Source organism: Rhea pennata, unplaced genomic scaffold (assembly GCF_028389875.1).
Source record: "Rhea pennata isolate bPtePen1 unplaced genomic scaffold, bPtePen1.pri scaffold_40, whole genome shotgun sequence".
NCBI classification, from domain to species: Eukaryota; Metazoa; Chordata; class Aves; order Rheiformes; family Rheidae; genus Rhea; species Rhea pennata.
The window spans coordinates 1,660,374-1,714,531 of NW_026907681.1; the positions used below are offsets into that span (position 1 = coordinate 1,660,374).

The 54,158-nt window shown below is 49.3% G+C and overlaps 2 long non-coding RNA genes across 3 annotated transcripts; both read right to left on the reverse strand.

The window, feature by feature from the left end:
* Positions 1 to 18,556: 18,556 nt before the first annotated feature.
* LOC134154783 (uncharacterized) lies at positions 18,557 to 19,455 on the reverse strand. Its single transcript, XR_009961372.1, has 2 exons — positions 19,396 to 19,455; positions 18,557 to 19,280 (listed from the first exon to the last, which is right to left on the reverse strand). It is a non-coding gene; the product is annotated as an uncharacterized LOC134154783 (long non-coding RNA).
* LOC134154782 (uncharacterized) lies at positions 19,449 to 21,524 on the reverse strand. Of its 2 annotated transcripts, none has more exons than XR_009961370.1 (3): positions 21,451 to 21,524; positions 20,427 to 20,523; positions 19,449 to 19,516 (listed from the first exon to the last, which is right to left on the reverse strand). It is a non-coding gene; the product is annotated as an uncharacterized LOC134154782 (long non-coding RNA). The 2 variants fall into 2 exon arrangements; XR_009961371.1 differs by lacking the exon at positions 19,449 to 19,516 and adding an exon at positions 19,721 to 19,783.
* Between the last annotated feature and the right edge of the window lie 32,634 nt (positions 21,525 to 54,158).

Below are 54,158 nucleotides of genomic sequence, written 5' to 3' on the forward strand. Positions count from 1 at the left end.
TCTCTGGGGACTAGGGTTAGCCTCGCCATCCGACTCCCCCGAGGACGGAAGTTCAGTCGGCCCGGGAAGAGAAGGGGCCGTAGGTATAGGAGGGAGTATATAAGGGGGTGGCGATAATGGGATCTCTAATTCTCGCTTCTTTTTCCCCCGCCCTCCTTTTTCTTTTAATGGGTATAAAAGGGTTCTCACCTCTGGATTTATCCAGAGGTGTGCATACTCGCTCTCTTCTAAGCTGAAGGGCTCCTTTGAATTTACGTAACTATTTAGGGCCTGGCATATCCAGTCCTCAAATGAACCAAAAGGGGGCCAGAAAACACTTTCTCCTTTTATAGGTTTGTTTCCCCAGACTTCAATACAATAATATATCATCTTAACTTTACTTTTTCCCTGCCTAGAAGGGGAATCATCCCAATATTTAATCATCAATCCTAGTGGGCTATCTGGGGGAATGGGAGGTAAGCCTCCACTACAAACTCCCCCACCCATGGGACCAGAAGGCTTACTTTTCTTCTGTCCCATCTTCCGGAGTACCTTCACACACACACACACACATACCGCTTCCCCCTTTTCGTGGCCCAGTCCCTCGCGGGATGTGGGAACCGCACTACCGAGGGGTCCGCACTCGCTTCGTCCTTACTGGACGTCTCTCACGTGTACTCCGGGATACCCAACCCCAACCGAATGGATCACCGGCCTATACTTACTCAATCCTGAGTCTTCATTCGGTCTTCGTGCACAAAGATTACTTGGGGTTGCCGGCTCTTTTTTTTTTGCTTGTGGCTAATTTAGGGTTCGTCGGTGAAGGGCTTGAGTGAAAATCGCTCTCGGCAGAGGCCGCCGAACTCGGCGGGGCGCCTCCCCTTCCGAAGAGCTTTTCAGTCCATTGCCTTCATCCGAGTCACGGCACCAAATTTGTCATAAGTTACTCTCTTGAAGGTTAATTCATACAGAGAGTTTGTTAAATCATGTGAACAATTTATTTAATTAAGTAAGCAGCCACAAGCAAAACAGCGCTGGGCGACCGGGGAGTCTCAGCTCCGCCAACGGCACGCGCCTCCTTCACATACAGTCCCCTTTTTATAATCTGCGTTGTAACCTCCTGGGGCGTTTTGCACATGTGTGAGTTGCTGGGGGGGTCGTCTGAAGCTCTCTGGTGGTCGTGGAGAGGAAGGCCGTGGTCTTCTTCCGTCTCTTTATTTTGGTTTGTCTCCTTGTGAGTGATCACAGGGGTTTGCTTATCTGTTGTGTTGACTCCCTTTTGGGATGCTGTTCTGTGAGAAAATTACAGGTGCCTGCTTATCTTTTCTTTATCCTTTTACCTTCAAAACCTCTGAGCAGCTTGTTGCTTACTTCAGCTCTTCATAGTCCTGCAAGATAGCTAGGGCCCCGACACTGGTTCCACAAGGGGTCATATAAGCTTTTGTGCTTACCATAATTTATTTGTCTGACACCATGTCTCAACCCTGATTGTTGTAAAACCTCCTCCTCCCCCTCCATCGGCTTATTCCTCCTTCTAAACAATGAACAAATAGTTACAATTTATTACAATCCCTCCTTTTTCTTTTTGGTTACTTATTTTGTTCATTGAATTCCTGGAGCGCCCGGCGACTCAACTCTAATGCGTCCGCATCATCGTCTAATTCAAGTGATTCATACTTAGCACGTACCAGCATTAGGTGTACAGCTTCTAGGCGGCTTTTTACAATTGCCATTATTTTATTAAAAATACATGGTCCAAAAGTTAATGTTATTATTAACAGTAGTAAAGGCCCTGCTATGGTTGACAACAAGGTGGTGAGCCAAGGTGAATGATTAAACCAGGATTCATTCCAGTTCTGTCGAGCCTCATTTTCTCTTTTTCGTTTTTCTAGACCCTCTCGGAGTTTCATCATGGTATCTCTTACCACTCCAGTGTGATCAGCATATACACAACACTCCTCTCGCAGGGTGGCACAAAGCCCTCCTTGTTGTAAAAAGACCAAATCTAATCCCCTACGATTTTGTAGTACTACCTCTGAGAGGGATCTAACTGATTTTTCTAACGCCGAAATGGATTGCTCGATCCTGGCCAAATCTTCGTCAACTGCGATACGCAGAGAGGTGAACTCTTGGCTTTGTTTTACTAGCGAGGCAACTCCAGTACCAGCTCCTGCAACCCCTAAAACCATTAATGTGGCCAGGGTTACAGTTGTGACTGGTTCCCTCTTTTCGAGATGGTAATCTGCTACAGTGTGGTGACTGTATATATATTCCTCAGAGTGGTATAGAATCCTTGGTATAATTATTACCTGTACACAAAAATCATGAGACGAATTGAAGCGTTTTAATGATAAGCATGGAGTGACTCCTAATGATGAGCATGCCCACCTCGTGTTGTTGGCCGGAATTAACCATTGGTGTGACTGGTCGCGATCCTCTAAGATGTTACAAAGACTGCCCTTTCCTCTGGGGACGGTACCCACGCACCTACCGCTTCCAGATACCTGGGTTAGTGTTACCCCGATTTCTTGTCCCCAGTGGCATTGTGAGGGGTTACTTTCGTTTGAATAGACGGGATCGCCTAAATCTCCGATGGCCTCATAATATGGGGGTCTTATGTTAATACATAACCAGCAGCGTCTGGTTATATTTGGATTTGTTTGATTCAACACTCGATAACTAGCATCTATGACTTTCCATATGCTGTTCCCAGATGTGATTCTATGTTCCCCTGCAATGGTGGGGACTACATCTGTAGGGAATGATTCTATTGCACTATTGGGAGGTGTTGTAGATAGGTCTGGCCCAAGGGTTTTTGTAGGTCGGGCCTCTAGGATTCCCTTTGACAGTACGCTATTTGGTCCGACTGGTTGGGAAATCCTGGCCTCCTCTTTTTTTATCAGTATGAGGCCTCCCCTATCAGGTCCGTGTGAATAGAATCTAACGCCCCACATTTTCCCTAGTAACCAGCTGATATCTTCCGGCTTGGTTACATTTAGATACAGAACCTTGCAAATCTCCTCGTTCCTATAATGTCCTGTGTATCCCAAATTTTGTCCTCGCCATCCTTGGCGGGGATCTGCTCGACGACTACATCCTAGCGGTCCATAGCCCACTTCTAAGAACTTGTCGCGACCTGCCCCAGGATTCCAGTCTGTAGCAATGGTTTCACAGCCCCAATATGCACAATAGTATTTATTTGGATAATTACAATACCCCCTTCCCGGGTTTGAGCTCGGACAGAAGTAAAGTCCTGATCGGTTGAAACACATTGTTCCTGTAGTTAGGTTACACGGTGTAGTGCGGAAACTAGGGGCACCTGCTGTCGTTACTTGCTGTATCTTCATATCTAATTAAACTCCACTGAAAAGGTCGATGGGGGTGGTGTGGTTGTAGGATACCGCAGCTGACCATGATAATAACTCTAATTCCCGTGTTCCGCAAGAGCTAGTCGGGGCCCATTTCTCCTAATGTTATGTTTTACCTGGCCTCTTAACCTCCCCACCGTCTGCACTCCTCTGCCTCGCTTGTCAGTTCGGTTGCAGCGAACTACAAGGTATTGGTTCTTCTCGGCAGCAGTAGTGTTCTTCAGGGGAATCTGTTAGAGAGCCTTTGTCTAGGAGTGGGGCCCCTTCTCTCATTACGGTACATGGACAGGGGAAATAATACTTATCGAGTCCGTTTAAGCGTTAATTTTAAGTCGGCGGAGCCTGGAACCGCCCTCCACTCTTCTCCCAGGATCGGTCCTTTCACACGGCTGGCATGAGTCCACCCTTTTTCTGCAGTCCGAACAGCTGTTTCTGTAGTAAGCAAAACAACGTAGGGGCCTTCCCACCGAGGTGCTAATGAAGTCTCTTTCCATGTTTTGATTAGAACTTTATCTCCGGGCTGTACTCGGTGTATGGCTATATCTAATGGGGGTCGCTGCACCACTAGGCCTCTTTTCTGTAACTCTCTACGTCGGCTCATTAACTGTGTTAGGTAGGGCTGTAATTGAGTATGTTGCAAATTGGGGTGGTCAAGAGGCATCTCTAAATCATATGGCATACCATAAAGCATTTCGAAAGGCGAAAGCCCCACGCCAGTTCGGGGCTGCGTTCGTATGTTTAATAAAGCAAGCGGTAAGCATTTTACCCAGGACGCCTTAGTTTCTAGCATAAGTTTTGTTAACTGTTTTTTAATTTCACCATTCATTCGTTCCACCTTTCCAGAGCTTTGAGGATGCCACGGAGTATGATATTCCCAGCTTACTCCTAAAGCTTTCATAGTTTCTCGGGACACCTTAGATATAAAATGGGGACCTCTATCAGAGTCAATTGTTTCTACAATTCCGTATCTGGGAATTATATTCTCAAGCAATATTTTTACCACAGTCTGAGCTGTAGCCCTTGCCGTAGGGAATGCTTCAACAAAATGTGTGAGATGGTCTACAATCACAAGCATATATTTGTACCGTCCTGTTTTTGGAAGTTCTGTAAAATCTAATTGAATTTTTGCAAAAGGTCGATGAGCCAGTTCTCGACCTCCCAACACTCTTTTTCCTAACATGTTGAGCATTCACCTTTCGACAAGTTATGCAGTCATTCACAACCCTCTTTGCTATATTGTAAATTCCTACACACATATACTTTATAGCAAATTGATCTATCAATGCTTGAGTTCCCCAGTGCGTGTTCTCATGAAACCTCTGTAGCACTCCCAAGGCTACCGACTTTGGGAGTACTTCTCGCCCATCCGGCAGTACCCACTTTCCCTTATCAGCTTCTTTTATACCCATTTGTACCATCTTGTTCTTTTCTAGCGGCGTGAAGCAAAATAGTGAGTAAACTGGTCTGTGCAAATAACAGCGTTCATATTCAGGGGCCTCGTCCCCAGCCGCTTCCTCGAGGAAATTACACTGTATTCCTCTGACACTCCTTTCCTTCCAACAATCATAACATGTTAACTTCTTTAAATCCTTTCCACAATTTGGACGGTCTTCCCTCATCTTTATAACCTGTAAACTCATCAGGGCCGCTCGTTTAGCTTCCTGATCTGCCAAATTATTTCCTCTAATTTGAGGAGTAAAACCTCGCTGATGTCCTTTCACATGGACTATAGCAATCTCTTTTGGTTCTCTAATAGCCTGCAGGACCTGAGTAATCAGTTCCTGGTGTATCAATCCCTTATCTTGCCAGTCCTCTATTTTCTCTAACTTTTTCCTAATGTCCGTCCAGGATTTGGCCACAAACTGAGTTTTAAGTAAGGCCCCTCCCACAGGAGTCCCTGGATCTAAGCCACTATACAACTGCAAGCTTTTTCGCAGCCTTTCTAACCATTCTGTCGGGGTCTCATCCCGCCTTTGCTGTTCATTAAAAGCCTTATTAATATTCTGTCCCCTTGGGACTGATTCCCTTATCCCCTGAATGATAATGGTTCTTAAGTCTTGCATATGACCGCGATGGATTGGGTCCTGGTTATTCCAATTAGGCGACTGCATTGGCCACTTAACATCTGCTGCCGGACCTTGCTGGTGTTGTTGGTCCCAGATTCGCATGCCAGCTCGCCTAATCATCCCTCTTTCCTCAGATGTGAACAGGATTCCCAGGATGGACTGTAGCTCCTCCCAAGTGTAAATATTTGGTCCTAGAAACTGGTCCACCTGCTCTGCCACTCCCAGTCGGTCTTCTAGTAGGTTTCCCATTTCCTTCTTAAAATCTCTCACGTCCCCGGAATTAATGGGGACGGCTACATATCCTGTCCCCGGTTGGGGTCCTCCCATAGCTGTTTCCCGCAGTGGATATAATCCTCCTTCGAGACTTAACCCCTGTGCTCTAGTCTGACTCCTAGTTACTGGTCTCTGGGGACTAGGGTTAGCCTCGCCATCCGACTCCCCCGAGGACGGAAGTTCAGTCGGCCCGGGAAGAGAAGGGGCCGTAGGTATAGGAGGGAGTATATAAGGGGGTGGCGATAATGGGATCTCTAATTCTCGCTTCTTTTTCCCCCGCCCTCCTTTTTCTTTTAATGGGTATAAAAGGGTTCTCACCTCTGGATTTATCCAGAGGTGTGCATACTCGCTCTCTTCTAAGCTGAAGGGCTCCTTTGAATTTACGTAACTATTTAGGGCCTGGCATATCCAGTCCTCAAATGAACCAAAAGGGGGCCAGAAAACACTTTCTCCTTTTATAGGTTTGTTGCCCCAGACTTCAATACAATAATATATCATCTTAACTTTACTTTTTCCCTGCCTAGAAGGGGAATCATCCCAATATTTAATCATCAATCCTAGTGGGCTATCCGGGGGAATGGGAGGTAAGCCTCCACTACAAACTCCCCCACCCATGGGACCAGAAGGCTTACTTTTCTTCTGTCCCATCTTCCGGAGTACCTTCACACACACACACACACACACCGCTTCCCCCTTTTCGTGGCCCAGTCTCTCGCGGGATGTGGGAACCGCACTACCGAGGGGTCCGCACTCGCTTCGTCCTTACTGGACGTCTCTCACGTGTACTCCGGGATACCCAACCCCAACCGAATGGATCACCGGCCTATACTTACTCAATCCTGAGTCTTCATTCGGTCTTCGTGCACAAAGATTACTTGGGGTTGCCGGCTCTTTTTTTTTTGCTTGTGGCTAATTTAGGGTTCGTCGGTGAAGGGCTTGAGTGAAAATCGCTCTCGGCAGAGGCCGCCGAACTCGGCGGGGCGCCTCCCCTTCCGAAGAGCTTTTCAGTCCATTGCCTTCATCCGAGTCACGGCACCAAATTTGTCATAAGTTACTCTCTTGAAGGTTAATTCATACAGAGAGTTTGTTAAATCATGTGAACAATTTATTTAATTAAGTAAGCAGCCACAAGCAAAACAGCGCTGGGCGGCCGGGGAGTCTCAGCTCCGCCAACGGCACGCGCCTCCTTCACATACAGTCCCCTTTTTATAATCTGCGTTGTAATCTCCTGGGGCGTTTTGCACATGTGTGAGTTGCTGGGGGGGTCGTCTGAAGCTCTCTGGTGGTCGTGGAGAGGAAGGCCGTGGTCTTCTTCCGTCTCTTTATTTTGCTTTGTCTCCTTGTGAGTGATCACAGGGGTTTGCTTATCTGTTGTGTTGACTCCCTTTTGGGATGCTGTTCTGTGAGAAAATTACAGGTGCCTGCTTATCTTTTCTTTATCCTTTTACCTTCAAAACCTCTGAGCAGCTTGTTGCTTACTTCAGCTCTTCATAGTCCTGCAAGATAGCTAGGGCCCCGACACTGGTTCCACAAGGGGTCATATAAGCTTTTGTGCTTACCATAATTTATTTGTCTGACACCATGTCTCAACCCTGATTGTTGTAAAACCTCCTCCTCCCCCTCCATCGGCTTATTCCTCCTTCTAAACAATGAACAAATAGTTACAATTTATTACAATCCCTCCTTTTTCTTTTTGGTTACTTATTTTGTTCATTGAATTCCTGGAGCGCCCGGCGACTCAACTCTAATGCGTCCGCATCATCGTCTAATTCAAGTGATTCATACTTAGCACGTACCAGCATTAGGTGTACAGCTTCTAGGCGGCTTTTTACAATTGCCATTATTTTATTAAAAATACATGGTCCAAAAGTTAATGTTATTATTAACAGTAGTAAAGGCCCTGCTATGGTTGACAACAAGGTGGTGAGCCAAGGTGAATGATTAAACCAGGATTCATTCCAGTTCTGTCGAGCCTCATTTTCTCTTTTTCGTTTTTCTAGACCCTCTCGGAGTTTCATCATGGTATCTCTTACCACTCCAGTGTGATCAGCATATACACAACATTCCTCTCGCAGGGTGGCACAAAGCCCTCCTTGTTGTAAAAAGACCAAATCTAATCCCCTACGATTTTGTAGTACTACCTCTGAGAGGGATCTAACTGATTTTTCTAACGCCGAAATGGATTGCTCGATCCTGGCCAAATCTTCGTCAACTGCGATACGCAGAGAGGTGAACTCTTGGCTTTGTTTTACTAGCGAGGCAACTCCAGTACCAGCTCCTGCAACCCCTAAAACCATTAATGTGGCCAGGGTTACAGTTGTGACTGGTTCCCTCTTTTCGAGATGGTAATCTGCTACAGTGTGGTGACTGTATATATATTCCTCAGAGTGGTATAGAATCCTTGGTATAATTATTACCTGTACACAAAAATCATGAGACGAATTTAAGAGTTTTAATGATAAGCATGGAGTGACTCCTAATGATGAGCATGCCCACCTCGTGTTGTTGGCCGGAATTAACCATTGGTGTGACTGGTCGCGATCCTCTAAGATGTTACAAAGACTGCCCTTTCCTCTGGGGACGGTACCCACGCACCTACCGCTTCCAGATACCTGGGTTAGTGTTACCCCGATTTCTTGTCCCCAGTGGCATTGTGAGGGGTTACTTTCGTTTGAATAGACGGGATCGCCTAAATCTCCGATGGCCTCATAATATGGGGGTCTTATGTTAATACATAACCAGCAGCGTCTGGTTATATTTGGATTTGTTTGATTCAACACTCGATAACTAGCATCTATGACTTTCCATATGCTGTTCCCAGATGTGATTCTATGTTCCCCTGCAATGGTGGGGACTACATCTGTAGGGAATGATTCTATTGCACTATTGGGAGGTGTTGTAGATAGGTCTGGCCCAAGGGTTTTTGTAGGTCGGGCCTCTAGGATTCCCTTTGACAGTACGCTATTTGGTCCGACTGGTTGGGAAATCCTGGCCTCCTCTTTTTTTATCAGTATGAGGCCTCCCCTATCAGGTCCGTGTGAATAGAATCTAACGCCCCACATTTTCCCTAGTAACCAGCTGATATCTTCCGGCTTGGTTACATTTAGATACAGAACCTTGCAAATCTCCTCGTTCCTATAATGTCCTGTGTATCCCAAATTTTGTCCTCGCCATCCTTGGCGGGGATCTGCTCGACGACTACATCCTAGCGGTCCATAGCCCACTTCTAAGAACTTGTCGCGACCTGCCCCAGGATTCCAGTCTGTAGCAATGGTTTCACAGCCCCAATATGCACAATAGTATTTATTTGGATAATTACAATACCCCCTTCCCGGGTTTGAGCTCGGACAGAAGTAAAGTCCTGATCGGTTGAAACACATTGTTCCTGTAGTTAGGTTACACGGTGTAGTGCGGAAACTAGGGGCACCTGCTGTCGTTACTTGCTGTATCTTCATATCTAATTAAACTCCACTGAAAAGGTCGATGGGGGTGGTGTGGTTGTAGGATACCGCAGCTGACCATGATAATAACTCTAATTCCCGTGTTCCGCAAGAGCTAGTCGGGGCCCATTTCTCCTAATGTTATGTTTTACCTGGCCTCTTAACCTCCCCACCGTCTGCACTCCTCTGCCTCGCTTGTCAGTTCGGTTGCAGCGAACTACAAGGTATTGGTTCTTCTCGGCAGCAGTAGTGTTCTTCAGGGGAATCTGTTAGAGAGCCTTTGTCTAGGAGTGGGGCCCCTTCTCTCATTACGGTACATGGACAGGGGAAATAATACTTATCGAGTCCGTTTAAGCGTTAATTTTAAGTCGGCGGAGCCTGGAACCGCCCTCCACTCTTCTCCCAGGATCGGTCCTTTCACACGGCTGGCATGAGTCCACCCTTTTTCTGCAGTCCGAACAGCTGTTTCTGTAGTAAGCAAAACAACGTAGGGGCCTTCCCACCGAGGTGCTAATGAAGTCTCTTTCCATGTTTTGATTAGAACTTTATCTCCGGGCTGTACTCGGTGTATGACTATATCTAATGGGGGTCGCTGCACCACTAGGCCTCTTTTCTGTAACTCTCTAGGTCGGCTCATTAACTGTGTTAGGTAGGGCTGTAATTGAGTATGTTGCAAAGTGGGGTGGTCAAGAGGCATCTCTAAATCATATGGCATACCATAAAGCATTTCGAAAGGCGAAAGCCCCACGCCAGTTCGGGGCTGCGTTCGTATGTTTAATAAAGCAAGCGGTAAGCATTTTACCCAGGACGCCTTAGTTTCTAGCATAAGTTTTGTTAACTGTTTTTTAATTTCACCATTCATTCGTTCTACCTTTCCAGAGCTTTGAGCTTTCCAGAGCTTTCCAGGCTAACTGGACGCTAGCCTGCCTTACCACTTCTTCATCCTTTCCTGCTATCAACAGATCATCCACATACTGTACTAACCTCACTCCCGGCACTTTATTATAGTCCTGCAGAATCTGTTCCAGGGCCTGTCCGAATAAATTTGGGGATTCAGTAAATCCTTGAGGGAGGACAGTCTATCTTAGTTGCTGTTTTCTATGGGTATCTGGGTCCTCCCATTCAAAGGCAAAATAATCCCTGCTGCTCTCATCCAAAGGACATGCCCAAAACGCATCCTTTAAATCTATCACACTGTACCATTGATCATCCGGGTGTAACTGATTTAACAGAGTATGTGGATTTGCTACTACTGGGAACCTAGTCACAGTTCTCTTATTGATTTCCCTCAAATCGTGCACCAATCTATATTTGCCATCTTTTTTCCTTACTGGTAATATTGGGGTATTAAAAGGGGACATACAAGGTTCCAATAGCCCCTGTCGTAGTAACCTCTGAATTTCAGGTTTTAATTCCCGCCTGCCCTCTTCGGACAGGGGATATTGCTTAATTCTCGTTGGTACACCCGGGTTAGTTATAGTTACCTTAAAAGGTTTAATATTTAATTTGCCCACACTATCTGGAGTTTACCAAACGTCCGGGTTTATGTTTTGTTCATCCTCTATTCGGAGAGGACACAATTTAATTTGTAGTCTATTATCTATCACTTCTAAACTTATGCCTAATTCTATTATCAAATCTCTACCTAACAGGTTATACTCAGCTTCGGGTACCAAAAGTAAAGGTCCCACACCTATCTTGGAACCTGTTTCGATTAATACTTCTTTTATAACGAGAACCCCAAATGGTTCTCCTTTTGCCCCAATTACTTGTACCCTTTCTGCCGAGGTAAGGTTTGGACCATAGATCTTTCAGCCCCTGTGTCTATGAGGAATTCCATTTCCTCACGCTGGGGACCCACTTTTAATTTTATCAAGGGCTCGTTTTTTTCTCGGGTCCCCAGCAAATAGAGCCCCTGACACCCCTACTCATCCTTGAACATCTGCTCATCCTCTTTTCTCTGTCGACATTCTCTCTTAATATGACCCTTTCTACTACAATAAAAACAGATCACATTTCTTTGTCCCTGACCATTTCTCCCTTCTTTTCTCTCAAGCTTCCCACGCACCATCCTAGGCCTTCCTCTTTGACCTTCCCGTACTGCTGCCACCATCATTCATACTTGTTTCTTCTCTTTTTCATCCTCTCTCCTAACATACACCTTCTGTGCCTCTCTCAGGAGTTCATCTAAGCCCTTATCTTGCCAGTCCTCTATTTTCTCTAACTTTTTCCTAATGTCCGTCCAGGATTTGGCCACAAATTGAGTTTTAAGTAAGGCCCCTCCCACAGGAGTCCCTGGATCTAAGCCACTATACAACTGCAAGCTTTTTCACAGCCTTTCTAACCATTCTGTCGGGGTCTCATCCCGCCTTTGCTGTTCATTAAAAGCCTTATTAGTATTCTGTCCCCTTGGGACTGATTCCCTTATCCCCTGAATGATAATGGTTCTTAAGTCTTGCATATGACCGCGATGGATTGGGTCCTGGTTATTCCAATTAGGCGACTGCATCGGCCACTTAACATCTGCTGCCAGACCTTGCTGGTGTTGTTGGTCCCAGATTCGCATGCCAGCTCGCCTAATCATCCCTCTTTCCTCAAATGTGAACAGGATTCCCAGGATGGACTGTAGCTCCTCCCAAGTGTAAATATTTGGTCCTAGAAACTGGTCCACCTGCTCTGCCACTCCCAGTGGGTCTTCTAGTAGGTTTCCCATTTCCTTCTTAAAATCTCTCACGTCCCCGGAATTAATGGGGACGGCTACATATCCCGTCCCCGGTTGGGGTCCTCCCATAGCTATTTCCCGCAGTGGATGTAATCCTCCTTCGAGACTTAACCCCTGTGCTCTAGTCTGACTCCTAGTTACTGGTCTCTGGGGACTAGGGTTAGCCTCGCCATCCGACTCCCCCGAGGACGGAAGTTCAGTTGGCCCGGGAAGAGAAGGGGCCGTAGGTATAGGAGGGAGTATATAAGGGGGTGGCGATAATGGGATCTCTAATTCTCGCTTCTTTTTTCCCCCGCCCTCCTTTTTCTTTTAATGGGTATAAAAGGGTTCTCGCCTCTGGATTTATCCAGAGGTGTGCATACTCGCTCTCTTCTAAGCTGAAGGGCTCCTTTGAATTTACGTAACTATTTAGGGCCTGGCATATCCAGTCCTCAAATGAACCAAAAGGGGGCCAGAAAACACTTTCTCCTTTTATAGGTTTGTTGCCCCAGACTTCAATACAATAATATATCATCTTAACTTTACTTTTTCCCCGCCTAGAAGGGGAATCATCCCAATATTTAATCATCAATCCTAGTGGGCTATCCGGGGGAATGGGAGGTAAGCCTCCACTACAAACTCCCCCACCCATGGGACCAGAAGGCTTACTTTTCTTCTGTCCCATCTTCCGGAGTACCTTCACACACACACACACACACACACCGCTTCCCCCTTTTCGTGGCCCAGTCCCTCGCGGGATGTGGGAACCGCACTACCGAGGGGTCCGCACTCGCTTCGTCCTTACTGGACGTCTCTCACGTGTACTCCGGGATACCCAACCCCAACCGAATGGATCACCGGCCTATACTTACTCAATCCTGAGTCTTCATTCAGTCTTCGTGCACAAAGATTACTTGGGGTTGCCGGCTCCTTTTTGCTTGTGGCTAATTTAGGGTTCGTCGGTGAAGGGCTTGAGTGAAAATCGCTCTCGGCAGAGGCCGCCGAACTCGGCGGGGCGCCTCCCCTTCCGAAGAGCTTTTCAGTCCATTGCCTTCATCCGAGTCACGGCACCAAATTTGTCATAAGTTACTCTCTTGAAGGTTAATTCATACAGAGAGTTTGTTAAATCATGTGAACAATTTATTTAATTAAGTAAGCAGCCACAAGCAAAACAGCGCTGGGCGGCCGGGGAGTCTCAGCTCCGCCAACGGCGCGCACCTCCCTCACACACAGTCCCCCCTTATAGTCTGCGTTGTAATCTCCCGGTGCGTCCCGCGCATGTGTGAGTTGCTGGGGGGGTCGTCTGAAGCTCTCTGGTGGTCGTGGAGAGGAAGGCCGTGGTCGTCTTCTGTCTCTTTATTTTGGTTTGTCTCCTTGTGAGTGATCACAGGGGTTTGCTTATCTGTTGTGTTGACTCCCTTTTGGGATGCTGTTCTGTGAGAAAATTACAGGCGCCTGCTTATCTTTTCTTTATCCTTTTACCTTCAAAACCTCTGAGCAGCTTGTTGCTTACTTCAGCTCTTCATAGTCCTGCAAGATAGCTAGGGCCCCGACACTGGTTCCACAAGGGGTCATATAAGCTTTTGTGCTTACCATAATTTATTTGTCTGACACCATGTCTCAACCCTGACTGTTGTAAAACCTCCTCCTCCCCCTCCATCGGCTTATTCCTCCTTCTAAACAATGAACAAAGAGTTACAATTTATTACACAAATGACCACGCCTCGGCTTTTGACATTATTTGTGACAGCAACTGCATTTGCTCACACCCGCCCTGCACACACTTGGTGTCCTCATCCAGGGCGCACCTGCCTCGTAGGCCTACAGGCGTGCGCTTTCACTCCGACGAAAGCAGCACGGGCTCAGCAAGGCCCGTCATGTCAGTGTCCCCCAAACTAGGTGGCTTTTGCAAGCTGCTGACATCACGGAGGTGTCAGCTGGCAATGAGCGTGACATGGAGACACTCTAGCCACCGCCCTGCACTTGCAGATCCAGAAAGTGGGTGAAACGCGGCTCCGCTTCCAGCCAGGCAGGCTGCCAAGGAGCCAGGTGAGCCACAGAAGCAGAGCGCTTCCCAACAGCCTTGCCGCTGGACATCTCGTCGGCATGGCTGTAATGACAAAACCACTTCCCTAGGTCCCCTCCTTTGCAGCTCCTCCGTGCCTGTCTGTCTGTACTCCCTAAGGGGCTGTGCACTCTGGGAGGTGTTAGATCATGTCTCTTCCAGGTGGACACCAGCCCCTGAGCCTCATGTTTCTTTTGGGGCTGGGGCTGGCATCAGAGACTATCAACTGCCCAAGCAGGTGCAGCTGTCAGTACCTGGAAGTGAACTGCACAGGGCAACAGCTGCAAGAGCTCCCTGTGACCATCCCACTGGATACCAGGCAGCTGATTCTGGCAGCAAACAAGATCTCATACCTGCCTGCAGTGGAACTGAGCTTCCTCGCTGACCTGGTCTATCTGGACTGCCGGGAGAACCTCTTGGGGGATGGTCTGGATTTCACTTTACGCATCGGGAAGCGTAACCAGTAGCTAGGATATTGCTACTTCTATAAAGTGCCTGCCCCAGCTGCAGGCGGTATCACTGCGAGCTTGTTATCACTTTTGTCACTGCGAGTCACAGGCACCTTACAGCTGCAGTGCCAAGAGTGAGGAGCCCGAGGAGGCTCTGGGGAGAGCTGCAGAGAAGGCTACTGCTCTGATTTTCCTGCCTTTTCTTCAGCTGCTCGATAGACTGTATCTTTTTGTTGCTGCTGCAGTATCGCTGCATCCATAACAGTCCGTTAAAAACCCCTCTCTCCGTGGAGATGCGGGAAGTACTCTGCTCCTGCCTCTGTTCTGTCCTGCTCTGCTCAGCCTCTCCAGCCCTGAGCTGCCCACCGTTCTGCCAGTGTCCCCTTCACCTCAAACACCTCCTGCAATGCCTTTTTCCGAAAAAAATATGGCAGCTGTTGTGCTAAAGCAGATCGAAACGACAGTTCCTATAACCTCCAGCTATCACAGTGCTTCTAGCTGGCAAAGCAGGTACATTTGACAGGTTCTCAGGATCAAGCCGTGATCCAAATGCTCTGAACTCGGCAAAAGACTTTTGCTGTTCCCATGGCGGGTTCTGGTTTGGGTACCGGTGAAATGCGATTGACAGGGTGAAACAGAATGCAAGTTAAGACTGTGGTCAGAAAAGTGTCTCTGTATCCTTATGAGTGACGGCTTCATATGTTCCCACTCTTCCTCCAGCATCCCAGAGCAAATTGGCTCACTTTTGTTTTAAGTTATCCAAAATAATCAAGGTACATGCATTGCAGATGAGCGTCCGCTTGAGTTCCTCTGACTTCTGCAGCAGAAAGGCACTTACTCCCGAGTAAGAGCAGTTTACTGACAGCAGGAGCCTTCTTTCCTTACATCATCTGGCTCACCAAAATCCAGCTGTTTTCCATCTTATTGAGAGAGTCTACAGCTGGACCACAGATATTGAATATTCATGAGGCAAAGTGATCACTGGTTCCCTTTTCCAAAGAAACACTAGTCCCAAGCGTAAAAATTTGTTATGCAGCTATGAAATTTGTATTTGATTTTCCAAATTGAAAAGGAACACATCACTGCACCAATGAAAAAAGCTTGATCCTCAGTAATTCACAATAAAATAATGAAGGAGAGCTGGGGAAAAAAAAAAGAAGAAATTTGAGAAAACCTGTCCATCAAGTAAGAAAAAGGCAGAAAAGAACCATAAGGAAGGGCAAGGGAAGCTGGTGTTAGGACAGAACAGAATTAGGGATGTCTGAGTATCTTAATAGGCGTAGTAAATGCCTGTAAAGGTACTTATTGTCCTCATACAGATTACAGACAGTTATGAAACAGTGTAGAGAAGTCCTACCCCTAGCAGCCGCCAGGTAGTTTGGAGATAACACGTGGAAGCCCTGAACAGGAGAGTAAAGCTCACTGCAGGCGGTTTGGAAGGCTACGAGCAGAAAAGCAAGTGGCAGCAAGGACTGGACGTATTCGTGTGGGTCCCTGCACAATCCCGGGAAGGATGGGAAAGAGACCAAGGCACCTACTGAAACCTTTCTGATGAGGCTGGGAGGAGATGGAATAGACTGCGCCAGGGCTGGGAAGAAACGACCCGTCTCCCTGCTTCCACGTGTCAGGGCAGGGGAGAAAGAGCGGAAAGACTCAGCAGCAGCCAGCGGAGGCAGCTCCAGTTTCCTCCTCTGTCAGACTTTGCTGCTATGTCCCAGCCAGGTGCTGCGGGTGAGTCAGCACGAGGTGTTGTATTTCCTGGAACTGGTGTGAGAACTGGGTAAACTTCAATGCTGCAGGTAAGTGTATCCACGCTGGGAACCCCGGATCACGTGCGCCTATCTGCATCCAGGCAGGGAAAAGCAACTCCCTGTTTGTCAGGCCTAGGCGGCCCTAAAACGAGGGTTGTCCCAGGAGCTGACAGCTCTAGCAGAGGGACGGTGGGACAGACGGAACTGAGGGGCAACGCAGAGCACTGAAATCTGCTGCAAGCAGATCCCTGTCCCGGCCTTTAGAGAGCCACTGCAGCTTCACAGACCACTTTGTGCCAGTGTTTTACGCTCAGCTGGAGCTGCGCACGGTCGAGGCGCAGGCGGGAAGTTCCCACAGCTCGACGGCTTGGGGTAAGGGTGAACGAGCCCCGCAGTTACGCTCCTGACAGCGAGCGATAACAGCACCAACGGTCTCTGCAGCTGTATCCACTTGTCAACGTATAACAAAATACAACATAACATAATACAGTATAAGTTGTTGCTCGTCCCTCTCCCCTGCTCCCTTTCCCTAAGGACCACCCATCCAGCACTTCCAGCAGTGACCGACACGGTTCTGTCGCAGTAACTGAGTCTGTCGCACTGATTTCAAAACCCCCAGGGGAAGGAGGCGGCTGTGCTGGAGGCCACACTGGCCTTCTACAAACACCAGGAAGAGACATTGCTTCCTACTACGCCCAGCCTTCACTAGCTCCAGAGGGAAAAGCCAGCACCTGTTTTCTTACAGCCTAGACTACAATACTGCAGAGCACAGTCATTATTTCGGCGGAACTGAATTACTGAGGAGTTTCCTCTTTTTCTTTCACACAACAAGCTCGGTGACCCCTAACTGCAAACAACCCAAGTTTCACAGCTTGACTCTGTGGATGCAGACCTCACTATGCCAGCATAAAACAACCTCTTTCAGCTTAGCCTATGGCATGTCAGAAGATGTTTAAGGTTTTTTTAAAAAAATCACAAGAGCTTTTATATTAAAATGAAGGTGCTCAGTTAGCAGAACTCAACAGCGCAGGTACAGCAGCTTGCCACTGCGGTATAATCCAACCGGCAGTATTTTCCTATCGCGACAATAACACAAAAATCGTTCTGATCATTCTGGCTACCTGGTTTGGCAAGGGACGGACTACGTATTTTCACCCAGGCTGTTCAGGGAAAGGAGTGTGAAGTGCGGAGACATTTTTCAAAGGCTTTAGGAAACTCCTCCACTGCTTTTCTAGCAGGACTCCTACCCACTATTGCTCAGGGCATGGACAAGTTAGTCTTGCTTCTGCTTTTCCCTCTGCAGGTGCCGAGAACATCACCTGCTACATGCCAGAAGGTCTACGTGGCTTGAAAATGCCCGCAGTGGAGGCACAGCTCCAGCTGGACTGCCTGATCCAACTGCACAAGCAGGACTACATCTTTCTGTGTCTCGTTGGCTTCTGTATATTCTCAGCTGGCACTGTGGCAGCCTGGCTGGCTGGCATCTGTGCAGTGATAGATGAACTCCACACTGCAAAAGGGGAGGAGGATGAAGAGGAAGACACAACCACTTAGAACGGGCCCTAGAGAAGCTTCTGAACGCCCATCCCGAGACCTGAAACCAGGTCCTTCCTGTCCAATTTTGCAAATTGTGCGTCCCACTCCAGAAGTGATTTTTGTGAACCAAAATAAAACTACAGGAGAACAAAGTCCCTGTGTTACAGTTTTGCTCACTCTGCTGCCTCCACATTTATTCTTCCACCGGGGCGCAGGACATCATTGGCAAAATAGCGAGTGGCCACTAGAACTGTGGACAGTGCCTATCTGCCAACCAGGAGCATTAGCACTCCTCCTGTACCACATGACACCCGCTGAAAAGCAGGATCAGCATGGGGCCTACCACGTCCCACAAACAGGCTTGAGGAATTATGTCCCATGCACAGGAAAGGCCCCAGAACTGTGCTGTAGCCAGGGAGTTTACCTTTACCAAGGTCTCTGGGCCACAAAACCCAGCAGAGCTTGCTGGGACCAGCCCCGAGAGCTCACTGGTGCCCCAAAGAATCTGAGAATCTTCTGCTGTGCAAAGGCAGGTATATGAGCAAAGAGATTATAACATCCTGACTTGACAACCCTGTTATTATTTACATCTAGGCTCTAAAGCAGGGTGCTCCTGTCACCAGAAGCCCAGGGCTCCAGTTAGTGAGCAGTAGTGGGGGCCAAAGGCTACTGGAAACCAGGTCACCTGTTTCCAAGCCTTAATGCAAGCACAAGAGTTTAAGTTTAAGCTTTGAGTTTCTGAAAAGCTTGCATGTGCCCCCCCCCACCCTTAAACCTGGGCAGCTCAATAAGAAAGAAACAAATTTTCTCCCCAGAGAAACTATAAAGAAGAAGCATCCACATGTCGCAGTTAAATGCAGAGACTGAAACTTTGGGGGAAAAATAATCTGGCATTTTTGTAACTGTTGAAAAAAAAGACGCCCCTCGGTTGGATCCAAAAATCGATTTAATTGCCTAAATGAGGATTTTGACCAGTCGCTAAAATTCCAGAGGCGTCTAATTCCTGTAGCAGGTACTTCTCGGATTCTCCTGAGCGCCCCACGAGCCCCTTGCAGGCCAGCGAGGGGCAATGCCAACACCCGCCCTTCGCAGACGAGCACCCGGATCCTTCATGCGCCACAACTGGCATCAGCAGGTAGGTTTGGTCCTGACCCTAAGGACTGCTCGGAGCGGGCCTCAATCACGCTGGATTAGCACGGGCTGAAGCGTTTTGCTCATTTAGGGCTTTCAGGAACCTGGGATCCCACCGGGTCCTGTTTTCTTCCTTTCTTACACCAGCAACGGTGAAAAGATGCCATCTGTCCCCCTGCAGTGGGACCCCACTACACCGCCACTGGTTTAGGAACATTTTGCATGTTTGTCCCCTTACAGACCTAGAAAATCCTCCTGAATTTTAAGGTTTGTATCATATATCGCTGAAGCTGGAATCTTTTAACATAAAACGTATTGCCTACACATTATCAAAGTATTCTTGGAAATGACTTGTGTTTTGATACCAAAGTGTATATACAGACCAGAATAAAGGGAGGTGCAAATAAAATCCTGTCATTTGCCTAACACTGCCATTTGCCTAGGGAGGTATCTGCTTGCATGAAAACACACAGCAACTCCACGTGCCAGACGCTGGCTTCTTCGTCCGACACCAGCTGGATCTGGTGAAATAAAAGGGAAAAGCATGATAAAATTCCATTAAGCATGCTAAACAGGCTATCTTATAACCATTACACTGTGACCTGTCTGCAGACTGTGAATCAAAAGTGAAATTACCAAGAAGTGATCTTGCCTCTAATCCATAGGCCCCAAATAGGCAAGAGTGGACGCAGAGGCGCAGTCTAACGGGTGACAGACGTGTGTTTGTGCACGCGTATACCAGAGAAGTCTGTAAAGGCTAAAAAAAAAAAAAAAATCACCAGTTAGTTGCAGTAAAGTTTCTGTGGGAAAAGCAAAGCTGAAACAGTTTTTAAAAAGCTAAAAATCATCTCCTGAACTATCACGTTACCGAGCTCCAAGACTAACCTGATCTTAAAGACAGAAAGATGATCAATTAGCTGAACTGGAATTTAAACTATAGCCTATATCAAGGTACACTCACCAATTTTCGGGTCCTCTCTGCAATATCTGACTTTTTTTGTGAGATCACTTCTTGCAAAGCTGTCTAACAAGAAAAGAAACAAAGCAACAAACTTACAACAGGAACATCTTTTCAACTGCTACCTCCTTTACTCTTCCAGCTTAGATCTGTCAACAGAACAGACAATTGCCCTAGTGTGGGTTAAGACTCTTTCAGGGGAAGAGCTACCTTATACTAAGCTAATCTTCCCTAACACCACCACCTTGGCTTTTTTTTTTTTTTTTTTTTTTTTTTAAGAGTCTTTCCTTGGGTAACCCTTCTTAGGCCTCAGTCTATTTCCCAACAGAGTACACCCTCAGTTCTGAGTAAACCCTTCAAATTCTATTGCAAGACAAATCAAAAATTTCACGGCAAAACATACATATTACTTTCAACAAGAAAAGAGGTGCTTCTCCATTCACCACAACAATGTATTTCAAAAGAAAAGACCCTAGCTCTGATTCCAAGCATGTTTCACATCACTTATGGGTAAACAAAGAGGTAAGGGGAGGGATTAAAAAGAATGTGGTGTTGTAATACCTTTTTTGTTTTAAATCAGAAAAGTCCTCTTTATCCTTCACAAAAGTAGGGGAAGGGGACAAAACAAACAAAACCAACACAAAAATAAGGAACACCTGTGATCAGAAGCTACAGCAGCATTCCAGAGAAAGGGGTAAAGAGATCATACCGTTTTCCGACGATAGTCGTGGTTTAGCAGTTGCTGCAATTCCTGAATGTCATCAGACAGCTGCCTGAACTCTGCTTGCTCTTCTACAGGAACAGTGCTAAGCAAACGTAAATAAATAAATAACACAACCACACACTGAGATATTGACAGTTTCAGCATGATTAGTGAAATCGATAGATTAGTGAGGCTAGAACAACCACTCTAGAAAGAATTCATCCTTAAGAGCTTAGACGATCAAAATGATGGTTTCTAATTTAAGATCCACCACAGTCTCTGAGCTACAAAATACAGTTTTCCTCTCACAGCAACCAGGCACTCCCAAAGTCTTATTCTTTGCTCACAACAGCTCTTCTGGCCTCTCACCAGACAAGCCCCTCCTCTAACAGGGCACAACCCAACAGAAACTGCTTTATGCTTCCGGGCTTGCTTCCCAAAGAGGCTAAACAGCAAAGTCAAGTGCCAGTGGAGAAGCTGAATCTGCCCAGACTAAGCTAAACAGGCTTGGAGGAAAGCTCAAAAATATTACTTCGCTTTGAGAACCAAGCTACAAAGCATGGAGGTGCACATGCTGAGAACGTGTGATGGGGTAAGGGAGAGAAGGTGGACAGTTTGAAAGAAAACTCTCCTAGGAAAGCAAGATACGTTTCACTGTCGAGAAACAAAGCTAACTACTGTCTCAGCTAACTGCCTCTACACCGTCTGCCCTTCACAGCAAGCTAGTCCCACACACACAAAAGCCCACACCCGTTACTCAAAGCAAGTACTTTTCTTCTAGTCCAAGAGGAACTACCACCTCAGCTGTCACAGACAAGCAGAAGGGAGGTAGAGGGGCCAAACTTCTGAGCACCGGTTGGGCTGTCCACTACCTACACCAGGTGCAGAGAAGCCTGTTGTTCTCGGTCTGCTCTATCAAACCACAAAGCTCAACTAGTAAGTTCCCAGTTGCACACCCCACACATGCACTGGGAACAGGAGAGCTAGCCAAGAAGGTTAGCGCAACTCAGCTCCTACTCCTTATACTCACTTCAGCTTCTCGAGCTTCACTGCTGCCTCTTGATTTGCTGTCTCCAGCTGTTGCAGTTTCTCCATAGCTCATTTCTGCAAGTTAATTACGTGGAGATGTTTTTATTCTAGGGGAACACCGTTTACATTTTGGGTTCTCTCTGAGCTCTGCTAATCACGTATTTCACTTGAAACGCACCATCTCTAAACCCACAGGAAAACCCCAGCGTGTTTCTAAAACATGCAATTAAGAAGTACAACCTCTATGTTCTCAAACTGAGGTTAACATTCCTTATGTTTTAGCAAGCATCAGGAGTAACACAGCCCCGAATCTTACATAGTTCGCCTGTAAATCCAAGTAGACTCCACGGCGTGATTCTCGGAAATGTATAAAGTTGAGAATGCCACTCAAGAAGCGAGCTGTCCTCTTTGCTTCTGAAATTAGAATTGCAAGTCATCACTGTTTTGGTCTCCATGCATATTGCAATCACTTAGGAAAAGGTGGGCCAAGCATAATTCACAGAGGAGGCAAGGGATCGCAGAAACAGGGCTTGTCTTCCTCTGCCCCCCCAGCAGGAACATCAGTAACGGGCAACACTCTCACAAGCTAAGACAGACCCAGAAGTGAAAGCGTTCTTCACAACAGCCTGTCCTAAGCTTTGCGGCGCAGCAGAATCGCCACAGCTGGGAACCGCGGAGACGGAAGAGCAGCTTTCACCATCTAACCGCTCCTGCGGAGGTATTTGCCAAAGGACTCCAGAGAGAACTCCACAGAGTTCAGGCTACTTTCCACGGCCACGTATTCCCACACCATTTCAAGAGTGCCACAGCTTGATGGACAAACTACTAGCAGTCGAGTGCCAAGCGGGCAGGAAAGCAGCCTGCCTGTCAAGTGCCACCACCCCAATCCCCCTACACTCCCACACAGGACAGACAGCATCACAAGCACTTGCTTACTTGGACTTAGAACATCAGCAATCTCAAAGTCATTAACACGGCACACCGGGAGAAAGCGCTCCCTGCAAGGAAGCAAAACATAGATCTATCTGCAGCGACCATTGCAGTTTTTGTGCTATAGACGCTCACTCAAAAGAGATTTTCTCCTCTTACCCCAGAGCCCAGGTGCAGTAAGCACGCAACAACAACAAGTCCTCTCAGGAGACTAACACAGTACGATCGCCTGCACAGATTAGTGTTTAACGCTCCCATCCCTGCAGCAAAGGTATCTCGAATTCGGGGGGCAAGTTCACCTAACAAGGGCTTCAAACCCCCTTTTGGGTATGATGATGAACTTCTGGCCATTCGCGGTACCCCCAGGCGCTCCAACCCGCCCTTTCACTCCCCCACCCTCTAAATCAAGTCACTAACGCAGCCTCCTAGTCCTCACAGTAAAGGTAACGCATCGATTTAGACAAAAGACAGCTGCCAAGGGTTTTCTTTTCTATTACAACCTTGCTGCCTCTTGCTCGCCTGCAAATTTCATTTTGCTCCAAACCAGAGAGCACAGAGAGCGCTGCAGCCACTGTAATAAATTGTAACTATTTGTTCATTGTTTAGAAGGAGGTTTTACAACAATCAGGGTTGAGACATGGTGTCAGACAAATAAATTATGGTAAGCACAAAAGCTTATATGACCCCTTGTGGAACTAGTGTCGGGGCCCTAGCTATCTTGCAGGACTATGAAGAGCTGAAGTAAGCAACAAGCTGCTCAGAGGTTTTGAAGGTAAAAGGACAAAGAAAAGATAAGCAGGCGCCTGTAATTTTCTCACAGAACAGCATCCCAAAAGGGAGTCAACACAACAGATAAGCAAACCCCTGTGATCACTCACAAGGAGACAAACCAAAATAAAGAGACAGAAGAAGACCACGGCCTTCCTCTCCACGACCACCAGAGAGCTTCAGACGACCCCCCCAGCAACTCACACATGCGCGGGACGCACCGGGAGATTACAACGCAGACTATAAAAAGGGGACTGTGTGTGAGGGAGGCGCGCGCCGTTGGCGGAGCTGAGACTCCCCGGCCGCCCAGCGCTGTTTTGCTTGTGGCTGCTTACTTAATTAAATAAATTGCTCACATGATTTAACAAACTCTCTTATGAATTAACCTTCAAGAGAGTAACTTATGACAAATTTGGTGCTGTGACTCGGATGAAGGCAATGGACTGAAAAGCTCTTCGGAAGGGGAGGCGCCCCGCCGAGTTCGGCGGCCTCTGCCGAGAGCGATTTTCACTCAGGCCCTTCACCGACGAACCCTAAATTAGCCACAAGCAAAAAGGAGCCGGCAACCCCAAGTAATCTTTGTGCACGAAGACCGAATGAAGACTCAGGATTGAGTAAGTATAGGCCGGTGATCCATTCGGTTGGGGTTGGGTATCCCGGAGTACACGTGAGAGACATCCAGTAAGGACGAAGCGAGTGCGGACCCCTCGGTAGTGCGGTTCCCACATCCCGCGAGGGACTGGGCCACGAAAAGGGGGAAGCGGTGTGTGTGTGTGTGTGAAGGTACTCCGGAAGATGGGACAGAAGAAAAGTAAGCCTTCTGGTCCCATGGGTGGGGGAGTTTGTAGTGGAGGCTTACCTCCCATTCTCCCGGATAGCCCACTAGGATTGATGATTAAATATTGGGATGATTCCCCTTCTAGGCGGGGAAAAAGTAAAGTTAAGATGATCCATTATTGTATTGAAGTCTGGGGCAACAAACCTATAAAAGGAGAAAGTGTTTTCTGGCCCCCTTTTGGTTCATTTGAGGACTGGATATGCCAGGCCCCAAATAGTTACATAAATTCAAAGGAGCCCTTCAGCTTAGAAGAGAGTGAGTGTGCACACCTCTGGATAAATCCAGAGGCGAGAACCCTTTTATACCCATTAAAAGAAAAAGGAGGGCGGGGGAAAAGGAAGCGAGAATTAGAGATCCCATTATCGCCACCCCCTTATATACTCCCTCCTATACCTACGGCCCCTTCTCTTCCCGGGCCGACCGAACTTCCGTCCTCGGGGGAGTCGGATGGCGAGGCTAACCCTAGTCCCCAGAGACCAGTAACTAGGAGTCAGACTAGAGCACAGGGGTTAAGTCTCGAAGGAGGATTACATCCACTGCGGGAAATAGCTATGGGAGGACCCCAACCGGGGACGGGATATGTAGCTGTCCCCATTAATTCCGGGGACATGAGAGATTTTAAGAAGGAAATGGGAAACCTACTAGAAGACCCACTGGGAGTGGCAGAGCAGGTGGACCAGTTTCTAGGACCAAATATTTACACTTGGGAGGAGCTACAGTCCATCCTGGGAATCCTGTTCACAATTGAGGAAAGAGGGATGATTAGGCGAGCTGGCATGCGAATCTGGGACCAACAACACCAGCAAGGTCCGGTAGCAGATGTTAAGTGGCCGATGCAGTCGCCTAATTGGAATAACCAGGACCCAATCCATCGCGGTCATATGCAAGACTTAAGAACCATTATCATTCAGGGGATAAGGGAATCAGTCCCAAGGGGACAGAATACTAATAAGGCTTTTAATGAACAGCAAAGGCGGGATGAGACCCCGACAGAATGGTTAGAAAGGCTGCGAAAAAGCTTGCAGTTGTATAGTGGCTTAGATCCAGGGACTCCTGTGGGAGGGGCCTTACTTAAAACTCAATTTGTGGCCAAATCCTGGACGGACATTAGGAAAAAGTTAGAGAAAATAGAGGACTGGCAAGATAAGGGTTTAGATGAACTACTGAGAGAAGCACAGAAGGTGTATGTTAGGAGAGAGGATGAAAAAGAGAAGAAACAAGTATGAATGATGGTGGCAGCAGTACGGGAAGGTCAAAGAGGAAGGCCTAGGATGGTGCGTGGGAAGCTTGAGAGAAAAGAAGGGAGAAATGGTCAGGGACAAAGAAATGTGATCTGTTTTTATTGTAATAGAAAGGGTCATATTAAGAGGGAATGTCGACAGAGAAAAGAGGATGAGAAGATGTTCAAGGATGAGTAGGGGTGTCAGGGGCTCTATTTGCTGGGGACCCGGAAAAAAAAAAAAAAAAAAAAAAAAAAAAGAGCCCTTGATAAAATTAAAAGTGGGTCCCCAGCGTGAGGAAATGGAATTCCTCATAGACACAGGGGCTGAAAGATCTACGGTCCAAACCTTACCTTTAGGGTGTAAGGCCTCGGCAGAAAGGGTACAAGTAATTGGGGCAAAAGGAGAACCATTTGGGGTCCCCGTTATAAAAGAAGTATTAATCGAATCAGGTTCCAAGATAGGTGTTGGACCTTTACTTTTGGTACCCGAAGCTGAGTATAACCTGTTAGGTAGAGATTTGATAATAGAAAAAGGCATTAGTTTAGAAGTGATAGATAATAGGCTACAATTTAAATTGTGTCCTCTCTGAATAGAGGATGAACAAAGCATAAACCCGGAAGTTTGGTACGCTCCAGACAGTGTGGGTAAATTGAATATTAAACCTTTTAAGGTAACTATAACCAACCCGGGTGTACCAATGAGAATTAAGCAATATCCCCTGTCCGAAGAGGGCAGGCGGGGATTAAAACCTGAGATTCGGAGGTTACTACAACAGGGGCTATTGGAACCTTGTATGTCCCCTTTTAATACCCCAATATTACCAGTAAGGAAAAAAGATGGCAAATATAGATTGGTGCATGATTTGAGGGAAATCAATAAGAGAACTGTGACTAGGCTTCCAGTAGTAGCGAATCCACATACTCTATTAAATCAGTTACACCTGGATGATCAATGGTATAGTGTGATAGATTTGAAGGATGCGTTTTGGGCATGTCCTTTGGATGAGAGCAGTAGGGATTATTTTGCCTTTGAATGGGAGGACCCGGATACCCATAGAAAACAGCAACTACGATGGACTGTCCTCCCTCAAGGATTTACCGAATCCCCAAATTTATTCGGATAGGCCCTGGAACAGATTCTGCAGGACTATAATAAAGTGCCGGGAGTGACATTAGTACAGTATGTGGATGACCTGTTGATAGCAGGAAAGGATGAAGAAGTGGTAAGGCAGGCTAGCGTCCAGTTGTTAAATTTTCTTAGCCTGCAAGGGTTGAAAGTTTCAAAATCAAAGTTGCAGTTTGTAGAGAAGGAGGTAAGATATCTGGGCCATCGATTAAGTGGGGGGACTAAGAGACTGGATCCGGAGAGAATTAGTGGTATCCTGGCTCTGAAGGCCCCAACAACAAAGAGGCAAGTACGGCAGCTGTTAGGATTAACTGGGTATTGTCGGCAGTGGATAGAGGATTATAGCGGAAAGGTCAAATTCCTCTACAATAAATTAAATAAGGATGGATTACTTAAGTGGACAGAAGAAGATGAAGAGCATTTAAGAAAAATTAAAAGAGGAACTAATGCATCCCCCAGTATTAAGCTTTCCAGATTTAAGAAAGCCATTCTTTTTATTCGTAAACAGCACTGAGGGTACTGCCTATGGAGTACTTGCCCAAGAATGGGTGGGAAGTAAAAAGCCAGTTTCCTATTTATCCAAATTACTGGACCCGGTTAGCCGGGGCTGGCCTAGCTGTCTGCAGGTAGTGGTGGCAGCCACCTTATTAGTAGAAGAAGCACAGAAGATTACATTTGGAGGAGAAATTAAAGTAATATCCCCTCATAATACACGAGGGGTACTACAACAAAAAGCTGAAAAATGGATCACGGATGCTAGATTATTAAAGTATGAAGGAATCTTAATCTCCTCTCCAAAGTTAACCTTAGAAATGACTTCCTTACAAAATCCTGCTCAGTTCCTCTATGGAGAACCAAGCGAACCCTTAGAGCATAATTGCCTCCGAAATATAGAAGAGCAAACAAAATTGCGACCTGACTTGGAAGAGATGGAGTTACCTGAGGGCGAGCGAATATTTATAGATGGCTCTTTGAGAATAGTTAAAGGAAAAAGGAAATCAGGGTATGCATTGGTGAATGGGAAGACACTCGAGGTGGTAGAATCAGGACCCTTGAGTCCAAGCTGGTCTGCTCAGGCTTGTGAGCTATATGCTATGCTGCGAGCTTTAAAGTTGTTAAAAGGCAAAAGCGGCACGATATACACAGATTCTAAACATGCTTATGGGGTAATACATATTTTTGGTAAAATCTGGGAAGAGAGGGGACTTGTCAATTTGCAGGGGAAGGGATTGATACACCAGGAACTGATTACTCAGGTCCTGCAGGCTGTTAGAGAACCAAAAGAGATTGCTATAGTCCATGTGAAAGGACATCAGCGAGGTTTTACTCCTCAAATTAGAGGAAATAATTTGGCAGATCAGGAAGCTAAACGAGCGGCCCTGATGAGTTTACAGGTTATAAAGATGAGGGAAGACCGTTCAAATTGTGGAAAAGATTTAAAGAAGTTAACATGTTATGATTGTTGGAAGGAATGGAGTGTCGGAGGAATACAGTGTAATTTCCTTGAGGAAGCGGCTGGGGAAGAGGCCCCTGAATGTGAACGCTGTTATTTGCACAGACCACTTTACTCACTGCTTTGCTTTACGCCGCTAGAAAAGAACAAGATGGTACAAATGGGTATAAAAGAAGCTGGCAAAGGAAAGTGGGTATTGCCGGATGGGCGAGAAGTACTTCCGAAGTCGGTGGCCTTGGGGGTGCTACGGAGGTTTCATGAGAACACGCACTGGGGAACTCAGGCATTGGTAGATCAATTTGCCACAAAGTATATGTGTGTAGGAATTTACAATATAGCAAAGAGGGTTGTGAATGACTGCATAACTTGTCGAAAAGTGAATACTCAACATGTTAGAAAAAGGGTGTTGGGAGGTCGAGAACTGGCTCATCGACCTTTTGCAAAAATCCAATTAGATTTTACAGAACTTCCAAAAACAGGACGGTACAAATATGTGCTTGTGATTGTAGACCATCTCACACATTTTGTTGAAGCATTCCCTACGGCAAGGGCTACAGCTCAGACTGTGGTAAAAATATTGCTTGAGAATATAATTCCCAGATACGGAATTGTAGAAACAATTGACTCTGATAGAGGTCCCCATTTTATATCTAAGGTGTCCCGAGAAACTATGAAAGCTTTAGGAGTAAGCTGGGAATATCATACTCCGTGGCATCCTCAAAGCTCTGGAAAGGTGGAACGGATGAATGGTGAAATTAAAAAAAACAACAAGGTAACAAAACTTATGCTAGAAACTAAAGCGTCCTGGGTAAAATGCTTACCGCTTGCTTTATTAAACATACGAACACAGCCCTGAACTGGCGTGGGGCTTTCGCCTTTCGAAATGCTTTATGGTATGCCATATGATTTAGAGATGCCTCTTGACCACCCCACTTTGCAACATACTCAATTACAGCCCTACCTAACACAGTTAATGAGCCGACGTAGAGAGTTACAGAAAAGAGGCCTAGTGGTGCAGCGACCCCCATTAGATATAGCCATACACCGAGTACAGCCCGGAGATAAAGTTCTAATCAAAACATGGAAAGAGACTTCATTAGCACCTCGGTGGGAAGGCCCCTACGTTGTTTTGCTTACTACAGAAACGGCTGTTCGGACTGCAGAAAAAGGGTGGACTCATGCCAGCCGTGTGAAAGGACCGATCCTGGGAGAAGAGTGGAGGGCGGTTCCAGGCTCCGCCGACTTAAAATTAACGCTTAAACGGACTCGATAAGTATTATTTCCCCTGTCCATGTACCGTAACGAGAGAAGGGGCCCCACTCCTAGACAAAGGCTCTCTAACAGATTCCCCTGAAGAACACTACTGCTGCCGAGAAGAACCAATACCTTGTAGTTCGCTGCAACCGAACTGACAAGCGAGGCAGAGGAGTGCAGACGGTGGGGAGGTTAAGAGGCCAGGTAAAATATAACATTAGGAGAAATGGGCCCCGACTATCTCTTACGGTACACGGGAATTAGCGTTATTATCATGGTCAGCTGCGGTATCCTACAACGACACCACCCCCATCGACCTTTTCAGTGGAGTTTAATTAGATATGAAGATCAACAGATTATACAGCAAGTAACGACAGCAGGTGCCCCTAGTTTCCGCACTACACCGTGTAACCTACCTACAGGAACAATGTGTTTCAACCGATCAGGACTTTACTTCTGTCCGAGCTCAAACCCGGGAAGGGGGTATTGTAATTATCCAAATGAATACTATTGTGCATATTAGGGCTGTGAAACCATTGCTACAGACTGGAATCCTGGGGCAGGTCGTGACAAGTTCTTAGAAGTGGGCTATGGACCGCTAGGATGTAGTCATTGAGCAGATCCCCGCCAAGGATGGCGAGGACAAAATTTGGGATACACAGGACATTATAGGAACGAGGAGATTTGCAAGGTTCTGTATCTAACTGTAACCAAGCCGGAAGATATCAGCTGGTTACTAGGGAAAATGTGGAGCGTTAGATTCTATTCACACAGACCTGATAGGGGAGGCCTCATACTGATAAAAAAAGAGGAGGCCAAGATTTCCCAACCAGTCGGACCAAATAGCGTACTGTCAAAGGGAATCCTAGAGGCCCGACCTACAAAAACCCTTGGGCCAGACCTATCTACAACGACACCTCCCAATAGTGCAATAGAATCATTCCCTACAGATGTAGTCCCCACCATTGCAGGGGAACATAGAATCACATCTGGGAACAGCATATGGAAAGTCATAGATGCTAGTTATCGAGTGTTGAATCAAACAAATCCAAATATAACCAGACGCTGCTGGTTATGTATTAGCATAAGACCCCCATATTACGAGGCCATCGGAGATTTAGGCGATCCCATCTACTCGAACGAAAGTAACCCCTCACAATGCTCAGTAGAGTGACTTGGACAACGTTGTTTGCTGGTTGTGTGCCTCTACACATGAGCAGCAGCAAGAGCATTTCACCTGAAAGTGTTCAAATGTCTTGGTCAAAGAAGTCTAATCCAGCCAGAGCATTTGTGCTAATTTAGCTTCTGCTGCTAAATAAATGGTACGGAATAAAACAAGCTCCATCTGGAAAGGCGGGAGGAGGGACAAATGGGAGAAAAGTAGCGCACCTGGCTGTTTATTGGCTGAAGTGGCTTTATCAGGATTTTATGAAAGGGAGAATGCACGTTAAAAGCGCAAAAGAGGCCTGAGTGTGCTAGTGAGGATTTTTAGGTGTAGACGGGACTCTGTTGTCATAGAGGTGACCTCTGCAGTGTCTGGCTGTTTGCAGTCATGGTAGATGATAAACTCTTTGTGCACCCTCAGGAGCCCTTTGCTTCAATCAATGTTCAGTTTAGAATAGACTCTTGAATAATCTCTTTGTAACAGTTTTGTGTGTGTGTGTATGTCTTTTTACTTTTTTTGTTTGTTTGTTTGTGTGTTTGTTTTATGATGGTAGAGGTTCTTTGTGAAACTAAGGCTATTTCTAGGAGCTCTGTGGGTGTAAAAAAAAAATCAAAAAAGCCAGGGAGGGGTTAATCCTTTCCCTGTAGACTAACCTAAAGTATTAATTCTCTAGTTATTTAATTTGCTAGTTTGCTGGCTGCTACTGGCTCCGCTTCAAAGGCTGTTTTAGGGGACCTGGTGTACTTACACCTTCCAGCTGGGAAGTTTGGTCACTGCTGTCCCTACTGATTCTTTTGGTTACGGGAAAGAATTTGCTTAATTCCTAAGAGTTTCAGACTTCTCAGGTGTAAACAAGCAGATGCTGAAAAACCCCCAAGGATAGCAGACCTCCTTTTTTTTTTTTTTTTTTTTTTTTTTGTCCCTGAGGATGTGGTGTACGTGTTTGCTCTCACTGTAGCCTAATGGTGCTGCTCCAGCCTACCTCAGGCTGCAGCGTGAGGCATGTGTTAGGCCCAAAGGCTGATGTGGAGTGAACAGTCATACCTCTGGTGACAGTGAAAGTACTCGTTTTGGGAGTAGGGGCATGTACAGGGTCATCCCCAATGTCTGTGTATTTGCTTGGTATTAAGAGTCTGCGTGGTTTTAATGATAGTCCTTTCCAAATGGAGAGAGTCGCCCTGCTGACTGGCCTCTAAAATGCAAGTGAGCATCTTGAGGATGTCCATTTGTAACTCAGCGTGCTGGTCCTTAGTTTGAGCAATCTAACTGTGCTTGGATGTCAGTGTGGTTGGAAGTGTTCCTGTTTTCCCTTGCAGGATAACACGCAGCTTTGCAGTCATCCTCCCCAGCAGATCCCCAGGCACTTTACAGAGGAGGTGCTGGTGGTTTCCCCCTTTTCCAGCTAGTGAAACTGGCCCAGAGAAAGAGAAGGGCTCCTGGCAATGCGTTGAGGGTAGAGAGTGGGAAAGGACCAGAGCTTTTCTTTCCCTCCCACACTTGCTGCTCCAAAAGAGTAGTGCTGGAAGCTGCTGTGATGTTTTCCCTTGTTCATGCGTGCAAGGGAGGTTTTAGCCAGACTGAGCACAGCAAAAAGCCCTTCTGTAACCCACAGGTGGAATCATCAGAACAGAATGTGAACGACACTGAAACAGCTCATTTCTGTCTTTCTCTGCTTCTCCCAGGCGTTACAGACCAGCAGAAAATACTCGTGACTAGGGCAAATGAGTGAAGCAAGTCGGTGCAGAGGTAAGCTTGTGTTGCTTATCACTTCTTTTTTAGGGAATGGTGATTGAGTATATTCTGCCATAACTGTTTGCACTCTTCCTTGTGTGTTGTTGAGTAAAGAATGCTGTGCTGCCAGTAGTTTTTTCCTGGGGTAAGGGGGAGCACTCTTCAAGAAAGGGCACTTTCCCAGGGGTTGCCTGCTGCTGCTTATTTTGTTTCTGTGCCATTCTGGGCAGTCTGCACTGCGCTGTTTCCATCTTCCATGTCGGATAACCCTTCAAAGCCCACAGTGCATGGGCTTAGTTGACTGACAGTACAAGACTGTGGCATGTATTTTGTCTTTGCATACGTTTGTTGTGAGGTACGGGGTACATCTCGTTGACTTTCATCTCTGAGGATGACATCCGAAATAGCAAGTTACCCGTGGAAGTGAGAAGTCAGGATCTCAATCTCAGCTTAATAGCAATATGGGGAGGCTTTGCAGAGCTTCTTCATGCTTGTTGAAATCCATCCAACTTTGTGTCTCTCTGGCCTCTCTCTAACTGTGGAAGCAGTAGTACCTGGGGGCCCAGTTTGAAAGCAGTCATCCCTATAAAGGGCCTTGGAAGCTTGGAAAGGGAAGAATTGGTTGTGTGTCCAAAATATCCCTCTTGCACTTCTATGTGTGAGGAAGGCTTTTTGCACTGTGTGCTACTCAAACAGTCTTTCCTTGCTTACTAGCGCTCAGCTTGGTAAAGGCTAGGAATTCAAGGGTTTACTGAAGCTTGCAGAGTCACCCTTCACCCTGAAAAAAAGGAAACCCCCCCCTTTTTTTTTGTTATTTGGTGAAGCCAGCCTCAGCCAAGAAGGAGATGCTATTGCAAATCCAGATGTTTTCTCCCAACAAGCCCATGGGCTGTTTGCCTGCCTTAAGTATGCTTGGTTGCAACATGGCTGTTGGCACCTGGTCAAACGCACACCATGCACCATGTTGTTGCAACTGCGTGCCTGCAGTGTTGTCATCTGTTTCCACTTGTGTTGTCAGCTTGAGGCTTTAGCTCACCAGCCTCAAGTTCTTCCAGGTTCTTGTCTTCAGTGCCTTGGTAGGAGGAATGGCTGCTGTGGTTGACTGAAAAATCCTCAGTGTTGTGAGGGCTGCAGCATCCTGTGGCACAAGAGGCGCTTGCTGAGCTTGTGTTCATTCCTGAGCTGCTCTCTTGTGCTTGCCACTCCTCCTGGTTTCTGTCAGCTTCCTCTCTTTCCCCTGTTCACTGCTGAAATGAGAACAGCCTGAAACAACCATGCCCCTCCAAGTTAGGAGTGTGAAACAAAGAACCAGGCTGCTGTTGCTACCTGAGTGGCAAGCTGAGGAAGCCTGTGATGTTTTGCTCTGAAACACTCTGACAGTTTCCAGGCTCTGACTGGGCAGCCTTTTTAATGGGCCTTGTTTCAGCTGACTGGTGCGTCCAGGTTCTTGTGCTCGGTACTCTCCCTTGTGAGCCCTTTCCTCCTCGCTGTGTCTTTTTAGTCCGTGGTGAGAGGGGTCACTGCTGCACTGGAGGAAGGCAAGCCAGAGGAGATCATGAGCAGTGCTTTTAACCTCACTGCTACCCCTGAGGACATCCATACATGAAGGAACCTTTGCTAATTGAAGGATGAGGTAACATTTGCTGCAGTGCGTTCTCATGCAGTGTATATGGAAAAGTCCCCCTTGACTGTGTATGAGCTTTCTTTTCCAAGGTCTTTGCTACTCCCCCGCCACAGCTCTTGGAAATATCTTTGTTTGGGCTCTGATTTTGCACCTTGAAGGGCATGGCATTTCTGAAAGCAGCTGTACCTTTTGTCTGGTGCTTCTTCCCAGAGTTAGTCATACTTAAGTCCAAATTGACTGGAGTGGGTGACAGGTGTTTCTAGGAAACGCTGTAGAAGTAGCCATGCACAGCAGTCTGGGCACAAAAGCTGCAGCTGTCTTTCTCTCAGGCAGCTGCCTGCCCCAGTTTTGCCAGGAGAGAAGTGTTTCAAAGCTTTTTTCACTCTTGCTTGTCTTTGCTCTCCCATGTGCCACTTTGTATTGGTTCTGCAGAAGGAGGAGGGACCTGGGGAAGGCTGTTAGCTGTAACTGATTTACTGCTGTCATGCGGTGCAAGTGAAGTACTGTTAAAATCTGCCATAATTTCTTTCTAATATCTGACTGTGGTCTTTAGAATTTCTCTTGTTTTCCTGCAGCAGTGGATTTTTCACTGCATTCAGCAGGAGTGAAAAATGAACCCGAGTGCAGTGTGTGATTGCAAATTCTCCAACATCTGTTCTTAAATATTGATCAAGAGGACACAGTGCAAACCAGAACATGATGTAAAGATGATGAAAGATCTTGAGGTGTTCAGTGATGCAGAGAAAGTAAGTATTTATCTTCCTCTTTTTGTGTGAGTAATATATTTCACACAGCCAAATAATAGTGCTAATTTCATGGAAATAGTTTCTCCGAACAAGTGTGGCAATCTGAGAGAACTCTTTATTTTTCGTGTCTCATTCTAATACTCTACATACTGATAAGTATGACTGCACTAGATAGGTCCTCCCTGATTAGAGAATACATATTCCTCAGAAAATGTGACATAGCAGTGAGAAGTTGGTATAGGCACCTTGTGCTGCATTCTCTGAATTGCCTTCTTGTGTTTTTTGTGAATGGACATGGTTAAGAATCAGCTGCTTTGGGACTTGTTTCTCCACTCTGAATCCTATTGAAATGATGGCTAGGGTTGAAATAGGCAAGAAGATTGCCTGGTGCCTTCCATCACCTGGGTACAACCAGCTTTTAATCTCCTGTGATTTGCTCCTCAGATACTAAATCTTGTTGTTCCTTATGCACAAAAGAGTGATGTGTGCTCAGGCAGTGGGGTTAGGCTACAGGCTAAAAGGGCACTGCTTAGCTTCCTGTGCCTGTCCGTGTGACTCAGGTGTGGGTTCCTATTTGCCTGTATTTCCTTGACCTCTCATGCCCTTGTATAGAGTCTCCTGGGTCCTGTAGTCCAATCACCTGTAATAGGCAGAAGTGTCCAAGAACTGATTTTATAAATTGACTGAAGCTCCCTTGTGAGAGATTTCCTTGACTGAGAGCCACATGCAGAATTTCCTTTTCAAATCCAAGTGGCATTTGCTGATGGTGTCTTTATGGGTGTTTGTCCTTGTGGCAGCATTGCCTCTGAGTGTAACTGGCTTTCTGTCGCTAGAGCAGCTTTGATTGTACGTAACAATCCTACATCCTCTGTCTTCGTTTGGCTATGTCACATTGAATCCTCCTAGTGCGCTTTTGAATGACTGCCACTTCATTTCAGGAGCATCTTCATAGGCTGCCTTTGTAGCTTTTTGTTGGAATCTCAGTTCCTTTCTTTCTGTTCTTTCTTAATCTCTCTCTCTCTCTCTCTCTCTTTTTTTTTTTTTCAAATGAGAATTCAGAATTGCCCGCAGTATTTCATGTGATATGCCTCAAGTGCCAGGAGGAATACTTCCCTATCTGCTGGGAATGGGAAACTGTTCCTTTCTTCACGATTCTAGCTGTGGATCACTACTGTGTAGTTAGCTGGTGCACTCAGTTGTGTGTGTGGATAAGAACTCGCAGCAACGTCCACATTTCCTGAAGCCTGGTTTAGAGGAGAAATCCTTGTGGTTAATCCTGCGTGCCAGAATGGAGTTGCTGTTCTGTCCTGCCGGGTGCTGCCTGCAGGTACCACAGCCCTGTTGTTTGTGGCCACATCTGGAGTAGCATGGGCAGTTGTGGGCTGCCCAGTACAAGAGAGACAGGGAGCTACTGGCGTGAGTGCAGCAGAGGTCCTTCTGAGATGCTGAAGGGACTGGAGCATGTCTGATGTGAGGCAAGGCTGAGCAAGCTGGGACTCTTCATCCTGGAGAAGAGAAGGCTGGTGGGGGATCTTATCAATGTGTGCAAGTAGCTGAAGGGAGGTGGTAGAGAGGATGGGGCCAGGCTCTCTTTAGTGGTGCCCAGGGGTATGATAAGAGGCAACGGGCACAAACTGCAGCACAGAAGTTCCATCTGAACATGAGGAGAAACTTCTTTCCGATGTGGGTTAGTGAGCACTGGAACAGGTTTCCCAGAGAGGTTGTGGAGTCCCCTTGGAGATATTCAAAGCCATGCGGACAGGTTCCTGGGCAACACGTGCTCTAGGTGACGCTGCTTGAGCAGGGAGGTGGGACTAGATGATCTCCAGAGGTCCCTTCCATGCTCAACCATGATGTGATTTGGTGAGCTTTAGGATAAAGAGCAAAGATAGATTCGTACACGTCAGCATTCTCTCTGGATGTCTTGCGTCCTTTTCTTGGACGTGTCCTGGGCCATGGATCAACATGTTAACAGAGAGAGACAAGGTAGGCCGTGAACTAAGTTTCAAAGGACAGGCCTTCCGCTTGTGTACATTATATCCGTGCATCAAGGCCAAAACCAGAATGTATCTCTTGAAAACAAGGACAACTATGTAGCAGCATTCCAGTGATTCTTACTTGCTTTCTGCCTAATACGACAACTGTATGCTAATCTTCTGTGCATATGGAGAGCCTTCATAAAGTTACTGCGTATGCACCAAGCGTGTGTGTGTCAGATTCTCGGCATTTTTATGACTGCTCCTTCATGTTTCTTATCATGAGCTGCATAGGAACTCCCCAGGAGGAAAGAACAAGACAGAACCTTAAAAAAATGAAGGAATCACTCACACTCAAGATGGCACTGCAGGGTAGTTCTGTCTTTCCCGTTTTTTCTGTGTTCTGGCCAAAAGCCTCCTCTGAAACGATGGAAAGGAGCTGTCTGTAAGAAAGTTGTAAATGGCGCTTCCAGGGAGTCTCCAACAGCCTCCTTCCACCATCCTTGGATGTATGGAACATAAATGATAGTTGGTGCTGCCCTCTGGGCTTTCCACATGCCAGGAAGGGCCGGGTCCCATCTGTGCCCATCCAGCTGGCTTCAGGGGGTATGTGGCCACTGTTCCCATAGCTCTGCCACTCCATGTGTCCAGAGCCTGGAACTGAAAAGGTGCAGGACTGCAGTCCATTTTTCTGCACTGGAGAAAAGTGTGGACACCTGGGCAGTTATAGCACAGGGCTGGTCACTTGGAGACTCGGTTTAGTTCAACAGAGTGAAAATCTGAGTGTAGCAATAGGACCGGCAGGTACTGGTGCCTTCCGCACTGGTCCAGGAGCTGAGACTTTTCCCCAGGGCTAAGGAGCAGAAAGAACATTTAAGATGGACAGGGAAATACAGGAGGTTTCATTCAGGTCAGATGTCGCAGGATCGGCTTCTGGGGCCATTTCTATGGTTGCTGTGATGCGACTCCGGTCCCTTGTGCTCAGGGGAGTTACAGAGCCCCGTGTGCAGCTTTTCAGCCTGGGGCTGAGTCCCATAGGGCTGAAACCTTGGGCTGAGCAGGTATCGATTCCCAGTGGAAAGGCATCTCAGTTTGGGTGCTCTGAGAGAGCAAAGAGACTCTCTGGCTAAAAAAGGGAGAGCCAAACATTAGCGGCATCTTGTAGTCTTCAGCCAGCCAGGACTTTTAAGGTCCCAGATTGAAGTCTTGGTTCGAGTGCCCAGCAAAGGGAAAAATAGAGTGCATTGTAGGCTGAGGAGCAATCAGAAGAAATATCCCTGAAAAGCACAGAAGCCATCAAGCAGATTATAGTCACTCGCAGGTCATCCGGCCTTACTCTTTTCTCTTTCAAACCAAACTCAGGCTTCACCCCAGAGCCACTGAAGCCAATGGAAAGAGTCATTTTCGTAGGGTTTTTTTTTTTCCTCCTTTGATGTGCTTGAGCATTTGTTCTAATGCTTTAATGAACAAGTTAAACTTGCAAATACATGTTCTATCACTAAAAAATCAGTCCTAGCCACACTATCTGAGACAGAATAAATCAGAAGTTTCGTGAAGCTCTCGCCCTGGAGCGAGTCCAGGTACATCCGGCTCTAGCCACTTGGCAACGGGCAGAAATGCCTTTCTTGTCTGGTTGTTTCAAACTGTTAGCAGAACCTGGGTACTCCACTATTAAGAACATTTCTTCCTCATTTTTTGGAGGATCGGAAGTCTCAGCATATGAACTACTGGTATATTTGGGGTAATTGGGCATTTGAGTGTCCTGTGGGATTTGGAGACTCGAATAAGGTAAGAGGGCACAGGAGAGACCACATCTGGACATGGAGTCCAGTTTAGAGTCCCAAGCTTCAGACTGATGGGGCACACCGGTGTGAGCCCAGGGGAAGCCTGGGCTTCCCCCTGTTTCCTGAGGACCTCTAGCTGCAGGGGAGGCCTCTGGCTTTGTTCCTGTGCTTGCTGATGGGGCAAGGGACATGCTGTCCCCTGCATCCTGAAAGCCATTGGCCAAAGGAGATGCCACTGGCTCGGCTCCTCCGGGCATTGCTGGGTCGAGAGGCGTGCTCTCTGTGTCGCTGGCTGCCTCCGTGGCAACATCTCTGGCCTTGATGTCAGGCGAACGGGGCACCTTCTGGTGGCACATCTCTGTCTGTGAAGAGTCTCCTGAGGCTACGTCTGACCCAGGTCATGCACGAGGAGGGTTTTCCTCCAGCTCCTCCACCTGTAAAGGCTCTTCCTGATCAGTCCAATCTGCTTGCTCATCCTGCAGCGCTCCCAGGCCTCTCTTCCCTCTTCTCACCTCCCGTCCCTGCTTGGGCAGCAAGGAGGATCCTAGAGCAGTGTGAGGTCAACCGGAGGTGTGTTGGCATCCAGCCATGCCGTTGTCAGAGACAAGCAAGGGGTGGAGCTGCGGGGCTGGTCCCTGCTCTTTGCCCTACTTCATTCCAGTGATATCTGTCTATTGAGAATAAAGCAGAGTGAAGGGCTAGCTTGCTGCTGTTGGGGCAGGGTTTGGGGGCAGCTTTGGGGGTGTTTAAGGCTCTGGGATAGGCTTCAGGGAGTCTCTGGAGTTGGTGAGGGTGCTGGAGCAAAGTTTGGAGGCATTTAGGGTCTAAAGGGCATGTTCAGGCCCTCAGCAGGCCCTGCTGAGAAGGAGGAGGAGGTCCATACCCAAGGGGTGCTGCATACATCTGGATGCTGATGCTGCACATGGTTCTGGGCATGCAAGGAAGAGCCCTGGGGGAACGGAAGAGGAGGAGGCACGGAGCAACTTGTGGGGGACACCAGAAGAGGCATTGTGGAAGCATTGACCTTGTCAAGACCCTCATCCCAGAAGAGCTGTGGGGGACACCCACAGCCCAGAGGAGTGGCAAAATCAGGCTGATGTCGTGCTGCGGGAGACATCCAGAGCCGCGTGCAGCACATGGGTGTCTGGGGAGATGCTGGAGGTGACGTGGGACTCGTGCAGGATTGCAGAGCCTGTGGCTCAGGGGCAGCTGTACAGAGGGAGCAGGGCTTGGGGAGGCTCTGTGAGGGTTTGTACATCTGTCCTCGGGGTACGGAGGAGCACCAAAGGGCTACTCAGAGGGGCCTGAGCTGCACAGAAGTGTGCACAGAAGGGCCAGGGGTGTACAGAAAGGCACATGGAGGCTACTGGGGTTTTCCAAAAGCTGCATGGAGGGGCATAGGACATGCAGAAAGGCGCACAGAGAGCCCTGGGGTGCACTCAAGGACCCACAGAAGGCCCTGAGGTGCACTGAAAGGTACATGGATGAGTCCTAATGGGGCTGCAGGGCAGATCACGTACACCCTCAGATGCCCAAGAGGTGGCTGTGAGTGCACCAGCTTGCTTCCTTTACCCTTGAATTCGCCACAGGGCCTGACAAGGCACACATGCTCCCATGCCCTCTATCACCTCCTGCTCTCCAGCTGCATCCACCTCCTCTCCATGGCATCCACACTCCTCCTCCCACACTCACCTGCAGCCCCCACCAGTCCCACCTGCCCCAGCTTTCCAAATGTACACAAGAAAAAGCCTTGTTTTAATATGGGCATGAGCAAATGCAGAAACAGGGCTTCCCAGGCAAGTTGTGGCGTCTTCATGCTTGTGCAAGTCCAATGAGACGTGGCCTGGAGCTACCTGCTTTGCTGAATGTGCTCTGCACTGGAGGCAGACCGGCAACTCGGGGATGCTGAATTATGGGAAGCTCATCCCACACTGGTTCTTCAGCCTTGGTGCCACCACTGCCAGGCTCTCCGCAGGCGAGCGAGCAGGGCTCGGATGGTGAAGCCTGACGGGGATGCTTTCCTGGGCTCTCGGAGGGCAAAGGTTGTGTACGTTGCCAGGAAGCGGACTGTGGGGCTGCTGTCATGCTCCAAGCGCTGAAGTACTGTGGTGGGAGGAAAGAGTGGTGATCATGGCCTGTATCAGCAGAGCCCCCAGGCCCTTCCTGGAGGGAGGGCCAAGGGAAAGCCAGGCACCAGGAAACCTGCCTGTGCTCAGTGATACTCCAAATGTTCCCCAAATTCCCTTCAGGAAGGTAGGCAAGAGCCCTCCAGCCTTGTGCAGGGCATGGGTGCTCTCTGCCTGGCCAAAAGCATTGGCCCTCAAATGCCCCAGAAATTCCCTGCATCTCCAGGCACCAACCCCAGCCAGCCCTGCATGCCCTACGTACAGCTGCACATCTCCTCCAGGTTCTCCCCGTGCCAGTCCAGGAGCCGCCCAGCAAGCCCTAAGCACACACAGCCCATCACAAGGTGAGAGCCAGGCCAGGAGGGAGGGATCTGGGGCTGGGTAGAGGGACGTGGCCTTTGGGGCAGAGATCTAGTGCTGGGGAGAAGGACCAAGGGGCTGGGGAGAGGGACTTGGGGTCTGGTCAGATGGGCCCAGGCATTATGGAGAAAGACCAAAGGACTGTTCAGAGGGTCTCAAGTGCTGGGGAGAGGGATCCAGGCATTAAGGAGGGGGTTGTGGGGGCTGGGGAGGGGGATCCAGAGTCTTGGGAGAGGGACCCGGTGGTGGGGAGAGGGTCACAGACGCTGAGGAGAGGGACATGGGCTCTTGGGAGAGGGCCAGGAGGGCTGGGGAGAAGCACCCAGGTGTTATGGAGAAGGACCTAGGGACTGGGAAGTGGGTCCCACGTGCTGGGGAGAGGGACCTTGGCATTCAGGGGTGAGGCGTGGGGAGAGGAACCGAGTGCTGGGGAGAGGGTCACGGGCATTGAGGAGGGGAACACAGGCTCTTGGAAGAGGGCTGAGGAGAAGGATCTTGGGGCTGGGGAGAGGGTCGTGGGTGCCCGAGGGGGTCTCACCGAGGAAGTATGCCGCCTGCTCGCGCAGGGGAGTCCGGGGATCCTCCAGGTACCGGCAGCTGCAGCTCACATACTCGCTGGCTACCGGCCCGGCATTCCGCACCTGCAGGGACCCCCAGTAAAGGTGCTGGCACCGCCGAGCCTGCTCCCCTCTGTGGGACACCTATCCCCTCTCTAGGACAGGCGTTGCCAACACTGGGTCCACCCCCCCTCCCAGGACAGGTGAGGGCACAACCAAGACAGGGGCTAGCACGGCCGGGACAGCTGTTGGCACTGATGGAAAAGATGTTGGCAGAGAAGGGGCAGTGGCTGGCACCGCCAGGACAGGGGCTAGGACTGCCAGGAGAGATGCTGACACCTTTGGGGCAGTGGTTGGCACCTCTGGGAAAGGAGCTAGCCCTGCTTCAGTAGGGGCCGGCACCTCCAGGGAAGATGCTGCTGGCATAGCTGGGACAGGGATTGGCACTGGCTTTGCAAGCAGTCAGATTGCAAATTGTCCCAGGAGAAGCAACCTCCAGGACAAGGGCTGGCACCTGCAGGACAGCTGCTGGCACTGCTGGGACAGGGGCTGGCTCCCACGAGAGGTGCTGGCAACAGCGGGACAGGGGCCAGCACCTCCGGGACAGGCATGGCGCTGCTGGGGCTTCCTTACCAGGTACTCGCCAATGTACCAGATCTGTGCTCTCTCGGCCAGCTTCCGGAGCTGCTTCCAGTGTAGGAGCTTTGCAGCGTCCACGAGAGCTGCCTGGGCCACCTTGGGAGGAGTGGGGAGAGGGGTGATGGCACCACGGCCAGGCCAGGGACACCCCACAGCCGCCGCCCCGAGTGTCCCCCGGGTGGCCGTACGGCCTGCCACAGTGCCCTGTACCTGTGCCACCCCGGGGTGTGGGTCACTCAGATGCAGGAAGAGGGGCAGCAGTCCCTGGCGTGCCACCTGCTTCATCTGCTGCCTCTCGCTGCCTGCTGCCCGGCTCAGCAGTTCCCCAAAGAGCCGCATGGCCAGCTCCCGCACCGCTCTGACCTCCTGTTGGGGCAAACACGGCAACGTCAGCAGGGGCGATGGAGAGTAACCAGAAAGGGCTCCCTACCAGCTCCCTGCCGCCATCCTCACACTGGAGAAGAGGGACAGAAGGTCATGGGCCAGCTGCACAGCGAAGCGGCTGCTTTGCGATGGGGTGATGTGGTGCAGCACGTTACTCAGCACCACCAGCGCTTTGGCATCTGTCTCCCCATCAGCGTCCTGCAGCTGCTTCACCACGTCCGGGATCAGCTTCTGCATCTTCCTTGCCTGCAGCGAGACATGCAGCATTTTCCTCAGACCACTGATGGTGGAAATGCTCTGTACAGAGGCACGGGCGGCAAGCGCTCACTCACTGTGGCGGGTCTCTCAGAGAGGAAGAGGAGGCCGCGGAGCGCCAGCCAGCGCATGACTCGGCGCTCGTTGCCCAGCTGCTCCTGGCAGAGGCTCAGTGCCACCTCGTCATCTGCCGCACACAGATCAGGGCACTGCAGCAGCTGCAACGGCACAGGGCCAGGGTGGCACAGGGACCAGTGGCCACAGCTAGGACCAGGACCCCGGCACGTAGCACGGCATTCCCACTGGCACCTCCCACTTGGCCCCAGCCCTAGCCCCAGCCCCAGCCCCAGGGGCAGCCCCAGCTCCAGCTGGATCCCCTCATCGTTGCCCCCTTGTGCACAACCCCTCCACCCCATCCCTGTGCCCTCAGCGCCATCCCCATGTCCCCATCCCCTCAGCCTGGCTCCATCTGCAGCCCTCTGGCCTTTCTTCAGAGCACATGGAGTGCTGAGGGCCAGCACAGAGGGTGCGTGAGACACAGGGGACAGCTGGGGACTAACAGAGGCACCAGCAGAGTCCTAGTTCTGCTGTCACCAGCCACCCCTTCCCACTCATGCCAGCACCTCACAGCCTACCTCGATGAAGAAGGCCATAGAAGGGATCTCCTGGCACCTGTCCTTGCCCCTCAGGGCCATGCTCAGGTTCAGGAAGACCTCAGCACGCTCCTCCAGGGGGTTGCCCTGCATCTGCCTGGCAATGGGCAGGAGAGTCACCGTGGTGGCCAAGACCGATGGGCAAAGTGCAGTGGGACCCCGTGGTGGGACGGGAAGTAAGGACCGGAAGGGGCTTACCTGGCCAGCAAGGTAACCCCCGTGAGGTGAGTCTCAGGCTGGCTGATCATGTCCCAGCCACCCCGCTGCTGCATGGCAGTGACCTGCTCCCTATAGCCACTGCAGCACAACAACGCCTGCATGGCTTGCACCACCACCCTGCGCAGGGAGAAGAGCACTGATCTGTCATCCCCTTCTCCAGCATGGGCACTGGGGGACAGACCGGGTGGACAGGGTACCTGGCAGGCCTGTGAGGCATGAGTTTGCCCTCGCGGCTGAAGGCAGGGATGTCCTCTTGCGCACAGACGATGGTAAAGGACAGCTGGAAGAAGAGCGCCAGGTAGAGGCGGGGGAAGAGTGCCTTCACCTGCTGCTTGCATGTGTGCTGCAGGAGGATGATGTTCAGTGCCCGGGTTGCCTGCAAAGACACCAATGGCAGCCCTCACTAGTGCCACAGCTGCATGCACGGGGAGGCTTTGCTCAGCCAGCAAGCCTGTGGGGCAACTCACGGTCAGAGGAAGGATGCAGCTGAGGTCCCTGATGGTGGTGCCCGGTTTGCAGAAGGGCCGCTCCTGCACCACACAGAGCAGCTCCTGCAGCACCTTCTCCGCTGTCAAAGACTGGGAGACCATCACCTCCCACATGGCCACGGCAACACTGTGAGTCCAAGCCAGAAAGGGTCAGGTCAGCATTGTGGCATCCTGCTGACCCTTGCCAGCGCTGGCCCACCCGGCAGATCTGTGAGGCCTGGAGGGAGCAGAGCTGCAGCCCTGCGGCTGCTGCACTCAGGCTGGCAACAGGGGAAGTGTACCTGTCACAGGTCGGGGAGCAGCTCAGCAGGCCAGTGACCACCTCGCTGGGGTAGTGGCATGTCAGGCGGAGAAGGAAGGTCTTCAACATGTCCTGGGCTGCGGCCTTACTGATGCCTGGCAGGTGCTCATAGATATGTGCCACAGTCAGCTGCAACTGGAAGAAAGACGGGTTGGCACCAGCCTGCTGCCACAGGAAACCCCTTTGCCAGATAAATTGTGCTCTAGAGCCCCATGCTTGGGGGTCATCACCAGTGGGCTGGAGGCTTACGTGTTCTGGCTTGGCAGCGCAGTATCCCATCATATCCTCGAGCACGTGTGTTGCCGCTGAGGTGTTGTAGGCACTGCTGTCCTTCATGCCCTCGATGGCCATAAGGACCACATCTGCCTGCTCAGCCTCCTCACAGGCCTCCATGGGGCAGCTCGGGGGTCCATCCTCCTCCTTGACCCCAGTTCTCATGGAGACGTCAGGGCGTCTCTCCATATCATCAACCCAAGCCTCTTTTGGGTGTCTGGGGGGTCTGGCCTCCTCCTTGACCCAGGCCTCCATGGGGTGGCTGGGGGGATGGTCCTCATCCTCACCCCACACTGCCGCAGGGCGGCTGGGGTGTCTCCCTGCCATGCCAGCTCTGGGGCTCAGGCGGGACACGAAGGAGCAGTGGTGAAAGGGGGTCCTTCACAGGACCGTGGGCTGGCTGAGGGAGCTCCCTGGGAGATCCTAGCCGTCCCCCTCCCCTCACACTGAGGCGATGCTGTGGGACATTACGTGACACCACGAGGGACCATTGGAGTCACAGTGGGGGGGACAGTGGAGGTCACAAAGGGCCCTGACATCACCCCGGTCGGTCTCTGCCGCAGCTCACTGCAGTGAGGCCTCCATGGGGCTGGCTAGGAGGTGAGGGGGGCTGCTCATTAGCTAATTACACAAAGGTGACCCGTGAAGGGCCACCTCTGAGCCAGGGATTCCCCGTGTAGGTCTGAAATAGGGAAGCTGGTGGGGAGTCTCCATGCCCAGGGGCAGCCAGGGGCTGGGGCTCCTGAGGCAGCTGAGGCAGCGGCAGCCATGGGGCAAATCGGGCTGGTAGGGGCTGTGGGCAGGGGGCAGGCAGTTTTGGGGGGGGTTAGCCAGGAGAAGAGAAGGCTGAGAGGGGATCTTATTAATCTCCACAAATACCTTAAGGGAGGGTGCGGGGGGGAGTGTCAAGGGGATGGGGCCGAACTCGGATCAGTGCTGCCATGCGACAGGACAAGAGGCAATGGGCAGACTGTCTCTACCACAATAAAACCTGAACATGAGGAAAAAGCAGTATTTTCAATATGTGACCTGTTACAGACAACCTTCCTCCTCACCTCCCAACCCTGCCATTTCTCTCATCAGCCACTGGAGACTTACATCACTCCTGTTAAAACCTAGCCTGTTTCCATTCGAATCTGTAGCTGAATGTTGCAGCTCCTACGCACCAATTCCCACCTGCCCTCCTTAGAGAGTTGGCTGCAGACATAGGAGGGTTTTTCTTAATTGCAAACAAAAATAAAATAAGATACAGCTTAATACACAGTCAAATGCACTCCTCTACTGTATGTTAAGTCCAAGCTGCCTCCAGTGAGGGCCACTTTCCACAAGAAATTACCTTCCTTGGACTGTTTTTGACTGGTAGGTAGAAATGGATAGACAGAAGCACTGCTACGGAGTAGACTAAGGAGACAATCAGACTCCTCAAAAGACAAGGCAAGTTTGAGGCTCCCTGAGGCTCAGAGCAGCAACTGGAGAGCTGAGCGGTATCTGATGGATAATGAGCAAGGGGAGGAGGAAAACGGGAAAGTTACAGAAAGTTTTCCAGATAGTCCAGATAGTCTGATATAAAGGGAACTTTACACATGACCACTTTGATGAGGACAGGTGCAAATATGTGAAAGATCAGTGAGATTACATCGACAGCATTATAGCCCGAGCAGTGGTAATGCAAGGCAAGGGGCAGAGCAGTACTTCTTCTCCTGAGATTAATATCATTCCTGAAGATTTCCAGTGTGCTTTCATGGGAAAATGTTGACATTTTATTAAAACTATTCAGCCATTTCAGCTGAGGAGAAGGTGCTCCTATCTTTTCTTTAAATGTTGAAAACAATTCTTCACCTTTCCAGGCAGAGCTCAGGTGTCTAAGCACAGGCACCCAGGGGCACTTGGGGAGGCCCCAGTGTGTCGGAGGTAGCTGCTTGGGCCTGGCAGCTCTCATGGAGGACCTGTGGGAGCCCCTCAGAGCTGCAGATGGAGGCTGGGCAGAGGAGAACAGGGCACCTACAATGGCACCAGCTGTCTGTATTCCTGCGGCTGCAGTCCGCCCCAGTTCTGGAAATCACTTTCCTTTAAAGAAAAAATAATCGCCCTCAAAAGATCCAGTAGCCTTTCTTTTACACTCATGCCTGCACCATTAAAAAGATATTTGTGAGTCTTGCGCAGAGCTCAGTGGCCCCCGAACACTCCCTGCCCAGGGCTGTCCATGCCACTCCTCACTCTCTGTACAGAGTAAGTCGTGCACACCGCGGAAAGGAATGACCACAGAACCCAACATCCCAGCCCTGTGCCTGACGGCAGCCTATCAGGTACTCAGGCAGACGTGACCTCACAACCACTCATCCCAGACAGGAGGGAAGTGCTGGCCTATCAGCTTCACCCACAGAAGTGACGTCACAGTCACTTTCCCACCTATGTGCCTGCTCGTGGTCCGTCACCTGCAGACACAGAAGTGACCTCACCGGCACCTTCATGGCTGTGTGCCTCTCACTGCCCTATGGGCTTCTGAGAAACAATAAATCTCATAAAAATGTCTCCAGCCACCAGTCTCCTGGTGACCAGGAGCTGCATCAGCTGACCAGATGCAACTGACCTCCTAATCGCCTACCGAGCCAATGGGCCTGCTGATGATCTTTCCCCTTCCCTTATGGAAACGACCTTAGCATGGTCTTGGCTTCCATCCAGTCAGGTGCTCAGGCAGAAATTACACCATAACCATCCCCTCAGCCACGTGCTTGCAGCTGGCCTCTTAGAGGCTGAGGTGCAAGTGATCTCTCAGTCACCATCCGAGCCATGCAACTGTTTCTGGTATGCCCGATACTCAGTTCTAAATACCTCACTATCAGCATCCTGGCCCTGTGCCTCATGGTGGCCTACCAGGTCCTTGGGCAGAAGTGATCTTGCAAACAATTACCTCAGGCATGAGCCAAAGGCTCATCAGAGCAGCTGTCAGCTGCTCAGCTGGAGAGGTCCTAACAATCACCTACCAGACCCACATGTGGTTGCTTCTGGCCTTGCAGTTTCTATGACGGACAGGGTTTATGTTCTTGCTTGGGAAGTTGTGTCTGCCTCAGCCTCGGACAGGCTAGCAGCAAGGTCATGGCTGAGGCATGTGTGTGTGAGGTCACTCCTGCCTTAGCAGCTGACAGACCAGCAGTAGCCACATGGCTTGGCTTTTGATGGGAAGGTTACTTGTATTTGATCAGCTGAAAGTGGGAGTTTAGTAAGCATTCTGTCTGGGGACCCTGGCAAGAATTGCAGAAACTGCAGGCCTCCAAAAACCTAGTGACACATTGCAAAATATGCTCAGCTGAGATGGACATCTGAACTGCCAGGTCAGAAATGACTCCCTTAGGTAAGAGACGAGTATCTGAAAAGATGGGGACCATAATACTGAAGAGAATCACAGAGTTATTTGCATAAAACAACTTCAGCTTTGCAAGCCAAACTATGCTCCTAAGGCGTTAAACAGGATAGCTTTGATAAAGGATATGCACTGTAAGGTTACTTTGGGCTCAGGAGGCCTTTAGGACTCTCTGATGTTTCTACATTGTATATTTAACTTTGTATTAGTAAACTAAACTCCTTCCCCCCGCCCTAGGTGGAGGTTCTTGAGGGGAGGGAGGTGGAAAGCAGCAACCTCCTCTGCCTAAAGACAGCGGGATGCTGCCCAGTGAAAAGAGCCGCATCATGTAAGGAGCCAGCTTGGTGCCTGATCTTGTGCTGATCATTTGCACACACCTTGTGAGCCCAGAGGTCCTTGGCCACCTTTGGTGTTAGTGCAATAGATTCTCTGTGTATTTGGGAGAAGGAGGCAAGGGAAGGCAGTGAGCAATGTGTAAGTGCTCCAGGGCAAAGGCTCACAGCTCAGTCTTGATGGTAATAAAGGAAAGGCACAACCAATTGTTCCCTTTTATGGATTGTGCCCAGGGTGACAGAGTGAAGATGTCCCATGTCTTGGAGAGAGCCTTGCCAGGAGATGAAACCCGTCTGCAGGGGACTGTTATGTTTGGAGTGGTAACAGTGTAGTGAAGGGCCACGAGAGTGGCGCAGGTGAGCTTCTCCTCCGTGAAGGTTTGCACCTTTCAGGTCACTTGTGACTCAGTCCCAGAAAGACCAGCAGCAGGCACCTTGATGCCCTTTGTGCTTGCGAGGTGAGTTGTGCCTCTGAACCTGGTAGGCCAACAGCATGCCGCTAGCTTTGGTGCAGATGGTGAGGTCCCTTGTGTCTCAGTGCTTCATGAACGGGGAGCAGGCCCCTTGCTGCTGTTTGTACTTGTTTAGGGCAATTGTGCCTGAGTCCCTAACAGGCCAGGCAGATCTATGGCTCCATGGATGCCTGTGATGTCACTTCGGCCTCAGGAGCTGCCAGTCCCGCTTGATGCATATTGCTGATGTTTGTGTTGGTAATGAAATTTGGCCTCCGTGTCTGCTAGGCCACTAGTGGACACAGTGCTCCTTTTTGTACTTGTGAGGTGACTTTTGCTTCAGTACTTGATTAGACAACATCAAGCACATGGTTCCTTTTGCCCTTGTGCTTAGGGCCTGGTAGTCCAGCAACACGGAAGCACATTCCTTCGATGCAGATTCTGTTGTCCTTTGTATCTGTACCAGGTGATAGTTGGTGGGAATGGTCCGTGTTGTAACTTTTGTATCTATACTACCTGATAGTTGGTGAGAATGGTCTAATATTGTAACTTTTTAGTGCCTAGAACAGTACCACTGTGTTAAGCAGAGTACAAATAAGTAACTAAGAAGGTCTTGGAAATCTGTGAGAAAGAACAGCGTTTGGTTACATATAGATTCTGTGGCAGGAAGCCACAGAATAACCATGAGAAGCAGTCAACATGAAGGTCTCCAGTTGAAGAGTAATGAAATAGTGACCCCCAAAGTCAAAGTGGCCCCCGAAATAAGTCTGCATGTGTGCGCAGTATCATAGCCCAGTTATGCAAGCAGGGCAGAGTTGGGCTAGACTCCCTGCACTTGTTGGCCCCATGTGCCGGGACTCCCACCTACCACCAATAATCATAAATACCGGAATTTTGCCAGAGGAGAGGGAGGCTGCTACACAGCAGAGGGCCACGTTGCCTCCTCGGGGATGCCTGAAAAGATTGTGCCTGTCGACTCTCTCTCTCATCATGCAGATGATCGGGACAAGCATTGGAGTGGTCCTTCTTGAGACTACCATCGAGTCCGTCTGTTTGTAAGTATCTACTGATAAACTGCTTGCTGCTGAAGAGTGTTTGTGTGAGAGAGAGTTTGTGCTGACTTGCCAAACAGGACATTTGGCCCCCGGGAATCTAACTAGGGCATCATTGTTGCTGAAGAATCTGACAGGCCATCAGCAGACCCATTGCTGCTGTTTCTGGTTCTGAGTTCTGGTTCTGCATGAGTACCTGGCAGAGCCGCAGTGCAGACATTAGTGCTGTTTGTGCTTCTGAGATTTTTGTGCCTCTGTCCATGAGAGGCCACAGCACGAGCATGGCTTCAATGCAGAGTGTGAGGACACTTTTGTTTAAGTATGTGAGAGGCCAGGGGTAGGCACCTAGCTGCTGCTTTTGCTTGTGAGGTAGCTATTGCCGTGCTGTCAGATATGCCAGCAGATGGCTTTGATGGAGACTGTGAAGTCACCACTTCCTGAGAACGGGATAGGCAAGCTGCAATTAAATTCCTTTGATACGTATTTGAAACGCTTCTGCAACTGTAAATGACAGACAACAAGGAGACACATTATTACTCTCTGTGGCTGTGAGGTCAGTTCAGCCTCTCTGCCTGACAGGGCCCTGGCAGGCCCATGGCTGCTCTTTGTGCTTGTGAGGCCCCTTCTGCCTCAGGCCCTCGTAGGCCAGTGATAGGCGCATGGCTGCTGTCCGTGGTTGTGAGGTGGCTTGTGCAGCAGGGACCCTGTTAGGGGTCACTGGCAGGCCCCTGGCTGCTGTTTGTAGCTGTGAGGTCACTTCTGCCGCAGTGTGTCTGTTAGGCCAGCGTTGCTCACATGGCTGCTCTTTGTGTTTCTGGGGTCACTTCTTCCTCAGTGCCGGACGGGTCGCTGCTGGGCCCTGGCTGCTGCTTGTGGTTGTGAGGTCACTTGGACCTCCGTGCCACAGAGGCTCGTGCTAGGTCCACGGCTGCTTGTGAGGCCGCCTCTTCCTGAGTGCCTCATGGGTTTCTTATAGGTGCATGGCTATGGTTTGTGGCAGTGGGGTCCCTTCTGCCTGAGGCCCTGACAGGCCAGTGCTATGGCCGTGTCTGCTCTATCAGGCTGTTTGGTTACTTCCGCCTGAGGCCCAGATAGGCCACTGCTAGTAACACGGCTGGTGTTTGTGCTTGTGAGGTCCCTTACGCTGCAGAGTCCGACAGGTCAGTGCCTGCCAGTGAGGTCATTTTTGCAGTAGTGTCTGGCCAGTGCCAGGCCCATGGCTGCTGTTTGTGGTTGTAAGATCATTTCTTGTGGTTGTGTGGATTGTCTCTTTCTAACAGTCCTCGAGGAGAGGTTTGTTCTGTATCTGCAGCTGCAAACCTGTCCCTGTTTGCCCTCCTCATTTCCCTGGGTCATGTCTATAGTTGCTGTGAGTGTCAGAGATGTTGGTGCTGTGGGGTCACAAAGATGACTGAAGGGTTGGAGCATCTCCCATAGGAGGAGACACTGAGAAAGCTGGGACTGTTTCTGCTGTAAAGCAGACTGCTGGTGGGGATCCTTTCCAGGTATCTAAATATCTGACGGGAGGGTTTAAGGAAGATGGAGACCATGACTCTGAGTGGTTCTCTAGCACCCAGCAAGAGGAAGAGAGGCAATGGGCACAAAATGGCAAATCATGACTTTCCACCTGAGGGCAGAAAAACACTTTTTCACTCTGAGGGTAGGTAAGCGCTGGAAGAGGTTCCTCGAGAAGTTGTGGAGTCTTGGCTTGATGAGATACTCCAAACCTGCCTGACCCAGTCCTGGACAACCTGCTCTAAGCCCCCCTGCTTGGTCAGGTGGGTTAGACCAGGGGATCTCCAGAGGTCCCTGCCAATATCATCTATTTTGTCATTCTGTGAAAACAACAAAACTCACACTCAAAACAACCGTTCAGAGAAAACAATGAAGAAACCAGAGGGTTGCTAGCAGCAGCTAGATTGTCTAGGTTGTTTTCAGTGTCTGTGGATGTGGAAGGGAAAGAAAGAGAGGTTTTAATTCCAGATCTGTTCTTTTCATGCCATGTGCATTAAGAAGAAGAAATCACTAGTCAGGATATCAGGATGGAGGCATCTGTGATGCTGCTGACAGGAGGTTGAAGGACTACAGCAGAGGGGCCTGGGTGCAGCAACCGCCTCATCTACCTTGTGCACCTGAATTTGCCCATGTGCTTGTTGCTCGGGCTGCCCTTGTGGGAGCATTTCACTCTCTCTCCTGAGTCAGAGAGCCTGGGAAAAGCAGCCGCTCAGCTGAGGTCTGAGCACCAAGTGCTGGGGGTGCTCGCTTGGTCTGGTGCAAGTACTGTAGGTATTGAGGGATTGTTTAGTTTCTTTTGGGGAAACAGTTTCCTGATGTGAAGAAGTAAAGACTAGTGCTAGACCAGGAGTGGGCAGAAGGGGTGTCCATGAGTCTGTTCTGCACTTTCCTTATTCCTGGCATTTCTGTTGATGTGCATCCAGATACAAGACCCCTTGCACTTCCTTTTCCTCACAACAGCCACACTGTCGGCCGCCTTTGTCACACAGACGTGTTGCTTGCTCATGGCCAACTTGCCCACCCGGATCCCTGGGTCCTTCTCTGGAAAGCTGCTCCTCAGCTGGTCAGTCCCCAACGTGTCCTGATGCCTGGGGATTTTTCTTCTCATGTGCAGGACTTGAGATTTCCCATTGACAAACTTCATGAGGTTCCTCTCTGCCCCTTTCTCCAGCCTGTCAATGGCCCTCTGCATGGTGCCACAACCTGCCTGGTTGTGCAGTAAATGTGGACCAGGCAGCACTCGTGTGTGCCTGTTGTGGGTAATGGGCTGCAGAGGGCTGTGGGCAAGGAAGTGCAAAGGCTGGAGGGGTAAATGCAGATCTGTGGATTTATACAAGTGCTGTGCAGTGCTGGTGTGTCCACATGAGCAGAGCTGCTCAGCCAAGGGCTCCGCGGGCATGAACCCCTTTTTTGTAGTTGTAGGGGCAGAAAGGATTGCATGTTGGAGTGTATCACAAGGTAACTGCAGGCACCGCTTCTGTGCTCACAGCTCCTGCCCAACCTTTAAAAACGTTGCTTCATTTTGAAGTAGAATATCCCCTTTCGGGACTTTTTTTTTTTTCCTTTTAATTTCCTTTAAGCTTAGGTACTAGATTTGTTCCTTGATGATTAACAATCATGGAGAAGTATTCAATGCCCAGTTAGCTAGTAGAGGCAAGAGAGACAAAATTTGGAGTGGATTTTTTTTGTAGCTGTTTTTTAATTCAGCTATTAATCCTCTGGCATCCAAACAAGAAAGCAGGTGAAGGTATTCTCTAATTACAATTTGGCTAACTGCATTTTTAAAGCAAAAAAGGTGTTCCTTGGGAAGCACAAACCCATGTGAAACCTGTAGCAGCTCCCCATCCCTGTGCAGGGAACAGCCCAGGACAGCATCTCCCATGGCATGGGCTGGGACAGTGGTTGAGTGGTGACCCCCCACCACGGGGTGCAGATAGAGCAGAGCCAGGACCAAGGCTGGGCACCATTGAGAAGGGGTTCTGCCCATTTTTGAGGCTAGTCACCTCTGGGAGCCTCTGTCCTGCACCTGAGGGGATGCGCTGGGTCCCCCGGCCCAGATGCAATCCCATCTAACGTGCTGTAGGTGACCTTGCTTGTGCAGGCTGGTTCAACTAGATGATCTCCAGTGGTCCCTTCCAACCTCAACGATTCTGTGATTCTTCCTTTGCCTTTGGTGTGCCAAAATCCTCTTGTCTTTTTCAGCACAGATGCTCCCCAGCCTCTCTGCTCCCAGCCTGAGGCTTTGAAGAGTGTTGGGCTGTGCCGGCTGGTTGCGCTGAACTCAAGAACTCATCATTTGTTAAGGAGAAGAATTTCTTGGAGCTTAGCAGTTCTACACCTACGACAGATGCTGGACAACACTGAATACGCCAGAGGTATAGGAAAACTAGAAAGATTTGTAAAGCTCGAAATGTAATGGAGCTGGTAATACAGAGTCATGGTGGGATAGCTCACATGACTGGAATGCGGTCGTGGATGGCTACGTGCGTTCTAGGAAAGACAGGCCAGGAAGGCGAGGTGGTGAGTTCCTCTTTATGTGAGAGAGCAATTGGAATGCCTCGAGTTCTGCCTAGGAGTGGAGGAGGAGGCAGTCGAGAGCTTATGGGTGAAGATTAAAGGGCAGGCTAGCATGGGGACCCCGTTGTGGGTGTCTAAGACAAGTCACCTGACCAAGAAGAGGAAGTCAATGAGGCCTTCCACAGACAGCTGGAAGTAGCCTCCCAGTCACAGGCCCTGGTTCCCATGGCAGACTTCAACCACCCTGACATCTGCTGGAAGGACAGCACAGCTAGGCACAAACAGTCCAGGAGGCTCCTGCAGTACATCTATGGTAACTTCTTGACACAGGTGGTGGAGGAGCCTACGAGGAAGGTTTTCTTGCTGGACCTTGTCTTAAGCAACAAAGAAGGACTGGTTGTAGATATGAAGGTTGGGGGCAGCCTTGGCTTCAGTGACCATGAGGTGGTGGAGTTGAGGATCCTGCAGGAAAGAACTAGGGCAACAAGCAGGACTGCAACCCTGGACTTCAGGAAAGCAGACTTCAGGCTCTTCAGAGACCTAATTGGTGGAGTCTCATGGGTTAAGGCCCTAGACGGAAGCGGGGTCCAAGAGAGCTGGCTAGTATT